General features: G+C 44.1%; 1 protein-coding gene across 1 annotated transcript; it reads right to left on the bottom strand.

Annotated features, from left to right (window-relative positions):
• Positions 1-2,057: 2,057 nt before the first annotated feature.
• SNX22 (sorting nexin 22) lies at positions 2,058-50,278 on the bottom strand. Its single transcript, XM_040342922.1, has 7 exons — positions 50,068-50,278; positions 28,274-28,357; positions 25,578-25,682; positions 24,266-24,360; positions 22,055-22,087; positions 10,705-10,772; positions 2,058-2,926 (listed from the first exon to the last, which is right to left on the bottom strand). Exons 1-7 carry the CDS (start codon positions 50,128-50,130, stop codon positions 2,814-2,816), a joined length of 561 nt encoding a protein of 186 aa, XP_040198856.1. The 5' UTR covers positions 50,131-50,278; the 3' UTR covers positions 2,058-2,813.
• Positions 50,279-50,746: the final 468 nt, after the last annotated feature.

Raw genomic sequence — 50,746 nt, 5'->3', positions numbered from 1 at the left:
GTGTATTTTTTACAACCTTGTACCTACAGGTAAGCCTATAATAACGCTTACCTGTAGGTACAGTGAATATCTGCTAAACATGCACGTTGTAGGAGATCTTCACACTGCATGCAGCTGGTGACATGACCTACACATGCGTTCTGAGGAGACGGTATTCCCACACCACCCCCATAGAGCTGCAATCCGTGACTCAAGCGCGGCGTGGCCAATCAGACGGCCGGAGGAAGTGAACCCGGAAGGAAGATCGGGTGAAGATGGGTGTGCCTATCCGCTGTGACAGTGCGGGGCTGGAAAGCTTTGTTCGAAGGTAAACATTTCATAATGTGCTAGTATGTGATGCACACTAGCACATTATGTCTTTACCTTGCAGGGTTAGAGAAAAAAAAAGGGTGGTTTACTACGGCTTTAATATAAGTGCCCTAGCAATCACCTAATATAACCTGGTCCCTCTTCCCAGCCATGGTCATTTCCATGCTAAAATCGTTAGCATCCAGCTGTCAAATTGTGCTTAAAAGTATGGGTTTAAAAAAGTATACTCACCTAGGAGCTACTGATTTACTTAGCCACATAGCACATCCCCATTTACAGCTGTGGCAACTGAACACAGAGTTCGGTAGTGTGCAGTTACTCGCAGACATCTTTTTTTGGGGGGTCTACAGTCGGAAAGTTTTTTATTTTTTCTATAAGGAATGGAAGCTTATCTCACTGTGGTACAATCTAAAAAAGAAACCTCTAAATAAAAACCATCTGTAGGCTAATTTGTAAAATGTTCCATTCAGTATGCAGGTACTGCTGCATCTCACAATTAAAAACAAAAAAAGTAGCATGTCAAAAAAACAAAGCAAGGTCATGGCGATCCAAAAAGAGTCCTTCCCCAGACTTGTCCTTTGGTTCTTATGCCCCTTTCACACATGCTGTCCATTTTTCATCTATCTGTTGACGGGTGAAAAACGAACATCAATGCATCTCTATGGAAAAACTGATGTAAATGAATGATCATCCATTTACATCAGTTTGCAGCCGTCATCGTCCGTTTTTTGGAACTGATCAAAGGATCGGACGAAAAACAGATGTGAACTGACAAATGGTCAGTATTTCATCCGTTTTTGCATTGGTAGTGGATGTAAAAAAAAAAAAATGATGGAAAAACTGAATACTTCATCCGTTTTGATGTGACTGAACAGATGAAATGAACAGTCCGCATGTGTCAAAGGGGCCTTATGCACATAAAGCTGACCATATACTATAAAGCTGTATTGTACAATCTATTTAAGATTTACCATCAACTGTGTAGTGCAAAAGGTTTGTCTAGTTTGATACTATTTGAATAGAGCAGTGATGGCGAACCCTGGCACCCCAGTTATTTTCCCGGATGTAGTTCCAAAACATCTGGGGTGCCAAGGTTCGCCATCACTGGAATAGACTGTTAGGACTGACCTTATATTATAAAGTTGTGGTAAATCTAAAGGTTGAGCAATTAAAAAATAAGTGGCTGGTCAGCTTAAGGCTCCTTTGATATCACTAGCCGTATTTACCACCCTGAATGGGGATTTTGCATTTGGTGGGCTCGCAGCTGTGGTCATTTTCATGGTATTCTCTTGCCATTCAGCTAAAGTCTTGACTTTGAAATAAAGGTCCATAATTCTGCAGAACCTTTGAAGAAACCTGTAAGGACAGACATAGTGAAAATCTCACATATTTGGGTTGTCTCCGACTCCCATTGTATACAAAGTAAACTAACTATTCCACCTGATTCATATTGTATTTCTTTTCAGTATTGTCTGGATCAGTGGTCATCAACCTTGTCCTGCAGGGCCCACTAACAGGCCAGGTTTGCAAGATAACTGAAATGCATCACAGCTGATATCATTTGCTCCTCAGTGTTTGCAGTATTCTAGACTGCATCTCCCCAAGGTAATACATAAAACCTGGCCTGTTAGTGGGCCCTGCAGGACAGGGTTGATGACCACTGATCTGGATAATACCACATCAAGTGTGTGCGCAGTAAGGTTGAACAATGAGACAATTGTGAAGGAAGACAATATTATATCTATAATACGTAATAAGGACAATCTGTATATTTTATTGTTTTATCAAAACAATAAAAGTTATGCACATTATGGGCCTTGTCATCCTTATGATCCAGTCTGTGGTGTCCACTCACCTACAACAGTAACATCAAAGAGAGCACTGACTGGCTCCCATGGTGTCGCTCCATTTCTGGCCAAAAACTGCGAAACTCCAAAGGAAAACTGATAGAGCAACACTATGCCGGTTCACCCAGTGAGGGAACGATGCCACAGGAGCCGGCCAGTGTTATTCAACTAAAGATCTTGTTGTTGGCAAGTTGCCCCAGTTACAAGATCACCGATATGACATGGGCCTAAGAGGAAAACATGTTCAGTTTTATAAATATTTAGGAACACGCCAGCATCCTGTAGACTTTGGTCCACCTTGAATAAACTATGTTCTGGATTGTAAGAACTAGGTTATGCGGTGTAAGATTATGGAATATTCACACAAGTCTCTCCTCCACAATCTGGAAAGTTGCATTATGTATTATACAGTGTCCTGATTGCTTATCCCGACAAAAGTCCCATGCAGTAGATGTGCCATGATTCTGAAAGTGTTTACCCAAATCACTGGTCCCCATTAGTAACAGCAATCTTTCTCCTGGCAGTCCTGGTAGGGTGTCCATCTCCAGAAGCAGCTTCTCCTTATGACCTGTCACAAATCCACTCAATCTTACACAGCTTCCCAATATAAAGCACCATATGAAAATGAATGAGTGTTGTAGCATGGTCAGGCTATGGTCATTGCACATGTGAATTTGTGGAGATTGCATGCTTAACTGTAGGTAGCTTCTTATGATTATGCTGGTACAGCCCTCGGAGAACTCCCTGTAAAATGATGTCCTCAAGCAAATCTGTCATGGAGGAAAGAGTAACAATTTAATCATAAATGAGTAAATTGGTGAACATTAACATGTAGTTAGCTGTATATCAATGTACTAACACTTGGATGGTTACTGCTAGTAGTAATTTATATATTATAACACGTTTAAATATTAAGAAATGTTTGTACTAATAGTGTAGGTGGTTGCTAGACCTATAATTAGCTAATAGTCCGGAAATAGTCATGGGTTCATGCAATACATAATGACATGCTTGTGTTTTAAATACTGTACTTCCAAATGGTAGCAATTAGGCTCAGCTTGTTGGATTATAGAGTGCCTCATATATACAGGAACTTGTTCCTGTATATATAGTTGAAGCTTTTTTTTAGCGCACTGTTAGACAGGTGAATTTGGTTGGTTGCTGATTGGTTGGTGAGTTGAGCTTGGTTATTCTGTGTGTTTGTTGACATGCGTCCGCCCTTCCAATGCTCCTTGCTGTGAAGACCAGTCATAGGTAGGGGCAGTGACAGTTGTTTTTTGTACTTCCAAATGGTAGCAAATAGGCTGAGTTTGTTGGATTATAGAGTGCCCTCGTATATACAGGAACTCTGTAGTGGAAGCTCAACATACACAAGGAAATACATAAGGGTACTGTGTGAGCACTGACTGAAAGTCAAACTAACATAATAATATTTGCCATAATGCTTTACTCCCTACAGCAAAAAACTTGGTAAGTTTCCATGGTCTGCGGACCAGCAGGCTTCAGCTACGCTTGTAGGCCCCAAATTACTGCTTATCTGGGCAATTAATTGTACCTTTACTATATCTGTGCACTCTTTTCTATATCATTGTCTGTATTCTGATAATATTCAATGAGAATGTATTGAAAGTAAAAAAAAAAATCAAGAAGCCATAAAAAACAAATGCACAGTTGTTGCAGTTAAGTGTCGCCTATAATTCTCTTGGACAGCAGAATAAGGTATCTGATTGCTCATTATGGCCTTTTATTTTTACTTTCGTTTCCCCAATTTTTCATGTCTGTGTTTCCTTTATAGTGTAACTTGCAATATGCAATGCTACTTCTCCTACCACTCACCAGTGGACACGTGTTACTTTTCCACAGGAGCTGTGTATTGATGACCTTAGGCTGTATAGCCCAGCTACTATTCAGAGTGAAATTTCAGTCAAACTGTGAAATACATCTGAACTGTTTTAATTACTGAAGGATTTCTAATCTGTTCAGCAAGTCTGAATGACTCCAAGCTCAAAAGGAGACCAGACGAAGGTTGAAGCACCAGAAAAGGGGCATTTCTGCTTCTGAAGGAGGGTATTTTTTAACAGTGGTTGTAAAGGTTCGTCTTTTATTCTCTAAATAGGTTCCTTTAAGCTAGTGCATTGTTTGTTCACTTACCTTTTCCTTCGATTTCCTTTCTAAATGTTTTTTTTCATTGTTTGAATTTCTCACTTCCTGTTTCTCCTCAGTAAGCTTTTCACCATCATCCGAGCGGTGGAAAGTCATTTAGAACAGCTTACTGAACACCTTACTGAGGAGGAACAGGAAGTGAGAAATTCAGACAAAGAAAACAAAGAAAAAAAAACATTTAGAAGGGTATTACCCCTAGCCCCAAAGTCAAAAGCCTCGGAGTCATTTTTGACACCAACATGACAATGGACGCACAAATAGGGTCAGTAGTCAGCGGATCCCACCATCTGCTGCGCCTACTACGCAGACTCACCCCCTTTATCCCTAAAGAAGACATTGCCGTCGTGGTGGGAACAATGATTAATTCCAGACTTGACTATGCAAATGCCCTCTACCTCGGACTCCCCAAATACCAAATCGCTCGTCTGCAAGTCGTGCAAAATACGGCCGCTCGATTAGTGACCGGCAAAAAACCATGGGAATCAATCTCACCTGCTCTGAGATCCCTTCATTGGTTGCCGGTAAAAGACAGAATCACTTTTAAGGCACTCTGTCTAATACATAAGTGTATTCAAGGAAACGCCCCCCAATATCTATGCGAAAAAATAAAAGCCCATAACCCCAATCGCATTCTGCGATCCACCAATCAAAACCTCCTCCAGATACCCAAAGCCAGATACAAGTCCAAAGGAGAACGAAGATTTGCAGTCCAGGGACCGCGACTGTGGAAAGCCCTACCAACCACCATCCGATTGGGGTTGGACCACTTGGCCTTCAGGAGAAAGATTAAAACCCATCTCTTCTGAAGTCAAAGGGTTTCACGTAAGTGATACAGCGCCCAGAGGCGATTCAGTTCGCATGTGTTGCTCTATATAAGTTTTTCACTCACTCACTAATTGAAGGAAAAGGTAAGTGAACCAACAATGCACTAGCTTAAAGGAACCTAATTAGAAAATAAAAAACAAACATGTACAACCCCTTTAAGCCTAGTACATGGCAGGCTGAATGAAAAAAAAAATTAGGAGCTCGAGAGGAGCCTCTGTACCAACAATCTGATGTTAGTACAGCGATCTCCCCCACAAGCTATTGTGTTCTGAAAGGGGGACACCTCCCCCCACCCCTGCCAGAATACTGATCGGATCCTGATCGACAGACCTTTTTCCATTAATGCCCCTTTGACAAAACTCGGATGTTTGTTCGGCTTTCGTCGAACCGGCTACCGGACCGAACCGAACCGATTGTCGGCCGGTTTGTATTGAATTGCCCGATGTTTGGCTCATCTGTATGGGGCTTAAAGGGGTTGTAAAGGTACATTTTTTTCCCCCTAAATAGCTTCCTTTACCTTAGTGCAGTTCTCCTTCACTTATCTCACTCTTCGATTTTGCTTTTAAGACCCCTTTCACACTGAAGCGTTTTTACAGCGTTTTAGCGTTAAAAATAGCACTATTAAAACGCCCATAAAACGCTCTCCATGCATCTCAATGGACCCTTTCACACTGAGTCCTGCAAGCAGCTTTTGGGCGCTGAAAAAAACGCTCCAAAAACGCCCCTCTCCATTGAAATGAATTGAAATCGCTGTAAAAACGCCTCACCCTTTCACACTGAGGCACTGCAAAAACGCCCTAAAACGTTAGGGTCTTAGCGGTGCTTTACCAGCACATTGGGATTGCAGATGAGGCTTCGCTCGAATAACGCTCGAATTTCGAGCGTTATTCAAGTGTTTAACGCTCGAAAAACACTTCAATAACGCTCGAATAACGCTCGGATAATGCTTGAAAAACACCCCACTGTGAAAGGGGCCTAAATGTCCTTATTTCTTATGAGAAATCCTCACTTTCTGTTCTTCTGTCTGTAACTACACACAGTAATGCAACACTTTCTCCCTGGTGTGGAGAAAGCCTCTTGAGGGGGCGAGCAGGAGGGTCAGGACGCTCTCTACTTTGCAGATAGAGAAAGGGGCTGTGTGTTAGTGGGCATCCTGACACTACTGCTCGCCAACTCCCCCCTCAAGAGGCTTTCTCCACACCAGGGAGAAAGTGTTGCATTACTGTGTGTAGTTACAGACAGAAGAACAGGAAGTGAGGATTTCTCAGAAGAAATAAGGACATTTAAAAGCAAAATCGAAGGATGAGGTAAGTGAAGGAGGACTGCACTAAGGTAAAGGAAGCTATTTAGGGAAACAAAAATGTACCTTTACAACCCCTTTAGGACTGTCATAATGTTCAATTATGATGAGCGTTCTTTCACATTATGGCCAAAGCTCCTCAAAATCTTGGTTCTGCTTTATGTTTTAATTTTTTATGTTATTTTTTTTTTGTATTTTTAGGTTTAGAGGAAGTCATAAAGGCTTTTACAATTTCATATGACAGAGATGTTGGATGCACGTTTAAATTAAGCGAAACTTCACTCTATCAATCAACTTTGACTATTTTTAATCCTCATGTCGCTAGCATTAGTAAGTAGATAGGGAAGATATATCATATTTTCTTTTTTTAAACGTTTCTGAGTTACTTCCTGGTTTTCAGGTCTAGAAAAATTATGTTTTCTCAGCTAAGCACACCATCCTGCCTGCATATCTGATCTAAGGGCAGATGAATTCCAGGAAGTAAATGCTACATGAGTCATCTGCCCTTTCTCAAGAAGGCCATGGCCAGGAAATGCTAGGAGGTGTTTTTCAAAGTGATTTTTTATCAACTAAAAGCATAAAGACATTGATGGATGGATGAGTGTTTCGAATATAAAAAAAATATTAAATAGCATTTTTGGTTTGTGGTGCTCGATACAGTGTAATTCTGCTTTAGAATTAACCACTTCAGCCCTGGAAGGATTTATCCCCTTAATGACCAGGCCATTTTTTGCGATATGGCACTGCGTCGTATTAACTGACAATTGTGCATACCCAAACAAAATGAATGGCATTTTTTTCCCACAAATAGAGCTTTCTGTTGGTGGTATTTAATCACCACTGTGTTTTTTTGCATCATAAACAAAAAAAGAGCGTTAATTTTGAAAAATATATATATATTTTTTACTTTTTGCTATAATAAATATCCCTTTTTTTTTTTGAGGAGGGGGGGGGGGAAATGGAAAGAAGCGTTTGAAATAAGTTGAATGGTAATAGAATGTATATAATCAACAGGATATGTGGAATTGTTAACATGTATGATTATATCTGTTTGAAACAATGAGGAGAAACTTATGAAAAAGAAATAAAGAATTTATAAAAAAAAAATAATAATAAATATCCCCCAAAAAAATGTATTTTTGGTAAAAAGTTGCAATAAGCGTACATTGATTGCTTTGCGCAAATGTTATAGCATCTACAAAATAGGGGATAGATTTCTGGATTTTTTATTTATAATTTTTTAGCAGGACTGCAACATTGTGGCGGACAGATCGCACACTGTTGACACTTTTTTGGGACCAGTGACAAGTCTTCTAATCCCTCACCACTCTATCCAAAAAATAAAATAAAAGTTTTGATTTTATTTATAGAGTAAAACCTTGGTTTGAGAGTAACTTAGTTTGAGAGCGTTTTGCAAGACAAGCTACATTTTTTAATACATTTTGACTTGATATACAAGTGATGTCTTGATATATAAGTAGCGCCATGTCACAACTGAGTATAAAATAGTAGAGAGGCGCCTCTAAGGCCCCTTTCACATTGAGGCGTTTTTCATGCGGTACAGCGCTAAAAATAGCGCTGCTATACCGCATGAAAAATCATGCCCTGCAGGCTTCAATGTGAAAGCCCGAAGGCTTTCACACTGAAGCGGTGCGGTAGCAGGAACGCTCCAAAAGTCCTGCTAGTCGCATCTTTGGAGCGGTATAGGAGCGGTGTGTTTACCGCTCCTATACCGCGCCTTCCCATTGAAATCAATGGGAAACCGCGGTAATACCGCCCGCAACGCAGGCAGTATTAACCCTGTTTCGGTTAAAACCTCACCGCTAGCGCCCGAATATCGCGGGAAATACGACGGTATAGCGGCGCTACAAATAGCGCGGCTATACCGTCACCGCGCCTCCACGCCTTAATGTGAAAGAGGTCTAAGTGTAGCAATATGGTTACATTTAATGAAGGTACAACATTAGAAACTCACATGGTTGATGATTAAAACAGGCACATTTAACTATGCAGGAATCCGGGGTAAAGCTATCCACATAGACCATCCTCTGCACCACAGTTGATGTCGTCCCTTACATGAGCGATTCAAGCCTCGCTTTCAGAACGCTCTACTGCAGGGTAGTCTTCCCAGTCATGATTGCAGACTGATAGCAGTGAGAGCCGGCGGTGGGGGGGGCGGTCTATGTGGATGCTTTTCCACCGGATGCCTGCATACTTAGATGTGCCTGTTTTATTCATCAACCATGTGAGTTGGTAAATGTTGCACCTTCATTAAATGTAACCATATTGCTACACTCTTCTCTTTTATACTCTGTAGCTCCTGCTGGATTTTGCTTCTAATCCCCTTGTGGAGGCTTCCATTTGTGGATGGACATCTTAAGCCGCGTACACACGATCAGTCCATCCCATGAGAACGGTTAAAAAAAACGATCGTGTCAGAATAAGGTGACGTAAAACACAACGACGTGCTGAAAAACGAAGTTCAATGCTTCCAAGCATGCGTCGACTTGATTCTGAGCATGCGTGGAGTTTTAACTGATGGTCGTGCCTACTAACGATCGGGTTTGTCCTATCGGTTAGGAATCCATCGGTTAAATTTAAAGCAAGTTGGCTTTTTTTTAACCGATGGTTAACCACTTCAATACCGGGCTTTAAAACCCACCTCCTTCCCGGGCCTATTCTGGCACTTCTTTCCTACATGTACAAATCATCATTCTTTTGCTAGAAAATTACTCAGAACCCCCAAACATTATATATGTTTTTTTAGCAGACACCCTAGGGAATAAAATGGCGGTCATTGCAACTTTTTATCTTGCACCGTATTTGCGCAATAATTTTTTAAACTGCTTTTTTTTGTAAAAAAAATGGTTTCATAAATTAAAAAATAACAAAACAGTAACGTTAGCCCAATTTTTTGGTAAAATATGAAAGATGATGTTACGCCGAGTAACTAGATACCTAACATGTCACGCTTTAAAATTGCGTACACTCATGGAATGGCGCCAAACTTCGTTACTTTAAAATCTCCATAGGCGACACTTTAAAATGTTTACAGGTTGCCAGTTTAGAGTTACAGAGGAGGTCTAGTGCTAGAATTGTTGCACACGCTCTAACGCACGCGGCGACACCTCACATGTGTGGTTTGAACGACGTTTACATACGTGGGTGGGACTTACGTGTGCGTACGCTTCTGAGCGCGAGCTACCGGGGACAGGGGCATTTTAATTTTTTTATTATTATTTTTATTTTTTTATTTTACTTATTTCTTTATTTTTTACACTTTTTTTTACACTTTTTTTTTTTTTCAATCGCTTTTATTCCTATTACAAGGAATGTAAACATCCCTTGTAATAGGAATGTGTGTGACAGGTCCTCTTTAAGGAGAGATGCGGGGTCAATAAGACCCCACATCTCTCCTGCAGGCTGGAAAGAATGAGATCGTGAAAAAAAATTCACAGATCTCATTCAAACTAGCCGCAATTGCGGTTTGTTTACTTACGGGGACCCGGGCGTGACGTCATCACATCGCGCCCGGGCCTCCGACGGTCATAGAGATGACTGGTGACCAGATGGTCACCAGTCTTCTCTATGGCAAACATCCGGCGGACGGCGATCATCTCTCCGGGCCCCCGGTGGGACGGGAGAGCCCGGAGAAGCACCGGATGGCGGCGGGAGGGGGGGGATGTCCCCTCCCGCCGCCTGTAAGAACGATCTAGCGGCGGAACCGCCGCTATGATCGTTCTTACGGTGCGCAGGATCGCCGCCGCTAAAAAATGATATCTCAATGATGCCTCCGGGTGCAGGCATCATTGAGATATCCCCCCCGCAAAGCCCATCACGTCATATGACGTCCACCCAGGATAACAGGTCCCCGTTTTGGACGTCATATGACGGCGTGCGGGTATTAAGTGGTTAAATAACCTATGGGGCCCACACGCGATTGGTTTTGACCAATGAAAACGGTCCGTTGTCCTCTGTTTAACCTATCGTGTGCACGAGGCCTCACGGTTACGCAGCCTGGTCACATTGCTATAATCTTTTTATATGGACTATAAACTGAAGGATTGTGGAACGAATCATTTGAGTTTCCATTATTTCTTATGGGAACATTTGCTTTGATATACAAGTGCTTTGGATTACAAGCATGCTTCCGGAACGAATTATGCTCGCAATCCAAGGTTTTACTGTACTTTAATAAGAATGACTGTAAATGCTTACCAACCAATTTGAAAACACTTTGATATTATAGTTGTAACTTACCTGTATCTGGAGGTAAAATGTACAGGTCCTTGTAAAATCCTACCACCGCTTTATGTGCCAACTGGGAACTGTTAGGAAAACATATTATTTTAATGATGCGTTTAACATCAGAGACTAGAGGTAGAAATATAGGTCACGCAGCCCCATAACCATCCGCCCCTCTCTGTCATTGATATTAACAGAGTTTGTCTAAATCAAGGACAGGGAGCAGGAGAGATGTCAGCCTAGTCAGTACATTGCTTGGGAACAGAGCTGTGGACAAATGTCTGGGATTCATTTTCCAGCTAACCATCCTGTCCACAGTAGCAGGACCTCAGTGTAAGTTCCAAGCCATTCTATTGGCACAGCAAGCAATTACTAAAAAAGGTGACATATAGTTGTAGATCATGACAATATTTTATAATAGGACATATTTGTTATTACTCCTGCACACAATTACTCTATAACCCAAAGGCCTCATGCACACTGGGTTAAAAAATGCTGCTTTTAAGACTGGCTGGTTGTTTTTTCTTTTCTGCCTCTAAATACCCTTCTATGTCAGCCTATGGAATCAATGCACACGTTTAGAGCCAGGAACGTTCAGGTGAGGAGAGTTTGAGCAGAAAAATGGTTGATGTACCTAAAATAGTGTAAATGTATCTAAATGTGCCTAAACGCAAGGAGCATTTAGCACTTGAGAGTTCTCCCATTCCAATGGCCAGAATAAAATAATATTCTAGCCAAACACTTGATGCACCTAAACATGCCTAAATGCACTTGCAAAACACGAGTATAAGCATGTTATTTTCTTGCCAGGAGCAAAGGAGCTGAGAAAACACCCTGTGTGCATGAGATCTGAAACAAACAGCTGTCAGTTTTTTGGAGACACATTTATTTACAGCCTAAGGATGACTGTTCAAGAAAGAAAGAAAGGGGTAGCCCCTGGAAGTCACACATCTAGAGTAAGAGGTCCTAGAGAGTTGAATAGAGTGGCAACCTCAGCCTGGACTCTCGGCGGGTGGGTCTTGGCGCGGAGCGGCTGCATGTTTGCGTGTATTTGTGTAAATACAGCTGTGCTGACAGCACGTGCCCTGCGCGTTCCCAGCACAGATTGTAATAAGGTTTGGTATAATGTTTACATGCTACACTATTGCTCAGAATTTTTGGCCTAATCACATCACACTGTATGCCTGTCCTTACAATGATATGTGTGTATAACAAACACACACAAAAATGAATTATTTTATCAGACAAATGCATTGTAGAGATACCCAGAAAATGCTTGGGAGCTCTTTAATTCCTATCCTGAATAATACATTGTCTGAGTAAGGTGAAATTACACATGTTGCCACCAGATGGAGCATTAGTTAAACATAGAAAAGACGCACCATGCAATATAGCTAGCCTTAAACTGAACCTGTGCTTTGGCCAGGCAGGGCACCTTTACATTGGTGGTCATTTGGAAGCATTACCTTTTATATCGGGAGTCTGATGGAAGAACATCTCAGTACACAGTGGTTAGTGGGGAGAATGCCCCTTACATTGGAGCTCAGTGGAGAAAATTTCTATTACCACTGGGGGGCAGTTTGAAAAATGCCCCCTTACAGACAGCTAAAAAGATCTTTGGTCTCATTATTAACTTGCCCTGGAGACAACAAGAGGTGTTCCATGGGTGCTGCCTCTGCCATATGACATAAATTCCATTAACTATGCAAGCATCATCAAGGTAAGAGATTAACCCCCACCAAATTGCCTGCACATCAAAAATGCATCCCCTTTAATGCTTGCCCCAATGATGACCCACAACCATTGCTCCAACCTTTATACACCAATGGAAGAAATCTTTCAAGCCCTACAAAGCAGCCCTCACACACATTTTGCCCATATTCCTTAGGCTAAAATTAAAGATCCACTAACAGATTATCTTTTAGGCTGTATTCATACAGCAATGGAGAACTGCCTCTGCGATTCTTTGCAGCAGTGGGGGGCAGTGTAGAGCGCAATTCAGCACATCACACGGCTCTATTTTTTTAAATTTGTTTTGTACTAACTTTATTTGAAGTGTACAGAGTACATGCGATTTGGCGCAGTGCGCTGAGATAATATGCAATTGCGCCCGGTCGCAATTGCGACAAGAAATAGTGACCTGGCGCTCGGGGAAGCTTAGGCCTGCAGAAGGCCGCAAAGCCGCGGCCTCAATTACCGGCCGGCGTGCGATCGTGCGGCGGTGGCGCACGGAGACACAGGATCCTGTGTCTCTGTGCGCTCCCACCTTTCCCGCCGGCGCGATCGCGGCGGGCCCACGTCATCCAGTAATTGAGGCCGCGGCTTTGCGGCCTTCTGCAGGCCTAAGCTTCCTTCTGTGATCTGGCGCCATCTTGTGGTGGCCGTTGGCATTACAAGTAAAACAGCAATCCAGCAATTCTAATGTGTTTTTCACTGTGCTTTCACTACCATCACCTTCCCTCTAATTAGAACCCCCAAACATTATATATTTTTTTTATTCTAACACCCTAGAGAATAAAATGGCGATCGTTGCAATACTTTCTGTCACACCGTATTTGCGCAGCGGTCTGACAAGCGCACTTTTTGGGGGGAAAAAATACTTTTTTTAATTAAAAAATAAGACAACAGTAAAGTCAGCCCAATTTTTTTATATTGTGAAAGATAATGTTACGCCGAGTAAATTGATAACCAACATGTCACGCTTCAAAATTGCGTCCGCTCGTGGAATGGCGACAAACTTTTACCCTTTAAAATCTCCATAGGCGACGTTTAAAAAATTCTACAGGTTGCATGTTTTGAGTTACAGAGGAGGTCTAGGGCTAGAATTATTGCTCTCGCTCTACCAATCGCGGCGATACCTCACATGTGTGGTTTGAATACCGTTTACATATGTGGGCGCTACTCATGAATGCGTTCGCTTCTGCGCGCAAGCTTGGCGGGACAGGGCGCGTTTTCTGGCTCCTAATTTTTTTACCTGGCTCCTAGATTCCAAACAAATTTGTTAAACCCTGACATAAATGCTGTGTATTGTCAGCACTGACAGGTATTTTCTGTACAGACTCTTCAATTGTATAAAACATTGGAGCAATGTGCGTATATTACAGAGATGTAATATGTTTGTTTTTTAATTTTGCCTCTACATACGCCTTAGGAATGATTTACATCTACGAATTGCGGGAACACACACATTAACGTGTGATACCACAACACACAGCATCAAACATTACATGTATTGATACATTTCAGTGGCAGTTATGTTGAGTAGCAAAATGTGACAAGTCTGAATTTGTGGAAAACTTTGGTGCGTCGAAAACTCATTGATTCATGCAACACAAGTTAAAAAGTGACATAGCACACATTAACACACATGCACCAACAAAGATAAATGGTCCCCTAAGATATGGACTAGGCCCCGGCTGCACAGCAATGATCTCTGCAAAATTGGTGGTTCCAGTAAGTATAACCTGCTTGAGAGAAGCAGCGCTGTATGTGGCTGTCATTATACAGCCCTGTACAACTGCATGGCCTCTGTCACTATGGTGAATAAAGAAGCCCAGAAACAGGTAAGTGATCTTTATTTAATTTTTAAATATATTTTTCCTCAAGTAGACTAGGGATAATATCATATTGGGGAACTCTTTTAACAATATGAGCACCACATAATTTTTTGTATGGTGTTGTACCATTATATTTGGACACCCTGTGATATTATATTCTGGTCATTACTTACATTGTATCATGGTCTCTATTACAGTGTCTTACAAAAGTAATCACCCCCTTTGCTTTTTACATATTTTGTTACATTACAGCCTTTAGTTCAATGTTTTTTTAATCTTAATTATATGTGATGGATCAGAACACAATAGTCTAATGCCGCGTTCACACCATCACTTTATGTGATGAAAAAAAACAACGTTTTTAAAAACGTCACTTTAAATGACCGTGTGTGGGGGAAAACGTTGTTTTATGTCTTCTGAAAAACGACAAAAAAAAATTGAAGCATGCTTTTTTTTAACTTCACAGAAATTGACCGTGTGTAGCAAAAAAGTTGTTTAAAACAAAGTTTTTACACCCGCGCATGCCCAGAAGCTAGTTATGAAGCGAGCTTCAATGGAAAAACGTGGTGAACGTAACCTCGCTTTGCTAGAACATTGTGAGAAAAACGATGGTGTGTAGGCAACTTCGTCTTTGAAAATTTAAGTTTCAAAAACGTAGTTTTTTACTTCACAGATCGTTTTTTTTCATCACATAAAGTGATGGTGTGTATGCGGCATAAGTTGGTGAAGTAAAACTAGAAAAATATATACATAAAACTATTTTTCAGAAATAAAAAAATGATAATTGGCATGTGCGTATGTATTCACCCCCTTTGTTATGAAGCCCATAAAAAACTCTGGTGCATCCAATTACCTTCAGAAGTCACATAGTTAGTGAAATAATGTCCATCTGTGTGCAATCTAAGTGTCACATGATCTGTCATTACATATACACACCTTTTGGAAAGGCCCCAGAGGCTGCAAAACCTAAGCAAGAGGCACCACTAACCAGACACTGCCATGAAGACCAAGGAACTCTCGGAACAAGTGTTGAGAAGTACAAGTCAGGTTTAGGTTAAAAAAAATATCAAAATCTTTGATGATCCCTAGGAGCACCATAAAATCTATCATAACCAAATGGAAAGAACATGGCACAACAGCAAACCTGCCAAGAGACGGCCGCACACCAAAATTCATGGACCGGGCAAGGAGGGCATGAATCAGAGAGGCAGCACAGAGACATAAGGTAACCCTGGAGGAGCTGCAGAGTTCCACAGCAGAGACTGGAGTATCCGATGTACATAGGACGACAATAAGCTCTATGCTCCATAGAGTTGGGTTTTATGGTAGAGTGGCCAGAAGAAAGCAATTACTTTCAGCAAAGAACAAAATGGCACGTTTTGAGTTTGCGGAAAGGCATGTGGGAGACTCCCAAAATGTATGGAGGAAGGTGCTCTGGTCTGATGAGACTAAAATGTAGCTTTTTGGCCATCAAAGAAAATGCTATGTCTGGCACAAACCCAACACATCACATCACACAAAGAACACCATCCACACAGTGAAAAATGGGGGTGGCAGCATCATGCTGTAGGTGATGTTTATCAGCAGTCGGGACTGGGAAACTGGTCAGAGTTGAGGGAAAGATGGATGGTGCTAAATACAGGGATATTCTTGCGCAAAACCTGTACCACTCTGTGTGTGATTTGAGGCTAGGGCGGAGGTTCGCCTTCCAGCAGGACAATGGCTCCAAACACACTGCTAAAGCAACACTTGAGTGGTTTAAGGGGAAACATGTAAATGTGTTGGAATGGCCGAGTCAAAGCCCAGACCTCAATCCAATAGAAAATATGTGGTCAGACTTAAAGATTACTGTTCACGAGCGCAAACCATCCAACTTGAATGAGCTAGAGCAGTTTTGCAAGGAAAAATGGGCAAAAATCCCAGTGGTAAGAAGGTGGCTCTATAAAGTATTGACTTTGGGGGGGGGGGGGGGTGAATAGTTATGCACATTGACCTTTTCTGTTATTTTGTCCTATTTGTTGATTACTTTACAATAAAAAATGATTAATTAAATGATGCAGATCCTCAAACAATCCACGTTAATTCCAGGTTGTGAGGCAACAAAACACAAAAAATTCCAGGGGGGGGGGGAATATTTTTGCAAGGCATAGTATATTAGAATGTAAGCTCTGGTGTACTTTTGCACAGCGGATAATCTTTGTTTTGTATCATAAACTGCTATATTATAAAAATAGGATTTTTGTACTCACCGTAAAATACTTTTCTCTAAGGTTCATTGACGGACACAGCTCCAAATAATCTTGGTAGTAGGGTTATGTTTCGTCTATCAGGAAAGGACTAGGCAGATATGTTAAATGGTTGAAAAACATGTAATACAGCAAAGCCAAACAGCGGGCCCTCTGGTCATAACCCCTCACCCTGCAGTCAGCAGCTCAGTTCGTCTAAAAGCAGTACAAACTTAAAAAGGAGGGGTGGGTGCTGTGTCTGTCCATGAACTTCAGAGAAAAGGATTTTACGGTGAGTACAAAAGTCCTATTTTCTCTTTCGTTCATGGATGGACACAGCTCCAAACAATCTTGACAGTAGGAACGTCCCCAAGTGTCAAAAAAACGAGGGGTGGGCACACCAACTTCCACCTAAAAACAAAGCAGTGCTCCTCAACGGAGGAGTTGCAACCTTAAACACCTGCAAAACTTTGTGGCCGAAGCAAGCATCTGCAGATGCATGCACATTAACCTTGAAAAATTTAGTGAAGGTGTGAATGGAAGACCAGGTCACCGCCTTGCACACCTGTAAGACAGACGCTTGATGTCGGAAGGCCCAGAAAGCACCTATCGCCTGGTCGAATGTGCCGTGACAGGAAAGGGAGGAACCCGCCCCTGTAGGGCATAGGCTTGAATCACGATCTGTCTGATCCACTGAGAAATAGTGGCCAACGAGACCGCCAGACCCTTCTTTGGACCAGTCACCGATACAAACAGTGAGTCTGACCTCTGGAACGGAGCCGTAGCAGAGAGATATACTCGCAGAGCTTGGACAACATCCAAGGAATGTAGAGCAACCTCTTTTGGATGCGACGGCCGAGGACACAGGGATCGAAGCACTATGTCCTCATTAAAGCGGATGTCGCTGAAAAAAAAAATATTAAAAGTCAGCAGCTACAAATACTGCAGCTGCTGAATTTTAATATTAGGACACTTACCTGTCCTGGCGTCCAGCGCCGTCTGCAGCAGAGGACGAGCGATCGCTCGTCACTCTGCTGCCCCCCCGCCATCCTCGGTGAGGGAACCAGGAAGTGAAGCGCTCCGGCTTCACTGCCCGGTTCCCTACGGCGCATTCCCGAGTCGCGCTACGCCTGCTGATCGGCTCTTGCTGTGTACTGGGAGCCGAGTGTTCCCAGAACACAACGGGTGGGGGGGGGGCGGGAGATGACGTCATGCCCGCAGTCTGCACCGAGACTGTGTGGCCGGAAGTGGGTGCAAATACCTGTCTTTAGACAGGTATCTGCACCCCCCTCCCCCCTGAAAGGTGTCAAATGTGACACCGGAGGGGGGAGGGTTTCCGATCAGCGGGAGTTCCACTTTAGGGTGGAGCTCCACTTTAAGATGAAAGGGCGTAACACCGCCTTATCCTTGTTGAGGATCAAGTAGGGGGACTTGCAAGACAAGGCCGCCAATTCAGAAACCCTCCTGACTGATGTAATGGCCACCAGAAAGGCCACCCTCTGAGAGAATGTCAAAAGGGGAATCTCTCTGATGTTCTCAAAAGATCAGACACCCCTCCAGCCGGTTAGGCTGGCGCCCGTCGTGATCACCGTCCAGTGAAGAGGAAGGAACGACTTCCTGGATTGAAGGGCCGGAGATCTCAGCCACCATACCAGGGAAGCCCTGACTGGTTGACTCACCCAGATTTCACAATCCCGGGACAACGGAGACTTGTCCCATTTGGACAGGATTTTCTTCTGCAAGACAAGCGTGTGGAATTGAGCATACCGCCTTGAAGGTGGCCACCATGAGACCCAGAACTTGCATGCAGAAGCACAGTGTCGACCACCTGCGGGATGCCAACAGCTTCACCGCCGACCGAAGAGTCTGCAACTTCTTCAAGGGGAGGTAAACTCTTGCTTCTGAGGAGTCCAGAATTAAACTCAGGTACTCCAGGCACCAACACCGACTTCTGTAGGTTCAGTACCCAACCGAACTGCTGAAGAGTCTGACTGGCGATTGCGACATCCTCCTCTAAGTCTGAACCCGAAGCGGCTCTGAGCAGGAGGTCGTCCAAGTAGCCCACGGTAGCGATTCCTCGCTGTCTCAGCAAGGCCAGAATTGGAGCGAGCATCTTGGTGAAAACCCTTGGTGCTGTTGCCAGGCCGAAAGGGAGAGCCACAAACTTGTAGTGGTTGTCCCCTACTGCAGTGCGCAGAAACTTCTGATGCCTGGAATATATGGGGACATGCAAGTATGCGTCCTTGATGTCCAAGAATGCCAGAAAATCCCCCGGATGGAGTGCAGCGACCACAGAGTGAATTGATTCCATCCTGAATTTTCGTACCTTCACAAAGGCGTTGAGGGCCTTGAGATCCAGGATTGGATGGACCCCGTCCTTTCTTCGGGACTACAAACAGATTGGCGTAAAATCCCTGAAACCTTTCAGGCAGTGGCACAGGTACTATTACCCCACGCCTCAGCAGGTCCTGCACTGCCCCCAATAGGGCGTTCCGACGAGCTAGAAGAAGATGAAGGTTTGAGGGAAAGAATTTGTTTGGTGGGCAAGACAGAAACTCTATCTTGTACCCTGATGAAACCACTTCGCAAACCCACTGGTCGGAAAGCAGGGAGGTCCATTGAGCTGCAAACTCGCGAAGGCGACCCCCTACCCGAGAGTCGGGCGGGGGCAAACCTTAATGCTGTCACAGATTTGTTCGCAGGTGAGCAGAGAAGGAGGGCCCTGGCCTACAGCTTGGTTCCTTACCCTTTCTGGATTGTGGGAGTAAAGTACTCTTACCCCCAGTGGCATTCTTAATAATGTCGCCCAGCAGGTCTCCAAATAGCCTGTCACCCTGGAAGGGTAAATCTGTCGGAGCCTTCCTGGAAATCTGGTCCGGGGGCCAGCATTTTAGCCAAATCAGGCGAAGTAGTACCACAGCAGATACTGAGGTTCTGGAGAGCAAGGGAGCCGTATCCAAAGCTCAATCGCAGACGTACGTAAGGCCATGCACCAGCTGGTCAGCCAACTCCTTTGGGACTGCAAAGGTCCTATGCGGCGTTCCCATTCCTTGTCTATAAACTTATCAAAATAAGTCTCATAAGGAAAAACCTTTGCAGTGCGGGTTGACTTGCGGGACCCAAAACGGGCCCGCACCTCAGCAGATGCCCCATCCTCCAATTTGAGGGTTTCCCACACAGCGGTGATAAGTGCCCCCACAAGCACCTTTTCCTGCGCTGCCCCGGACACAGAGTCCTCCTCACTGTCCGAAAGGTCCCGGTCCGCGTCCTCTGATACCTCAGAACAGGGGGCCTGCGCCATGGCCAGGCCAGAGTCTGAATCAGAGCTGTCCCCAGATGATGGTGGGGGGGGGCGCTTTTTACCCCCCTAACACACTGCTTCCACCCTGGCAACAAACCCTGGAACCCCACACACTGCTTTCACCCTGGCAATAAATGATTCGAGGACCGCTGACAAAGCGTCTACCTGTACTGCAGGTGCTGGGGGACCAGTTGCTATCACTGGAATCTCTGGGGAAGAAGCGCCAGCCTCTGACGCCATACTGCTCACCTGACAGCCACTCAGGGACCAAGTCAAGGTAAAGGCCCACCCTCCCTGCTGCCACAGACCGAGGGGTTAACCCCAGAGGAACTCACCGCCCCGACCTGGGTACTGTTCAGCGCTGCGGTCCGCACTAACGCCCAGCACAGTGTGTGCCTGAGGAGTCTCTGAGGTGATCTGCCATTCGCGATGTACAGAATGAGCCATTTGAGCGCTAGAGGCCAAAATCAGTGTTAAAACCACAAAAAATGGCCGCCGCTCGCCTCATGGAAGAAAGAGCGTGAGCTACAAGAAAATGGCCGCCGGCTGTAATTGCATTAGGAACAGCGCAGCTACAAGAAAATGGCCGCCAGCTGCATTGTAATAAATACAGTGCGGCTACAAGAAAATGGCGCCGGCGCGAATCCCCTGAGGTAAAAGAAAGGCCGCAAATGCAGAGCCTCCGAACGGAGGCCCCCCTAATGGCAGACCACCCACAAAGATAGCTGACCCCCAGACACAGCGCACAGCCCCCAGTTCAGGACCTGGAGCCCCCCCAGGGAACCCCGGAAAAAAGCAGGCCCAGCAAATCATGGGAAGGAGGGAAGGACAGGGGGAGAGGAAAGGGAGGGCGAGAGACCCCTAAACGACTGCCCCAGGAATGCCCAGCTGCTCCATCCTGCCAGGACAGGAGGAAGCGTTCCTGACAGACCCACCGCCGACCAGTATGGAGTGGCTGTCGGCCACGGCCCACCGTGACACGGACTGCAGTAGCCTGGTCATAAGTGAGCCCCGGAGCATATAGCTCACGGCCACCCCTGGAGTAATGGGGTATGTCGTGGCCGACCCCGCACGTAGCTAAAGGTCTGTTCACGCTCGATGGCCAGACTGGGGAGACTACAAAATTATCCAGCCTGTCACCCAGCCGGCAGTTGATAGTAGATCTCAGGATCAAAAAACAGACAAAACATTTTTAAATAAAGTTTCAAAATAAAAGTTCTCTTAGGACCAATGGGCCCCTAGGGAGCCTGGTCCTTCTCTTATGCTAGGCAGAAAAAAACTGAGCTGCTGACTGCAGGGTAAGAGGTTATGACCAGAGGGCCAGCCCCCTGGGCGGTGCTGTTTGGCTTTGCTGTATTACATGTTTTTTAACCATTTAACATGTCTGCTCCTGATAGACGGAACATAACCCTACTGTCAAGATTATTTTAGACGGAACATAACCCTACTGTCAAGATTATTTGGAGCTGTGTCTGTCCATGAACGAAAGAGAAAATGAATTTTTTTTGCGTTTTTTCTGCAGTATCAGCTATTTTGTATTGTCACATCCATGTGTTTCTTTTTCTTATAAAGCACTGCATATACTGTGCAATGCTTAACAATATAGCATTATATTAATGCCTGCATAATAATTAGATTCCTTGTTCTTGAACTACTTCAGTGGCTGCAGAAAGCCAACTCCAAACATCCCTCCTAAAAAAGGGAGTGGAGCGGTGGAGCTTGGGTAATGGTGGGTGATGCTTAGGACAAAAAACAGGAGAGTATCAGCACTTCTATTTAGATAAAAAAAATCCTGGTTCTACTGATGATGAAGAGGTTTATACAGCCCACAAATACCAGACCTAAAATATATTGAGAGGGCAATAGGTGTGTTAATGGTCAGAAAATATGCAAGTATGACCCAGATTGGTTGCTAATTATTCAAAACAAATGTTAGGCTGCCCATACATTATCCAATTTTCTTGTTAAATTTTCCTTTAGATTTACCAAAAGCATGTAATATGAGGTTAAACCTAAACACTTTCAATTAGTATGCAATCAGACAGGCCCTTGCACTACATAGTTGAAGGTAAATCTAAAAGAAATTGAATAAGGAAATTGTATAATGTATGGCCAGCTTTACTAGCTGAAGGCCAATCAAAAACAGACATGCCTAGCCTACAAGTGTTATATGTACTTAAACACAGCAAACATTAACAGCTGATGTCATGAGGGAAAAAATCACAACCTGAAAAACTGGTCAGCCATTCAGTGCATGAACTAAGACACAGAATAGTGCGTACCTGTTCTCTTCTGAAGTGAAATCTGTCACTGATCTGGAGAAAAGAAAACACTTCTATTAATTGGTCATTTTTGCAAAGCACTAAAGTAAATTCAAGCTTGTTTCTCTAACCTGAGAGCCCCTGAGAAGTTTTCGTTTATAGAACCATGTTCCTCATGGGTCACTGATTTTGGCTTTGTTTGAGCAAAATTAATACATATACACTTGTACACAAGCACCGTAATCAGGGCTAATGTTAGACTACCAAATGGAGAGACAATGGGCCCCTTTGACACAATCGGCCACCCAATGACTTGTATGGGCAGGTGGATGTCAGTGGAGATGTGTCCACTGACACCCGCCTGCCATCCGATCTGACAAGATCCACTCAAAACTGACCGATGGTGAAACGTTCGAAATCCGTCCAGTGGAACGGATTAAAACAGACAGGCTGTCTGTTTTCATCTGATCTCGCCATAGAGGTCAACGGAGCTCTGACAGGTCCATCCCTGCACAGTGAGCAGAGACGGACCTGTCATCCGCCATTGTGTATCTTTAGGAGAGAGCACAGGATTTTAGGACCCTAGAAGACCCTAGAAGAGGCTGTATTAAGTAAATATGTCTGTTTAGCTTCTCATTTTTCAAGGTCATGATAGTAGTAGTTAGTCACATTCACCTGCACCATGGCGTTTAATCATATTCCCACACTGGTTTCAGGGTATACACCCCAAAATGATAGCCATTTTGTCTGTGAAAGCTCTCATTTATTGAGGTCATGGTATATCTAGTACTCGCGTTTAGCTGAACTAGCTACTAATGAAGAAGTGACTTGGATAAGCTACGAAGAATATCCAGTTGAAAGTGGTTGTAAATCCTATTAGACCACTTGCACCTAGAGGCAAGCCTAGAATAAGGCTTACCTGTAGGTACTGTAAATATCTTCTAAACCTGCAAGGTTTAGGCGATATTACAATGTGCGCTTGTGCCAACGTCATTGGCACATGCGCACTGAAGAAACGGCTCACTCGTGCTGTTTCTCCAGCAGCCTTGCCGTGACTGGTGGCTCCTGCCAATCGTGGCTCTGGCCAATCACAGCGCCAGAGCCCGCAAACCCAGAAATAACTCCGAGAGACATGTCGCCAGTCACAGCGGTGTGCGAGGCCGCTGCAACAGCTTCATTCTAAGGTAAGTATTTCATAATGAACTAGTACGTGATGCATACAGCTCAATATGCCTTTGTCTTGCAGCGTTTTTATTTTTTTCGGGTTTACAACCACTTTAAATGTGACTAACTACCACTATATATAAAAGTTATTATATTTGCCACTGTAATAGTGCCATATTAACTTGAATGTTGTGTTCTCAAAGTCCATGTGTCTATAAATAAAATATTGCATAAAATAGAAATATATCAATTAGTGCTACATGCAATGCCACTATACTGTATTTAAAGAGTATGTTGTACCTACAGAATATTTACCCATTCAAAAGCACTGTGTATTTGGAGACTTTTTTTTTTTATTTCTTGAGGGGCCAGTACTCTTAACGTTTACCCCTGGAAATGGTAAACTAGTTAGTAGTCAAGATGGCAGTATTACAAGTAAATATGTCTGTTTAGCTTCTCATTTATCCAGGTCATGATAGTAGTAGTTAGTCACATTCACCTAGACCATGGCGTTTTTTCATATTCCCACACTGATTTCAGGGTATACACCACAAAATCATAGCCATTTTGTCTGTGAAAGCTCTCATTTATCGAGGTTATGGTATATCTAGTAGTCACATTCAGCTGAACTAGCTACTACCCACTAAGATGAATTTTACATGCCTTATACACACACAATGATCCGGCTCTCCCTCCCCCCACAGTCTGTGATCAGTGCTGCCATTGAAAGTCCCCCTTCTTCTTCACCTCCAAATCTCAAACTACTCCCGGTGCCTCCCTCTGAGTTCACAGGAGCAGAAACTACAGAAGAGGCATAGGGTATCAATGTGCGCTGATAGTAAGGATGCCACAATGTTGATTTGCGGTAGAACCCCTGGGGTTTACCAAAATTTTCTTGTGGACCATCAGTGGACCACTAGTTGGCAACCACTGGTCTAAAGCATGTGGTTGCAAATTTCTTAGAGCTGCTGCACCAAGCCTTCACCAATGGTCCTTAATTTCAGATTGCTTCTAAAGAGTGCCTGTGTTGGGAATTAACATGATTAGCTCTTCATAAAATGTACTCACTGAAAGCTGCAGTTCTTTTTGCTTTGTGGAAAATGTTTTAACTTCAGGAAATCTAACAACTCTTTTGGAACCTCTTTGTTGAACCAGAGCACCCCCTGAAAGAAAAAAAGATAAACCTGTGTAGAATCTGTCTGACATAATTAAATTTAGCGTAACCATTAAGTTAATGTGACAAAGATGTCATGTTATACTTCTCTATCCCACACCTCTATGAAGAATCCACACCCAAAAATGTTTTATTTCCTCACAATAGAGTTTTCTGTATTCAATTTAAAGAAAGAAAAACTTCCCCATGTTCCATCTTCCCCTGTATCTAACTAGTGCAGGCAAGCTAGTACTGTTTGATAGGATGGTGTAGAAGACATATAATATGTGTCAGTAGATAACATGCTCTTGTCCCACCCAAACGGCTACTTTGTCATGTACATTAACAGCTCCCTTTCTCTACAATCCCTGATAATGAATTTTGCATAACATTCCACCTTTCAACACAGCTGTACCACAGGATGCCATAACATGAGTTTCTTTTTCTAAGAACATCATTATCTGAAGGCCAACCATTTATCAGAAATGATGTGAAAACATTTATTTTCTGTTCTTCTTCAATGACACCAAATGGAATGTAAGCTCTCGGTTTTCAGTTCCTTTCCAGTACTATTCTCTTCCACATAGAAGACCGCACTGTACAGTAAGCGCATCCCAGGTCTCTTCCTCTTTCTGGCCATAAGAAATGATATGACCCACAAGTAGTGTAAGTAGTAATGTAGCAATATATTGTATGAAGTGAATGGTAAAGCTGGACACGTGTCAGCTGCCATCCCACTGTTCAAATTACCTCATTGGCCAGTAAGGGCAGTCTTACTGGTCTGGTGGATGGCAGTGGGTGGAGCTTAATCATGAAGTCAGGAAAAGCCAGACAACAGGTAACAAAGTAAAACTTAATCAAAGAGGGGTACAAACTGGGCTTTACAGGCCACCAAAGCTAGTACCAGGCACCTTATTGTGTGTGCTCTGAGGCAAGACTTTTATTAGGGTTTTAAGTTCTCTAAGCCACATGCACCAGATCCCATTGGGAGGTGACTGTTTCCAGACTCGACGAGCAGAACTTAGCTGCAGCTCCCCCACTGGATGGCTAACAGTACAGGGTGTGGATAGCAGCTAAGAAGTGTAGTTAAACTGCATTGTGCCATAATGGTGTGAATGATAACCTGCTAAGAAAGACAATGGAGGAGGTGTTGCATCAAAGGGAGGAAATAAAAAGCCAAAAATGTAAAATTGAAGAGGCAGTGGAATCAGTGGGAAGTCTACCCACCTGTATGTAAGCTTCGAGTCCTTGCCGCCGCTGCTCTTGGACCTTAGACATCCAGTTTGGAACTCTTTTGGATGGAAAATCTGGCACCTTGCAGGTCTTCTTCAACTGCACAAATACAAAATAATGTATATTATTCACCTGTGGACATGCTCATGCAAAAAGTATCTAGATACAAGAGCATAAAAAAGTTATAATGCACACAATATAACCTAATTTATCAACCTTTCTTAATCAGGGTTCCTCCAGAGGTTGCTAGGGATTCCTTGAGCTGTAGCTGATTGATCTTTTATTGGATGGTGCCTGCATAGTTTCGGGGTCAATGCCACTTGGCAGAGTCAGCTGCATGACACCAAAGATCTTTTTAGCTGTCCGCCAGGATAGCTAGTCACCAGTGTAAAGGGAGCATTCTTCCCACTAGCCATCAAAGTAAGGAGCATTTTTCCCACTGACTACAAATTGATTTAAGGCAGGGTTTGACAAATTTGCTTGGAATCTAGGAGCCAGCTAAAAAAGTTAGGAGCCAGAAAACGCACCCCGTCCCGACGAGCTTGCGCGCAGAAGCGAACACATATGTGAGCAGCGCCCGCATATGTAACCAGTGTTCAAACCACACATGTGAGGTATCGCCGCGATTGGTAGAGTGAGAGCAATAATTCTAGCCCTAGACCTCCTCTGTAACTCAAAACATGCAACCTGTAGATTTTTTTTAAACGTCGCCTATGAAGAATTTAAAGGGTAAAAGTTTGTCGGCATTCCACGAGCGGACGCAATTTTGAAGCGTGACATGTTGGGTATGAATTTACTCGGCGTAACATTAGCTTTCATAATATAAAAAAAAATGGGGATAACTTTACTGTTGTCTTATTTTTTAATTAAAAAAAGTGTAATTTTTTCCCAAAAAAGTGCGCTTGTAAGACCGCTGTGCAAATACGGAGTGACAGAAAGTATTGCAACAATCGCTATTTTATTCTCTAGAGTGTTAGGATAACAAATATACATAATGTTTGGGGGTTCTATTTAGAGGGAAGAAGATGGCAGTGAAAATAGTGAAAAATAGTGAAAAATTACATTAGAATTGCTGTTTAACTTGTAATGCTTAACTTGTAATACCAACGGCCACCACCAGATGGCGCCAGCTCACACATCTGGTGGTAATAACTTGTAATACCAACGGCTCACCGCCAGATGGCGCCAGCTCACAAAAAAAAAATATATTTTTTTTTTGCCCACCTTCCAAGCCAATTTGCCAGGACACTATTTCTAGTCGCCATGGCGACCGGGATTTGTCAAGCCCTGATTTGAGGCAAGGGTTCTCCAACACCTAAAAATAATTTCAAGGGTTCCCCTGGGGTAAAAAAAATTGAGAAAGGCTGTACTACATGAATGAATCCGACTGATAAACCCAGAACACCGTATTTTTTGTCAAAGACACTGGTGTTTGTAGAGCACCTACCAAGGTATAGGGTGGAAGTGCAACATTAAACAAATATATTAGAGCAATGCACAATGCAATCGTCTGGTGGCCAAACAGTTGCAGTTTCATGTAATCATTATAACATACAAAAGCATAAAAAATAGTCACTAAGCGGGATTAATGCAGCATGTATCCAGATTAAAAAAGTATTAAAGTTTATTTCAATCAAAAACTAAATTCTTCATGTGTACGTATCAGAAAATAGTGTTACAAAATGACAGCCATCACCACCCCAGAGACAATGTTTAAGATTAATACAATGATTAAAAATGTCACAAGTGGCCATATGTAGGGCTGGCTGATCAGGATGCGAATACTTCGCTAAACCTGTCAGTCCCCCTAAGCTTCCTCTTAAAAATATGAGTGGAGTCAGTACTTTGAATAAGGTGCTAAGGTGCATATTTTAAAGTGGGAGCTTAGGGGGACTGGCAGGTTTAGCAAAGTATTCGCATCCTGATCAGCCAGCCCTACATGTGGCCACTTGTGACATTTTTTAATCATTGTATTAATCTTATACAACATTGTCTCTAGGGTGATGGCTTTTTGTAATCCTATTTATTTGATACGACACATGATAACTTTATATACTGATTCAGATAAACCTTAATACTTATTTTCTCTGTCTAGATACATTAGCATTAGTCCCATTAAAGTGGTTGTAAACCCTTTTTTTTTACTTTTACCTACAGGTAAGCCTATAATAAGGCTTACCTGTAGGTAAGGAGAATATCTCCTAAACCTGTACGGCTTAGGAGATATTCCCCTCGCAATGCGCCGCGGCGCATGCGCAGGGGAGATCTACGGCGAAAGGACCGGCAGCCGCCGTACCTTGCCGAATTTAAATCTCCCGCGCACACGCGCGGGAGTGACGTCATCGCCGCTCCAGCCAATCACAGCGCTGGAGCGGCGATACCCGGAAGACACGCCAGACAAGAGGACATCTCGCTCGGCGTGGACCAGGTAAGTGCTACAAACCTCGTTCCGAGGTAAGTATTTCATAATGAGCTAATATGCGGTGCATATTAGCTCATTATGACTTTTGCCTTACAGGAGGAAAAAAAATAATAATTTTTAGGCGGGTTTACAACCACTTTAAGTAACCACTTTTTAGGGTTACTTAATGGGTTACTTTTTTCCCCCTAATGCTTTTGTATAAGGTGGGAAGTACATAGCATTTCTAGTGTCTATTCTATCTATCCATAACTAAAAAATAGTCAGTTACCAGTTTATGGAGTGCATGGAATTCGCTGTAACGTCGATCCAAAGAATGTCGGCGGCCATTGAAAAAAACATCGATTTTGAAGACCTGGCAAAGAATTACAGCAATAGTAAGAAAACGACAGTATTAGGTTTGTTACTTATAATTCAACATGTATGAGAGTGAGCTGACCACAGAACTGCTGGCACCGGCTGCTCCTAGTGAAGACCACAGGCTGAATAAAACATGTACAAACCCATCCAAGCCACATTCCACTGCACCATTGTACATTCCCATGTAACAGTAAAGGAAAAGCGTTTTGTACTGAGCTAATGGCTTAATGCAGACAAGCATTTCTGTATCATGCGTATGTTGTGCTTTATCATATAAACAGAATTATTTGTGGCCTTTGAAGATTAAGGCCATGTTCACTTACAGTGCCGATTACTAGAGCTGAAAACTTTGGTTGTACACTGACCTTGATTCTAGAACTGATCTTGGTTGCCAAACAATTATTTTAAAAATGCGGTGCTTAAAATTGATCAAGTCAAAATTCTGTCAAAACTTATGTATCACAAAGTCAGAAGTGCAACACTAGTTTAACATAATTTGCGTTTTCCAGACTGTGCAAAAACTTAATTCGGCACAGAATTCATTAAATAGGACATGGTTATGAAACACGCAGGACTGCTAGGATGTAAAAAGGTAGCTAAGAGTCTACCTACCCACTAAGGTGACTGCATCTGACATCTGATCTCTGCCTTAGGTCACGTCATGTGACAATTGTTAACAAGAGTTTTCTCTATTACTGGCTTTGAGCTAAATGGGCTCCACACCCAATTCCAGCATAACACGTACAGGACCTTCTTAAAGCCAGGTTAAAACTGTGGGTATAGAAATGTGTATATGGAGGCTTTCTTTTTTCTCTCTCTCTTTTTCTATTAGTTGAACTAGTAGGACATGTGTCTGTTTTTTCAGCCTGACTATTTAACCCCCCCCCCCCCCCACACCACCACGTTTTGGCGCTATATAAATCCTTTATAATAATTATAATAATAACTATTTACAAACAAGGTATGGCAAATGAGGAGCGGTGAACTATCAGAGAGATTTTATAGACTCTATTTAACTAGCTGGACAGGGCACATTGTTTGTTTTTATATATGTAATTACAATTCCCACAAATGCTGTTACTCCGCTTATTGGTGGTTATGGCAAAAGTCCAGAGCAAACCGTGGGCCAGATTCAGAACGGAGATACGACGGCGTATCTCCAGATACGCCGTCGTATCTCTGAGTGTGCGTGGTCGTAACTATGCGACTGATTCAGTTACGCATAGATTTCCCTAAGATCCGACCGGCGTAAGTGTCTTAGGCTACATATTTACGCAGGCCGCTAGGTGGCGCTTCCGTATAGTTACGCGATGAATATGCTAATTAGGTAGATACGCCGATTCAGAAACGTACGTCCAGCCGGCGCATTTTTTTACGTCGTTTACGTTAGGCTTTTATCGGCGTAAAGTTACCTCTGCTATATGAGGTGTAGCCAATGTTAAGTATGGACGTCGTTCCCGCGTCGAGTTTTGAAAATGTTACGTCGTTTGCGTAAGTCGTTCGCGAATAGGGCTGTACGTAAGTTACGTTCACGTCTAAAGCAATGACGACTTGCGGCGTAATTTCAAGCATGCGCACTAGGAGTGAATTTACATAAAACCTGCCCACATCATCCCCATTTGAATTAGGCGGGCTTACGCCGACACACATATGTTACGCCACCGTAACTAAGGACGCAAGTTCTTTCTGCATACAGAACTTGCGCCCTAAGTTACGGCGGCGTACCATATCTGAGATACGTTACGCCGCGCCGACAGATACTGCAATGTATCTGAATCCGGCCCCATGTGTCTAATTTAATAACAAGGTACAAACTAGCATGATGTGCAGCAACCAATCGCACAGCTTTCACTGGTCTGACAAATGCTAGTAGCCATTTTCAGATTAATCATTACAGCAATTCATTGAGCACATCTATTGTTCTGTCACAGGAATGGGATCGCCGCTCTGTAGGGATGATTTCTGAAGAGTAGAGGTATTGCCTGTAACTCCCAAATATTCTCTAACCTACCATGAAAATGAGACATGTCTTTTGTTGCTGGCAACAAAGATACTTTTTAGTTCCAACAAATTAGCTCCTTTGTCTATGACTAAAACCGATACTCTGGTGCTGGGTTAGCCAGAGATCTCTATTTATATTTTCTGACTACATAATGCTTTTTTTTGGCAGGCACAAAGACCCTCTCCAGGAAAAGATTACAAAGAGGTGTCCACATGATATACTTGTGTAAACCGTGCCCAAGACACTTGTCATACAAAATTCCCAGATTGGCTGTCCATTAAATGTCATCATATCGGCTCAGCTATTAGGCTATCCAAAACTATTGACTGTGCTCTGAAAAAAAAAAAGTAATCTATGAAAGACAGTTTGTACATAAAAATGTTCACAATTATTCCCAGGAAATTCGTTTGTAGAGCTGTTGTTTTCTCCCAGATGAATGATCTTGTTGCTTGCCTAATTATCCCTCATAATAAATTCTATTATACTCAATGTACAGTACATGTGAATTTTTAGTGCTTAGCAGCATCATTGATATATTTTCTGGCGTTGTCAATCGTGTATTTGGACTCGGAGAACGAACACTCTTGCTTCCTGATTCCTTGGTTATGATTTACTCATCCTCTTTTCTTGCTGCCAGTCTAAAGCTGGCCATAGACAGATAGAAATTTGGCCTGTTCAGCAGGAACTGTCTGAATTTTGATCCACCTTTGAGCAGGCTGGTTGTACTTAAGTTGATCTATCGCTTGACTTCAGTACAATCAGCCTGTTGGGTGTTTTTTGTATCATTACTGCCAGAGCTGGACTGGGACAAAAATTTGGCCCTGGACTTCATCCAGACTGGCCCACTTTGACAGGTCTCTCCCATGGCGTCCGGACAACTCCCGCATCCCCCGGCCACCCAAGCCTCTCCCCCTTCACTCGCCGTTCTACTTTATTAGAGTAGAACGGTTGGTACTGGTACTCTTATAGGCAGTACCAGTGGGGAAGCTAGACATTATTTCACCCGGGGCAAAGAATCAGTTCGGTGCTCCCCCTTATGGGACAAGATTAGGCAGAAGTGAGAAACTCCCAGGCCATAGCTGTTGAGTCAGCTGTCTATCCCCTCCCCCATGCTCCTCTGTCGTCCCCCCATGCTCCTCTGTTCCCCCCAGGTGAGCGCTGCGGGAAGGGAGAGGAGGTGAGCGCTGCGGGAAGGGAGAGACAGAGGAGCGGAGGGGGCGGCGGTCTGCTGTCACTGAAGCTGGCCCACTGAGCCATCGGCCCACCGCGAAACTCCCTGTAGTCCCAATGGCCAGTCCATCCCTGATTACTGCTCTCGGCTATAGCCAGCAGCTGTATTCATTGTAATCTGACAGCAGGGAAATCTCCCACTGTGAGAATACAATAACACAACAGGAGGGATTCCCCCATCAACACTGACTGTGTTGATGGGGGAATTGAGCGATTTTCTTACCTTCAATCCATGGCCAGCATCTCACCATGTTCCTGAAGGTCGGAGGTCTTTACCTAGGTCTACAGAGGTCAGAAGTAGATTATTTGATGGGCATAAAAAAAAATAGGTACTTTTCTATTTAACCACTTTAATACCAGGCACTTTCGCCCCTTTCCGCCCAGGACAATTTTCACTTTGAATGACAATTGCGCGGTCATGCTACACTGTACCCAAACAACATTTTTATCATTTTGTTTCCACAAATAGAGATTTCTTTTGGTGATATTTGATCACCTCTATGGTTTTGATTTTTGCTAAACAAACTAAAAACTAACAAATTTTTTGGAAAAAAAAAACGTTTTTCTTTGTTTCGGTTATAAAATGTAGTTTTCTCCTTCACTGACGGGCACACCCCCCCCCCCCCTTCTGACAGGGAGAGCTGCCGATCAGCTCTCCCTGTCAATGTGAACCGAGGAATGCCGTTTACCTGCACTTCCTGGTTCACACGATGATCAGCTGTAATTGGTCACAGCTGATCACGTGGTAAGAAGCATCTGTCAGCACATGTTACCCTGCTGGATGTCATATGACGCCCAGTCAGGATAACAGAACCACTTCCTGGCCGTCAATCTGCTATAGGCCGGGCGGTAAGTGGTTAAAGTGATTTTGTAATGCTGACATGTATCCTATTGTCGTACATACAGGAGAATTTCCTGTTTATGCGGCGGGCCTCTGTAATAGGAAGTCCAGTCTCCTGCGCTGCCATTGGACGACTGTTCTGTCCATTATAAGAGGCGGGACTTTGTATTAAAGAGGCCCCGGAAAAAACATGAGTTTCTCCTGTATGAAATCTGTTGGAACTTGTCCCACCCCCTTACCTGTCCCCTCTAAAGGCTGCAGATGGGCATGGATCAGGCTGCACTGATGGCAATGGTGAGTCTGCATTCATGGCAATGGGGGGCTGCATTCATGGCAATAGGGGTGCTGCATTCATGGCAATGATGAGTCTGCATTCATGGCATTGGGGGGGCTGCATTCATGGCAATGGGGGTGCTGCATTCTTGGCAATTGGGGTGCTGCATTCATGGCAATGGTGGGGCTACATTCATAGCAATGGTGGGGCTGAGTTCATGGCAATGGGGTGCTGCATTCATGGCAATGGTGGGGCTGCATTCATGGCAATAGGGGTGCTGCATTCATGGCAGTGGTGGGGCTGCATTCATGGCAAGGGTGAGGCTGCATTCATGGCAGTGGTGGGGCAGAAATCATGGCAGTGGTGGGGCTGCATTCATGGAAGTGGTGGGGCTGCATTCATAGCAATGGGGGTGCTGCATTCATGGCACTTGTGAGTCTGCATTCATGGCATTGGGGGGGCTGCATTCATGGCAATGGGGGTGCTGCATTCATGGCAGTGGTGGGGCTGCATTCGTGGCAAGGGTGAGGCTGCATTCGTGGCAAGGGTGGGGCTGCATTCATGGAAGTGGTGGGGCTGCATTCATGGCAATGGGGGTGCTGCATTCATGGCAATGGGGGTGCTGCATTCATGTCAGTGGTGGGGCTGCATTCATTGCAAGGGTGAGGCTGCATTCATGGAAGTGGTGGGGCTGCATTCATGGCAATGGGGGTGCTGCATTCATGGCACTTGTGAGGCTGTGGATGGGCACTGATTAGGCTGCATTGATGGGCACTGACCCTTATTTTGCTTTACAGTTTTTTATTTTAAATTATAATTTTTTCCTAAAACTTCCCTCTTAAAGTGAAGTTGCGTGGTATACGCCGATAAATATGGTATATCCACAACACAGCCACAAAGGCAGGAGAATTATTGTTGTGCAGTGTATTAGTGAACAGACGAATGTCAGGCAAAATGGTCAGCCCTCAAGCATGTTCATTTCATCAAATCTGACCCTCTTTAAAAAAAGTTTGGACACCCCTGCTCTTGCGGATGCTAGCGCTTTTTTGAGCAATGAACACTTTCTGACTATCAGAGAAGTAACCACCGACGCCATGATCTTTTTTGCTATCTGTAATGACGAGGGGTTTCTTACTACTAACCACAAACATATGCCACATTCCTCCCGTTAAACACCAATGTAAGGAACATTCTTCCCAGTGAACATCACACTTATGAGCTCTAATTATAGTGATTATTAGCAGCGTTTCCCTGAAACCGGGAAGTCATTTCAATAACAAGAATGCTGAAAAATGCTGCACTAGATCCTGGCAAGAAATCATATACCTTGGGCAATGCATGCTAAACAGACCTAAGCTTCATTCATATAGGCTTCAGAAGGGACACTTGTTACGTGCTTGAACACCTGCCATGCTTCCGCCATACTTATTAGGTCTGAAAGGCTGTACTGAGACAGACATTTGTCAGGTATTACAACACCTTATTCTATCACAATATGAGTCACACAATACCATTGATTCCAGGGGTCAAGTCCTGGGGAAAAAAGTGTGGGAACTCCCACCCAAGATCTACTCCCCCACCAAAAAAAATAAAAATGATACGCTCATATGCATAATTACTAAACGGCAAGTTCTTTCTAAATCCCGCGATAACTCGCGGCAGACCTCCGCAATGTCTCCTGGGAACAATGACAAAAGCTCCCAGGAGACATTGCGGCATCGAGGAAGTGACGGAATACCCGCACACTACCTGATGAATCCATATACAGGAAGTGACCAGTAACATAAAGGATTACTAAGGTTCGTCTGCCCCTGACAGTGACTCGAGCTGGGCATCACCGCTTAGTGAAGGATTGGCTCGGGCGGCTCGGCTGCTCTAGTCCTACAAAGGGAACTGAGTTCCTGCTGTGAAAAAAGTGCAGGGACTCTGTTCCCACGCGTTCCCGCAGGACTTGAGCCCTGATTGATTCTGACTGTTTCTATTTGCTCCTCCCTCCCGAGAAGACAGTTTAGTGTAGACTGCCCAGAGCCTGCATAACATGGGTGCCGGATGTTCTTATGCATGGGCACTCAAACCACTTGTAAAGTAAGGTGACCAGATTTTTTAAAAGAAATCCGGGGACATTTTTTTTTACTAGTAATGGCGGCAATCAGCGACTCTCTGACCGTCGCCGCCGCCCGCCTCACAGCCTGTCAAGTCTTACTCTCCGGGCCCCGGATACTACTGGGTGGGGAGCAGAGGAAGATCACTCCACCAGGGAAGGCAAGGAGATAAGCAGGCAGTCGGCTGGCCGGGACTTGAGCCAAGGCAGAAGAACATGCAAGCGGAGCGGAATGGGCATGCACCCGAAATTGAAGAAATATTCCCTCCACTCCGACTAACACATGATCATCAGAAAAGTAGACAGATAATGGAAAAAAAATCCACCCCCCTAAGCTAGTAGGAGCACTGACTGTCTATGAAATTGCCCCAGTCCCTGTTCAAATCCAATCCAGGGACAAAACCGGGGACAGACTTGTTCCAGGGACAGTGTCCTCAATCAGGGGACTGTCCCCTGAAACTGGGGATGTCTGGTCACCCTATTGTAAAGACTGTGCATCTGTACCAGTAGTGTATTTAGGTTTTGTGCTGCCCTAGGCCTCACTAAACTTGTGCACCCCTAATTTAAATATGACCCACCCCTTCCTGTCAGGGCCACACCCCTTGCTGTTTAAGACCCGCCCTGAAAATTTAGGGTGGGGACAATAGTTCTGAGGGCCTGGGGGGGCAATGGAGACCCTTAAATAGTTTTCCTCTCACTTCTTGTTTGCCTATGGGGCAGGAAGTGAAGGGAAATCTCTAAAAAATAAACTGACCGGGGGTAAAACTTTCCCTTAATCTAAAATGAAAAAAAAAAAAGTGTTGCCTATAGTTCTACTTTAATCACAAATTTCTGATAATTTTATGGAGAGGACTAAGAAGATATAACCATGCCAATGGTGCAGCAGAAAACGTATAGCACAGTGAGGAAGGTTTGTGGTCCAGGATGATAGGACAGTCAAAATTAGAAGCACCACCCCTCCCCCACAGTTGCGGATGCTTGACGCCTGCATACCAGAAGCAACAGTCGATAGGAGAGGAGGGAAGCTGGCAGCGCTGCGAGGGGAAAGATGGGAGCCAGGGCATTTGGGGCAATCTGTGCTGCACAGGGTGATTAGGGTGTGCCTGGGCACACCTGGCACACCCTGTGCGCACTCCTATGGTCTTTTTGAACTGGAAAGTGACTATGTTACAATGCAATTTTTTTTTACAAATAAATATCTGAAAAGTGTGGAGTGCATTTGTATTCAGCCCCCTTTACTCTAAAACCACTAACTAAAATTTAATTGGAACCAATTGCCTTCACAAATCACCTATTTAATGTGTAATTTAACCTCTGTATAAATACAGCTGTTCTGTGAAGCCCTCAGAGGTTTGTTAGAGAACCTTGGTGAACAACAGCACATTGAAGGCCAAGGAACACACCAGACAGGTCAGGGGTAAAGTTGTGAAGAAGTTTATCGCAGGGTTAGGTTATAAAAAAAATATCCCAAGCTTTGAACATCTCACAGAGTACTGTTCAATTCATCATCCGAAAATTGAAAGAGTAAGGGCTCTTTCACACGGAGCGGACCCGTTTGGCTCAGCGGGGATTCCTCCGTTAATCCCCGCTGAGCTTTCGGCGGACAGGGCGGTAGACCGCCCTGTCTCTCCTCCGCTCTCCCCTATGGGGAATCGGATGAATACGGACCGTGTGTCCGTATTCATCTGATCCGTTCCGCCGGATGGAAGAAAAATAGGGTTTTCTTCCGTCCGCAAAAGCGGATCTTTGCAGACGCGGATGGTTGCGGACGTTAGCGGATGCATCATCCGCTAACGTCTGCAATCCCATAGGGATACACTACGTAAACGACTTGTAATAAACGGACCGTTTGTCCGTACGTGTGAAAGGGCCCTATGGCACGACTGCAAACCTACAAAGACATGAATGTCCACCTAAACTGACAGGCCAGCAAGGAGTGTATTAATCAGAGAAGCAGCCAAGAGGCCCATGGTAACTCTGGAGGAGCTGCAGAGATCCACAGTTCAGGTTGGAGAATCTGTCCACAGGACAACTATTACTCGTGCACTCCACAAATCTGGCCTTTATGGAAGAGTGGCAAGAAGAAAACCATTTTTGAAAGAAAGATATAAGAAGTCCCATTTGCAGTTTGCGAGAACCCATGTGGGGGACACAGCAAACATGTGGAAGAAGGTGTTCTGGTCAGATGAGACCAAAATTAAAGTTTTTTTTTTAACACTGCACATCACCCTGAACACACCATCCCCACCGTGAAACATGGTGGTGGCAGCATCATGTTGTGGGGATGCTTTTCTTCAGTAGGGACAGGGAAGCTGGTCAGAGTTGATGGGAAGATGGATAGAGCCATATACAGAGCAATCTTAGAAGAAAACCTGTTAGAGTCTGCAAAAGACTTAGGACTGGGGTGGAGGTTCACCTTCCAGCAGGACAATGAGAGCTACAATGGAATGGTTTAGATCAGGGGCGTCCAAACTTTTTTAAAAGAGGGCCAGATTTGATGAAGTGAACATGCGTGAGGGATGACCATTTTGCCTGACATTCTTTGAACCATTAAAATGCGGTCTAAGTGTGTTCGTTCGAGCACTGATACACCGCCCAACAAGAATTCTCCTGACTTTGTGGCTGTGTGTGGTCAGGAGATGAGCTTAGGCGTGTTATTTGGATATACCATATTTATCGGTGTATAACGTGCACATTCACTTTAAAAAAATAAATAAATTTAATGAAACTTCCCTCTTAAATAGAGAACTGTGAAGCAAAATAAGGGTCAGTGCCCATCAATTCAGCCTAATCAGTGCCCATCTGCAGCCTCACAATTGCCATGAATTCAGCACCCCCATTGCCATGAATGCAGCACCCCCTTTGCCATGAAGATTACATACAGCAGAAACTCCTGTTTTCTCAGTAGCCTCTTTAATACAAAGTCCTATGATGGGCAGAACAGTCATCCAATGGCAGCGCAGGAGACGGGACTTCCTATTACAGAGGCTGCCGCGTAAACAGAAAATTCTCCTGTATGTACGGCCCTCGTCTCGCCCCCTTCCTGTCCCCTCCGAGGTAGCCATAATATATATCTTTTTTGGCCCCGGCACTCAGAGATTTGTTGGAAGCCACAAAAGATATGTTATATCCAAATTACGGGCCTTTCGAAACTGGAACACGGGCCAGACTTTGGACATGCCTGTTCTAGAGGAACCCTAGGATTCCACAGAACCCTGGTTGAGAAGGCTAGCCTAGAGCAGTGTTTCTCAACTCCAGTCCTGAAGGCGCCCCAACAGGTCATGTTTTCAGGATTCCCTTTAGATGAAAGGCTGAGGTGATTACTAAGGCAGTGAAACTGATCAAATCACCTGTGTAAAATAATGTAAAGCCTGAAAACATGACCTGTTGGTGCGCCTTGAGGACTGGAGTTGAAAAACACTGGCCTAGAGGGATCCCTATCGTCTTCTTTTTTCTCAGCCTTGGTCTGGAGACATTTGCTTTCTGAAACAATAGTTGTGCAGGGTCTGTTTGCTGCCAGCAGTTTCCCTTGTGGACTACATGAGTACAGCACAGAAATCCCGGTGTATGGCTTCTGGCAGTGAAAACGTTAAGTCAAATAGGACTGTGAAGCAGATGTCTTCACTATTCTTATTAGATGTCTGCAGTTACAATGCAGATGTAGACAAGTTGTATGTAAACAGAGCAATCTTTACATTGCCCTGGAGCTATGAAAACAGCCTCCAAAGGACAATGGAAAGTGCAGACGTAATAGGCTTTATTGGCAAAGTTATCTGGTCTCTCTGGATATATAAATAACCTAATATGTTGTAAAGTACATGTAACCCCTCACCTTGTAAACCAATTCAGTTTAAAATAGAAATGGAAGACAAAACAATTGTGTATGGATATAAACATTATTATAACTACCTTTTTTATAAGTGATTACATTCCCTCTGTTGTCAGCTGCATAAGAGCTGTGGAAAGGAGAAACAAAACTGACAATGCTGTGCTCTCACACCCATTGTGGTCAGTTTTTTATAGGAAAGCAAAGGGACTGGCAGGATCAACAGAGATTTCATATAAAGGAAGCAATACAAGGAAATTGCCCCCCCCCCCGCTGAGACCACCGCCTGTGGAAGGGGATTCCACATCCTTGCCGCTCTTACAGTAAAGAACCCTCTACGTAGTTTAAGGTTAAACCTCTTCTTCTAAATTTAATGAGTGACCACGTGTCTTGTTAAACTCCCTTCCACCTAAAAGTTTTATCCCTTTTGTGGCGTCACCAGTATGGTATTTGTAAATTCAAATCATATCCCCTCTTAAGCATCTCTTCTCCAATCTTTCCTCATAACTAATGTCCTCCAGACCCTTTATTAGCTTTGTTGCCCTTCTCCAGTTCCAGCACATCCTTCCTGAGGACTGGTGCCCAGAACTGGACAGCATACTGTAAGTGCGGCCGGACCAGAGTCTTGTAGAGCGGGAGAATTATCGTTTTATCTCTGGAGTTAATCCCCTTTTTAATGCCAATATTCTGTTTGCTTTGTTAGCAGCAGCTTGGCATTGCATGACATTGCTGAGCCTATCATCTACAAGGACCCCCAGGTCCTCTCCATCCTAGATTCCCCCAGAGGTTCTCCTCGCAGTGTATAGATTGCATTCATATTTTTGCCACCCAAATGTATTATTTTATATTTTTCTACTATGAACCTCATTTGCCATGTAGTTGCCCACCCCATTCATTTGTTCAGATCTTTTTGCAAGGTTTCCACATCCTGTGGAGAAGTTATTGCCCTGCTTAGCTTAATATCGTTTGCAAAGACACCCGCCAATCATTGGTATACTACACAGAACAAGAATCTTGTAAACAAGGCAGATCACCATTCTGACAGGGGGATAGGGATCAATTTCGTGTTTCTGCGAAGCAGAGACTAAAATGTATTACTCCCCCTAGAAAAAGAAGCACCTTCAGTACACAATTAACCTTTTAAACGTTCTCAAATGTTTAACCCCTTCCCAGCCAGTGTCATTAGTACAGTGACAGTGCATATTTTTTTAGCACTGATCTCTGTACTAGTGTTACTGATTCCCGCAAAGTGTCAAAAGTGTCAGATTGTCCGCCGTAATAATCGTAGTCCCGCTATAAATTTCATAAATATATACCATAGTTTTTAGACACTATAACATTTGCATAAACCAATCCATATATGCTTATTGGGATTGTTTACCAAAAATATGTTGCAGAATACATATTCTTCTAAATTTATGAAGAAAGTTGATTTTTTTTTTTTATTGGCCAAGTTTTATAGTAGAAAGTAGAAAATATTGGGGTTTTGAACTAAAACATTGGTCTTTTTTGTTTATAGCACAATAAATAAAAAAACGCAGTGGTGACCAAATACCACCAAAAGAAAGCTCTCTTTGTGGGAATAAAGGACATACATTTAATTTGGGTACAGCGTAGCAGGACTGCAACTAGCGATTATTTTCATAATCGATTATTTGGCCGATTATTCTTTCGATTTATCGAATAATCAGTTAATAACCTTAAAAAAGAAATTTTTTTCTGCGATTTGCAGTTTCAATTTTTTTGGCCAATTTGTTGTTGAGCAGATTAAAAAACACAAATTGCCACAAAAATGCTTTTCTGCAGCTTTTCCATTGAAGTATATTGAACCAAAAAACAAAATAGCACCGTTTTGTGTTAAAAAATAAAGTCCTTGCCCTTTCCAAATACTCAGCCGCTGAAAAAATCATGGATGTAAAACCATGTAAATGAACTGTAGTGAGTTTCTGCAAAAAGCACAGAGGTGTGACCCCGGCCTGAGATGTTTAGTAACATAATGGGGTTAAAAAAACGAAAATTAGTACAAAAGAGCAAATAATCGCTACTGTAAGGGGTTCATTTTTTACTGTGGGACAGTGAAAGTAATATTTACAGTAGAGATTTGCTCTTTTTTGTACTATAAAAGGGCTAATTTTTTTTTTTTTAACCCCATTATGTTACTGACCGATTAATCAATTATGAAAATGGTAATCGATTAATTTCATAATCGATTAGTTATCGATTAGTTGTTTCGGCCCTACACGCAATTGTCAGTTAAAGTAACACAGTGCCGCATTGCAAAAAAAAAAAAAGGCCTAGTCAAGTGGTTAAATGTAACTTTATTTTTTAACCAAAACAATTTCTATCCCATTGTAAGGTGATAAATGGAAAAAGAAAATATGGACAGCCGCACTCCAAAAAACCTTGATGGTTGTCTTTATTTAAAAAAGGAAAAATGCACTACAAGTCACAGCACACAACACAGGAGTAAAACACCTGACGCGTTTCGCACTATAAATTAGTGCTTAATCGTAGCTCATTGTAAGGTGATGATTAATGCGTGTGACATGTTTAATTACATATTTTGTTTCTTTTCTTTCTTGTGAAATATAGGGCATCATCATAGTAAAGTAAAAGTAATATGAATGAAATCAATGAATGAATGACAGCTGAAAGAAAAGTCATTAATGTATGTTAAGTCTCGTACACACAATTGGATTTTCCGCAGACAAAGCCTGGGCTTATTGTCCGAAAGGGCGTTGGCCAGGAATTTGTCTTGCATACAAACAGCACACAATTGTCATCCAACAAACACGAACGTAGTGACGTACTACGTAGTTTTTCAGCTCTTTAGCACCACGCTTTGCGCACCTTCTGCTAATGTTGTGTTTGGTGAGCATTGCTTCCGAGCATGCGTGTTTGTACTTTGGACTTTTGTCCGACGGACTTGTGTACACACGCTCAGAAAATCCGACACCAGACCGTTGTCCATGGAAAATTTTAAAGCCTGCCATCCAACATTTGTCCGCAGAAAATCCGACAACAATTGTCCAATGGAGCATACAAACAGACGGATTTTCCGCCAACAGCCTGTCATCACACAATTCCCGTTGGAAAATCCGATCGTGTGTACGAGGCTTAAGTGTAGCTCCCTATACCAGACACTCAGGAATTAGCTTTCATCTGCATTAGAGATTTGATTGGCTGCTGACAATTCTACTTTTGTCATTTATCATTTTCACAAATGTGTTGTCATGAGTTCAGCTGCAGCTCATTTCCTGTCACATGAATGAAATGTATCAATGGCTGAGGGATACATGAGCTTCCAAAGATATTCATGGCATGTTCACGGCATGATTAAGTGTGTTCACAGCAACAATCTACATATTATGTATCAGTAATTTGTTGTCAAGATGTTTGTTGCACTGAAATAATTTAAAGAGGAAGTAAACCCGCTTTTTTTTTTTAAACACCCTGCAAGGCAAAGGCATAATGAGCTAGTATTCATAGCAAATTAGCTCATTATGAAGTACTTATTTGAGATCGAAGCCCCCGCAGCGGTGCTCGGTCACCTCCTCCGTCTGCGCCATCTCTCCACGAGTCACTTCCGCATATCGCGGCTCCGGCACTGTGACTGGCCTGAGCCGCGATGACGTCACTCCCGTGCATGCGAGCGGGTGCCGTAGACACCGCAGACATCGGTACCTTTATTTTGCAAATATCTTCTAAACTGTGTAGGTTTAGGAGATATTTGTTGCACCTACAGGTAAGCCTTAATCTAGGCTTACCTGTAGGTTAACCACTTAAGGACCATAGCACGACGATATACGTCAACAGAATGGCACGGCTGGGCAAAAGGGCATACAGGTATGTCCCCTTTAAGAACCCAGCCGTGGGTCGCGAGCGTGCCGCCGGTAGCGCGCTCGCAACCTGGTCCGAAGCTCCATGACCGCGCCCGCGGGACCCGATCGCCGCCGGTGTCCCGTGATTGGGTCATAGAGCTGAAGAACGGGGAGAGGTAAGTGTAAACAAACCTTATTCCATGTGAGTCTGAATCCAGCACACCCCTATTGGAACGAGCTTAATGGACTGGTTCCCCCAGCATTCTCATCTGGAGATAGTCTGCTCGGGAAGACTTAAAATATCCCTGCATCTGCTATGACCACTGTAACGGTGGTCATATATTTATGGTAAGGAGACTACAACACACGAGTTGGTGTACTTTTGGTGGTGGAATTCCGTTCACACGAAATGTATTTCTGCCACAGATCACTCCTTATGAACTTCATCATTATTAACCTCTTCAAAGAAAACAAAGAAAAAAAACATTTAGAAGGGAAATCGAAGGAAAAGGTAAGTGAACTAACAACGCACTAGCTTAAAGGAACCTATTTAGAAAATAAAAAACAAACCTTTACAACCTCTTTAAATATGCCTGAGGATCAAAAAAGTTTAAGACAAAGCTATTCCAGGTGAAGGCCCTTTACCAGCCCATGTCTGATCTGAGTCACAGGAATTGATCTGGCACGTCTGTGCTTTCCCATCTCTCTGTGTTGCTGCGCTCATGGAAGTAAATCCGCTGACATCAAAGGATCAGATAACTCGTCTGCTTTCAGCATCAAAAGAATGCATCGCCACCAGCCTCAGAGAAAGGAAAAACCAAGATAGACTGATTTATATGATGACTGCCCTACTGATCCCTACATGTTACTATTGAAATATTCATTACTTGCAGTTTACTGCCCCTTTGGCTGCCCATAAGTAATTTTAACACACCTCCACTGTGACTATTAAAGCTCTCTCCTTGACATAGAGCATGTTTCTAGGAGTTCTTATTATATAGAGTTCTGTAGAAAGTTTTGTCATCACTCATCTTAGCCATGACAAATACGGATTGTTTGCCCCTTAATTGCATTGGTTACCGTTAATACTCTGCTTCTCTCAAGAAATGATTTCAGACTCAAAGAAGACCATTTGGCACTTTTTTTTGTCGATTCCCTCTTGCAGACTAAGGAAACAACACTTTTTTTTATATACCTACTGGTACCTAAAGCCCTTCCAATCAGTCATCCCTGGGGAAGTGGGGAGGGGTTTGGCTGGAATTTCTTGACTGATCACTACTTTTCCCTAGAGACAAAGCCATCTCTGCAGGTTTTCTTTTTCATTGTTTAAACATAATTGGCTAGAAAAGTGAATGGACACTAAGCTGTAGCGGAACAATAGCCATACCAGGTGGCTACTAAGGGGCATGGGGGGGGGGGGTGTGTAAGGGGTGGGTAATGGGTATACCCCTGTGACATTTCCAATCAGGAAGAGTGGGCCCTTCAGAATTGTCACTTGTCATGGATTGCAGTTGCAGACAGTGCAGTAAGGAGAATCTGTTTAGCTGTTTTAAGCTGGACATATATGGATCAAAGTTTGGCCGGTTCAGCAGGGACCAGCTGAATTTCAATCTATGTATGGTTGTTCCCGCTTGACAGAAGTTAAAGCGGTTGTATACCCCAAAGTTCTTTTTTTTTTTTAAACCTGCAAGGCAAAGGCATAATGAGCTAGTATTACTAGCATACTAACTCATTATCAATTACTTACCTTAGATCGAAGCCCCCGCAGCGGTCCTCGGACACGTCCTCCGCCGCCGCCATGATACCCGGAGTGACTTCCGGGTATCGCCGCTCCGGCTCTGTGACTGGCCGTAGCGGAGATGACGTCAATCCCGCGCATGTGTGCGGGACGGCACGATCCCCGCGCATGCGCACATTTTCGTCACTTTCCGGCAGGCTCCCATTCAAGAGCCGCCGTGCTCAGTGCGCCATTGTCTACGGCGGGCATGCGTCGTAGACATCAGTGCCTGCTTTTCTGCAAATATCTCCTTAACCATGTTGCAAGCACCTACAGGTAAGCCTTAATGTAGACTTACCTGTAGGTGCAATTATGACAAGAGGGTATACAACCCCTTTAATCAGTTGAACAGTTCTGTCTGTTGAAAAGGAATGCTGGAAAACTTCTGTTGATCAGCAGCCAATCAGGTATAGGTGCTGATCAGTGTATTCTGAGTCAGAATACAATGTGCCAGTGGGGAGGATTCCTCCAATCACCTTGCTTGTGCGAATGGGGGAAAAAAAAGAATCTATAGTCAGCCTTAGAAGTGTAGATTTATTTTCCCCTGAGCTTCTGGTCATCCTGGCCAGCACTGAAATTAACTATGTATGCCAAACACACTAAACATTTCAGCCCCGTCCAGCCACAGGAAATATGGGCCTACCATAGACTTTGACAGACTGCAGGCAGTGGGGCTGCACTATGCACGTACGCCTATTGGGCGCACTAAAACAGCGGTCACCAACCAGTGGTCCTCGGACAACTGATGGTCCACGAGAAAACTTTAGTGGTCCCTAGGGGTTCTGATGCAAACAGGGCCGTTTGAAGGAATTTGGGGGCCCCAAGCAAAATGGACATGGAGGCCCCCCAACCACCCCCTACACGCACAATCCCCCTATGTTCTTTTACGCCCCCCGGGGCCCCCCCCTCCCTACCGGGTCTGTACCGCGCGGCAGGAGATTCAGTTTCCTGTTCGCGGACACACTGAAAGGAAGTGAGCACAGGGTCTGGACTGACAGGAGGAAGGAAGAGGAGCGCGGCAAGGGCCCTGCTTGGGGCCCCAGGCCAGCTTGGGGCCCCAAGCAATTGCTTGGTTTGCCTGCCTTGTAGCAACAGGCCTAGATGCAAATAAACCTTGTGGCGGATGTATACTGCCCAATGTTGTTTCCAGTGCTGTTCTCTCCTCCTCTGTAGTTCTCCTCTTGTGAACTCAGAGGGAGGCACCGAGAGTAGTGCAGAGAGTGGTAAGTGAAGAAGGAAGGGAATTCCAATGGCAGTGCTGATCACAGACTGTGGGAGGGAGCACAGAGCTTGAGCAGATGACTGGACAAGGAGGTCCAAGGAGATCCAATAATAAGTCTATGTAAGACAGCAGTGTGACTCCGAGTGTGGGGGGTGGGGGGGGGCAGAGAGCCAGAGCATTGTATGTAAAAGGCAGCAGTGTGATACAAGGGGAGGGGGGCAGACAGCTGGATGATTGTGTGTATCAGGCATGTAAAATTCATGTTAGTGGTCCGTGGGATTCAGAATTGTGAGTTTAGTGATCCGTGAGGTCCAAAAGGTTGGCGACCACTGCATTAAAACACTGGCATCAGATGAACACAGACTAAAGAGCTGTACACCCGGGCAGAATATAGGGCGGACATTCGGCCTGTGTGTACGGCAGCTGGTCCGACAGAAGCCGGCCCAACATCCCATGCTCTCAGCCAATGACTGGTGTGTTCTGGCGGGGGAGGGGGCATCTATGCATTAAGATAAAAAACACTTCTGTGTGCAGCAGCCCCCTCAGCTCCCCAAACACCTGAGCCCCATCTATGTCCATGAGTGTCTCTCCTCATTGGCTGAGACGCAGCAGTGGTGCCATTGGCTCTCGCTGCTGTCCAATTCAGTTAGCTAATCAGAGGGGAGGGGCTGGGCCGCAGCTCCTTCTCTGAATGGACACAGGGAGCTGTGACTCAGCTCGGGTGCCCCCTTAGCAATCTGCTTGCTGTAGGGGCACTTGACAGGAGGGAGGGGCCAGGAGCACAGAAGATGGACCCGAGAAGAGGGGAATCCGGGCTGCTCTGTGCAAATGCACTGCACAGAGCAGGTAAGTATAACATGTTTGTAATTTTTTATAGAAAAAAAACCCCACAAGACTTTACAATAACTTTAAGCATCTAGTGTGCAAGGGGACTAAGGAACCAGGTATTTTTCTCCATTACAGATGAAGAGCACCAAAAGCCTATACATATTCCATGACAACTGTGCTAGTAAATGTGCGAATAATCAGTTTTCATACATTACCTGATGAAACAACCAAGCCACCCAATTTGAGCATGATCAGCGAAACCTAACTGAGCACTTCCAAACCTCAATCAACCTTGATCACAATTGCTCAAACATACTGTATTTTCCCACTGATAGCTTTTTGTTCTTTGTGAAGAAAAGAGAACAAAGCTTTCTCTGCTTGTGTGAATTAGAAAGATGATCACAGCAGGTCCTGGAGACGCGTCATTCATTGAAATGTCTCACTTCCCATTATTATCTCCAAGACATCTGACCATCTCTGTTACATAGTTCATTTCGCTGACAAAAACACACAGGTCCATGAAGTTCAACCACAAAAATATTTACAAAAACTCTCTTTATTATAAACTTGGCATGTGAAAAATCTTCAATAGCCTCCTAAAACGGTATCATCTGTAGCTCCAGTAGGCGCAGAGCACTAAAAAAAATTAAGTTTTTTTTAAGGGTGATTGTGCTTTACAGATAATTCCTTTTCAGTACCGATTTGCTGAGGGCCAGTTCACACCAGTTCCGTGTGCTTTTTTTCTGAACTAAAAATGAATGCACAGTGTTTTCCATGTATTCCATTCAGGAAAATGAATACATTTTGGGCTAGATTCACATAGATCAGCGGATCTTTAGATCCGCGTGATTTATGTGATTTAAGATCCGTTGCCGCAAGTTTGAGAGGCAAGTGGGTAATTCACAAAGCACTTACCTCCAAACTTGCGGCGGTGGATCGTAAAACCCCCGGCGGAATTCAAATTCTGCGGCTAGGGGGAGTGTACTATTTAAATCAGGCGCATCCCCGCGCCGATTTAAATGAGCATGCGCCGTCCGCGAAATTTCCCGGCGTGCATTGCTCCCACTGACGTCGCTAGGACGTCAGTGGTTTCGGCGTGAGCGTAACTTGCGGCGCGCGGGTTTCTGAATCGGCGTACGCAAACGCCGTAAAAAAATTCTAAATCGACGCGGGAACGACGGCTATACTTAACATTGGCTCCGCCTTATAGAAGCAGGGGTAAGTATACACCGGGAAAACCGCTACGGAAACGTCGTAACAACACTGCGTCGGGTCCGCGTACGTTCGTGAATTTGCGTATCTCGCCGATTTACATATTTCTCAGCGTAAATCAGCGAGAACGCCCCGGGCGCCATTTTTAAATTGCAGGTAAGATCCGACAGTGTAACACAGTTACACCTGTCGGATCTTAGGCATATCTATGCGTAACTGATTCTATGAATCAGGCGCATAGATACGACCAGCCTAACTTGCCTGTCATGGACTTTTGTTTGTTTTATAAAGGGCAGCCTTTCTCTCCCTTCTTACCCCAAAGGAGCCCTTGTAATAACTGTCAAGCCTCAAGCAACCCCTAGTAACATTGGCCTATCGAGGGTTATTGGGGAAATGTATTGGTGGTGGTAAGTGGCCAGGATGAAACCCTTGCAGTCACGCAAGTGGCACTGGACCTGGAACGATGCAGGCACCATCAGATGGAAGTTCAGGTAGCCACTGGTCAAGGAACCTCTAGCCACCCCTGGAGGAATCCTAGTTGAGAACGGCTAATATACGGTGTACGTGGTAGAGTCACAGAGAATACAGTACATCCATTCCATGCATCCTAATGCTGATCATTAACATTCAAATCATTAGCACGGGAGCCAAAAGAAAATTGTAAGGGCTTTCTAACTACATTTGTTGGGTCACTTATGATACTATCACACGCTCCAATGACCTTTCAGAATTTCTGTACAAAAGTTCAAACAAAATACTAACCCTGTATGGCCAGATTAACACTTCAAGTGTTTTTTAAGCCACTCTGTCCTCTTCCTACAACCCTCTCTGTTTTCCAATGCTATGTGCCCTTGTGTGTGTGTGTGTGTGTGTGTTTTATGAAAAAAATGCTGTCTATACCTTACTTCTCAGCACTCACATGAACGGCCAGCTCTCTCGATCTGACAGCTACAGCGGGAGGGGCCGAGAATCCCCCGCTGAGATGTGCTCTGAAATAAGGTATTATTTTTTTTATAAAGCAAACACACAGGGGCACATATCATTAGGAAACAGAGAGGATTGTATAAAAATTTTAAAGTTATTTTAGCAACGGGAGGGGAGGAACGGGCACTGTCACGAGCTGACAGTCAGGGAGGGAGGGGGGAGAGAAGAGCAGAGCTGAGGATGACAGGGGCACGAAAGCTGACCATGGTGTCAGGGCTCAGCAGCCATGATAAACCGTGGTCAGTTTACAGGGGGAAGGGCAGAACCAGGCAGGATCAGCCAGGTATTTCAGGTGATACAAGGGGCCAAATTACACAAGCACTATGCTGTATAACATGATTTGAACAGAATCAATTTTTTTTTAAGGTAAAAAACGCTTTAAGCCTCGTACAAACCGGCCGGATGTTGGGTGGCATCGGCCGGTTCAATAGATACCGGCCAACATTTGGCCCATGCATATTGGAGTCGGTCGCTTCTGTCAAAAAGACATGACCGAAAAAAGGTCTGCTGATCGGCTCCCGATCAGTGCTGTCAGCCAATGGCTGAGAGCGATGACCCAACTGTTCTGGCACGGAGGGCTGTCCCCCAGTCAGTACAGCAGGGGTGATTGCTGTAGAAACATGAATTGTTAGTATAGTGGCTCCTCCTGAGCTGCCATTTTTTTTTCCTGTTTAGCCCTGCTGGGTTGAACGAAAAAAAATGACTGGTGTGTACCAGGCTTTAGAAACGTTAGCAAGTCCTTCATCATGGAGTGAAACCTCCTGATGAGATGAATGAGACATAAACTGAGCTTTCCAAAGGCTGCAAACTGGATAATTTCTTCTATAAATGACAGTCACATATTTTAAAAATGTATAACACAAGGTCATTATGAGGCCACGTGCACACACGCACACGCACACACACAATGGCAGGCTACCTTCTATAAGCGCTCTATTCTCTCTTGAAGTACCTTTTCATTTAAAACTGATACAGATACATAATATATCACATTGAAAACTGTTGACTAGTGTTAAATAGTGTGTCCTTCTCGTGACAAATAAGTTCCTACACCTTTCTGAGTGTTCATCAATCATTGTGCGTTTTCTTAACGTGCATTTTCCTGTAGCAAAAGCTGGCTGCGTTGGGGGGCCGTTAGTCTTCATTCCCATCAACGCTCCTGTGTTGCGTTTTCTGCATGTTTTTTTGTGCATTTATTGGAGCGGCACCATTCACCTAAATGAGCTTCCCCCCTGCTCCAAAAACGTCCAAAGTCGCTTCTATACCTTTCGAAGCCAACTTTGGTGCGTTTTTGAACTGCAGGTGGGGATGCCAATCAGAATTACAACCCAGTTACGAGTTTTTGGGGGCATTTCATGAAACGTGTGAAAAAATGTGTTTTTCATATGCTCGTGTGTGAATTGCGCCCTAAAAATTATTGGCACCACATAAGTGGCATGCAGTTTTTGCACATTCCCTGAACACACAGATGTGAATGAGCCCCAGACATTGCACAAGCAGATTGTGTGCTACACACTGACCTTCCTCACACATTACATAATGTACAAAGTCTACACACAGTCACTGAGGATGGAGGAGATGACATACCGTTCGGGTCTTGTCTGCCTTCATCACCTGGTGTCCTATGGAGGGGATGGACACCTCTATCATGGTGCCGGGTGAGGGAGGACACTGGAAGCTTCCTCCTCTAGCACTATACAGGTCCCGAGTCCTCCGGTCCAGCCATGTCCCTGTGTGTGTCTGCTGTGTATGGGGCTTATAGAGACAGAGGACAGTGTGTGCCCGAGCTCTCCGCCCACTCCCCGGATCCCTCATGTCCTCCTCCTCCTCCTCCACCCCTCACACATCAGTCACAGCGGTCACCTCACCGCTCCTGTATTATCAGTGGATGGCGGGAGCATCCGAAATACCGGGAGCGCCGTGTATGAGGGAGATAGAGGCGCCGTGTATGAGGGAGATAGAGGCGCCGTGTATGAGGGAGATAGAGGCGCCGTGTATGAGGGAGATAGAGACACCCTCTTGGGGTCCCTCACACACGGCGCTCCCTCCTAGTACTGTATATTCATAAACATAAGCATATACCTGACTATAGGGACAGGACGACCATAGAGCTCAGGATGGAGACTATGGAGTTAACTAAAGACTAATATCCTTCAATGGAAGTTGCACTTTGTAAATAAATTTCCCCTCAGTTTAGTGAATGCGAGGAAATTTCACTTTGTAAAGAACACCCAAAGACGTAAAAAATGAATTTTTTGCTTGTCCA

Source organism: Rana temporaria, chromosome 3 (assembly GCF_905171775.1).
Source record: "Rana temporaria chromosome 3, aRanTem1.1, whole genome shotgun sequence".
Lineage (NCBI taxonomy): Eukaryota > Metazoa > Chordata > Amphibia > Anura > Ranidae > Rana > Rana temporaria.
Note: the sequence above shows the minus strand (reverse complement) of the source record. Positions and strands in the feature narration are given on the sequence as shown.

Excerpts from the sequence above, each read along its gene's own strand:
- SNX22 (XM_040342922.1), bottom strand. The coding sequence starts at position 50,130 with ATGATAGAGGTGTCCATCCCCTCCATAGGACACCAGGTGATGAAGGCA. Across the intron at positions 28,358-50,067 it reads AGGCAGACAAGACCCGAACG|GTCTTCAAAATCGATGTTTT; the intron begins GTATGTCATCTC and ends ATTCTTTGCCAG. Across the intron at positions 22,088-24,265 it reads AAAAAGAACTGCAGCTTTCA|ATCAGTGACAGATTTCACTT; the intron begins GTGAGTACATTT and ends TCTTTTCTCCAG.